The 60,948-nt window shown below is 42.5% G+C and overlaps 4 protein-coding genes across 8 annotated transcripts in view; 2 read left to right on the top strand and 2 right to left on the bottom strand.

The window, feature by feature from the left end:
- The first annotated feature begins 3,609 nt into the window (after window positions 1–3,609).
- Window positions 3,610–36,459, top strand: LOC133548954 (bromodomain-containing protein 3-like). 4 transcript variants are annotated; one of them, XM_061893950.1, is made up of 12 exons: window positions 3,610–3,767; window positions 6,926–7,237; window positions 7,651–7,762; window positions 7,821–7,958; window positions 8,022–8,169; window positions 14,191–14,354; window positions 14,421–14,816; window positions 14,880–15,008; window positions 15,087–15,269; window positions 15,389–15,615; window positions 15,700–15,998; window positions 35,124–36,459. In XM_061893950.1, exons 2-12 carry the CDS (start codon window positions 7,146–7,148, stop codon window positions 35,240–35,242), a joined length of 2,007 nt encoding a protein of 668 aa, XP_061749934.1. In that variant the 5' UTR covers window positions 3,610–3,767; window positions 6,926–7,145; the 3' UTR covers window positions 35,243–36,459. The 4 variants fall into 4 exon arrangements, with proteins under 4 accessions (XP_061749934.1, XP_061749926.1, XP_061749911.1 ...); XM_061893942.1 differs by having other exon boundaries at window positions 15,087–15,293; XM_061893927.1 differs by having other exon boundaries at window positions 14,191–14,816; window positions 15,087–15,293.
- Window positions 36,460–41,051: 4,592 nt separating this feature from the next.
- LOC133548771 (putative uncharacterized protein BRD3OS) lies at window positions 41,052–41,969 on the bottom strand. The gene has a single exon (XM_061893726.1). The coding sequence runs from the start codon at window positions 41,739–41,741 to the stop codon at window positions 41,469–41,471; it is 273 nt and encodes a 90-aa protein (XP_061749710.1). The 5' UTR covers window positions 41,742–41,969; the 3' UTR covers window positions 41,052–41,468.
- A 5,526-nt stretch (window positions 41,970–47,495) lies between these two features.
- The window catches only part of gstt2 (glutathione S-transferase theta 2), a 142,109-nt gene continuing 128,656 nt past the window's right edge, over window positions 47,496–60,948 (top strand). The window contains exons 1-5 of one of the 2 annotated variants that reach the window (XM_061893717.1): window positions 47,774–48,111; window positions 53,660–53,747; window positions 55,449–55,599; window positions 55,659–55,835; window positions 55,889–56,125. In XM_061893717.1, the coding sequence (XP_061749701.1) occupies window positions 47,988–48,111; window positions 53,660–53,747; window positions 55,449–55,599; window positions 55,659–55,835; window positions 55,889–56,035 (687 nt within the window). In that variant the 5' untranslated portion in view covers window positions 47,774–47,987 and the 3' untranslated portion in view covers window positions 56,036–56,125. Of the gene's footprint in view, window positions 48,112–53,659; window positions 53,748–55,448; window positions 55,600–55,658; window positions 55,836–55,888; window positions 56,126–60,948 lie in introns of those variants that run through there. The other variant, XM_061893722.1, reaches the window with a different exon arrangement.
- Window positions 56,098–60,948, bottom strand: part of LOC133548706 (serine/threonine-protein kinase Chk2-like) — a 25,995-nt gene continuing 21,144 nt past the window's right edge. Inside the window, exons 14-15 of the mRNA XM_061893682.1 lie at window positions 56,293–56,358; window positions 56,098–56,227 (exon numbers count right to left, since the gene is read on the bottom strand). Coding sequence (XP_061749666.1) covers window positions 56,135–56,227; window positions 56,293–56,358 — 159 coding nt within the window. The 3' untranslated portion in view covers window positions 56,098–56,134. The remainder of the gene's footprint in view (window positions 56,228–56,292; window positions 56,359–60,948) is intronic.

Raw genomic sequence — 60,948 nt, 5'->3', positions numbered from 1 at the left:
CTGTCCCCTACCTCACTTCCTGTCTTATCTTTCCCTTACCTCACTTCCTGTCTCATCTGTCCCCTACCTCACTTCCTGTCTTTCCCCTATTGCACTTCCTGCCTATCTGTCCTCTACCTCACTTCCTGTCTGTCCCCTATTGCACTTCCTGCCTATCTGTCCTGTACCTCACTTCCTGTCTGTCCCCTATTGCACTTCCTGCCTTTCTGTCCCCTACCTCACTTCCTGTCTTATCTGTCCCCTACCTCACTTCCTGTCTTATTTGTCCCCTACCTCACTTCCTGCATTTCTGTCCCCTACCTCACTTCCTGTCTCATCTGTCCCCTACCTCACTTCCTGTCTTTCCCCTATTGCACTTCCTGCCTATCTGTCCTCTACCTCACTTCCTGTCTGTCCCCTATTGCACTTCCTGCCTTTCTGTCCTCTACATCACTTCCTGTCTTATCTGTCCCCTACCTCACTTCCTGCATTTCTGTCCCCTACCTCACTTCCTGTCTCATCTGTCCCCTACCTCACTTCCTGTCTTTTCTGTCCCCTACCTCACTTCCTGTCTTATCTTTCCCTTACCTCACTTCCTGTCTTATCTGTCCCGTACCTCACTTCCTGTCTTATCCATCCGCTACCTCACTTCCTATCTCATTTGCCCCCTACCACACTTATTGTCTGTCCCCTATTGCACTTCCTGTCTTATTTGTCCCTTACCTTACTTCCTGTCTTATCCGTCTCCTACCTCACTTCCTATATTATCTGGCTCCGACCTCACTTCCTGTCCTATCTGTCCCCTTCCTCACTTCCTGTCTTATCTGTCCCCTACCTCACTTCCTATATTATTTGTCTCTGACCTCACTTCCTGTCCTATCTGTCCCCTTCCTCACTTCCTGTCTTATCTGTCCCCTACCTCACTTCCTATATTATTTGTCTCTGACCTCACTTCCTGTCCTATCTGTCCCCTACCTCACTTCCTGGCTGTCCCCTATTGCACTTCCTGTCTTATCTGTCCCCTACCTCACTTCCTGTCTTATCCCTTCCTTACCTCACTTCCTGTCTTATCCGTCTCCTATGTCACTTCCTGTCTCATCTGTCCCTTACCTCACTTATTTTTTCCCCTATTGCACTCCCTGTCTTATTTATCCCCTACCTCACTTCTTGTCTGTCCCCTATTGGACTTCCTGTCTTATCTGTCTCCTACCTCACTCCCTGTCTTATCTGTCCCCTACCTCACTTCCTGTCCAGTCTGTCCCCTACCTAACTTCTTATCCGTCCCCTATTGTGCACTTCCTGTCCTACCCGTCACCTACCTCACTTCCTGTCTGGCTGTCCCCTACCTGACTTCCTGTCCGTGTGCTCTGCTGCATGTTCCAGCCTCCTGTTGTCCAGCAGGCCAATTGCAACTGGACTTATGATGATGATGATGATGTCAATAAAGCATCTGGAGAACCAGGCCTTGTTTTTTTTATAGTGAAAGACAACTGCTGGAAGACAAACAAAAAAAAGTGTGAGTGTAGTTTCCAATACCACACAATAACTTATTGGTTAACTGGTCCTGATGTCTTCATCTGGCCGGGATCTTCAGCTCTCACTGGATCGGTTCGCAGCCGAGTGTGAAGAGCTAGACGAAGTGGCCGGTTTGACTGATTGATACTTTTATTAGTAGATTGCACAGTACAGTACATATTCCGTACAATTGACCACTAAATGGTAACACCCCAATAAGTTTTTCAACTTGTTTAAGTCGGGGTCCACGTTAATCAATTCATGGTACAAATATATACTATCAACATAATACAGTCATCACACAAGTTAATCATCATAGTATGTACATTGAATTATTGACATTATTTACAATCCGGGGGGTGGGATGAGGAGCTTTGGTTGATATCAGAACTTCAGTCATCAACAGAGAAATGTGGACATTGAAACAGTGTAGGTCTTATTTAGTAGGATATGTACAGCCAGCAGAGAACATAGTGAGTTCACATAGCATAAGAACAAGTATATACATTAGAAGTACATTTGAGTTGTTTATAATCCGGGGAGATGGGATGTGAATGGAGGAGGGTATTAGTAAAGTGTTGAAGTTGCCTGGAGGTGTTGTTTTAGAGCGCTTTTGAAGGAATATAGAGATGCACTTTTACACCTGTTGGGAGTGCATTCCACATTGATGTGGCATAGAAGGAGAATGAGTTAAGACCTTTTTTTTGGGGAGAAGGAAGTCTGGTCTTCGGGCTCCAGTACTCTGGAATGCCCTCCCGGTAACAGTTGGAGATGCTACCTCAGTAGAAGCATTTAAGTCTCACCTTAAAACTCATCTGTATACTCTAGCCTTTAAATAGACCTCCTTTTTAGACCAGTTGATCTGCCGCTTCTTTTCTTTTTTCTCCTATGTCCCCCCCTCCCTTGTGGAGGGGGTCCGGTCCGATGACCATGGATGAAGTACTGGCTGTCCAGAGTCGAGACCTAGGATGGACCGCTCGTCGGGACCCAGGATGGACCGCTTGCCTGTGTATCGGTTGGGGACATCTCTACGCTGCTGATCCGCCTCCGCTTGAGATGGTTTCCTGTGGACGGGACTCTTGCTGCTGTCTTGGATCCGCTTTGAACTTAACTCTCGCGGCTGTGTTGGATTGAACTTTCACAGTATCATGTTAGACCCGCTCGACATCCATTGCTTTCGGTCCCCTAGAGGGGGAGGGGGGGGGGTTGCCCACATCTGAGGTCCTCTCCAAGGTTTCTCATAGTCAGCATTGTCACTGGCGTCCCACTGGATGTGAATTCTCCCTGCCCACTGGGTGTGAGTTTTCCTTGCCCGGGACGGCGTGGCGCAGTGGTAGAGTGGTCGTGCGCAACCCGAGGGTCCCTGGTTCAAATCCCACCTAGTACCAACTTCGTCACGTCCGTTGTGTCCTGAGCAAGACACTTCACCCTTGCTCCTGATGGGTGCTGGTTGGCGCCTTGCATGGCAGCTCCCTCCATCTGTGTGTAAATGTGTGTGTGAATGGGTAAATGTGGAAGTAATGTCAAAGCGCTTTGAGTACCTTGAAGGTAGAAAAGCGCTATACAAGTACAACCCATTTATCATTTATTTATTTTGTGGGTTCTTCCGAGGATGTTGTATTCGTAATGATGTGTGCAGTCCTTTGAGACATTTGTGATTTGGGGCTGTATAAATAAACATTGATTGATTGATTGATTGATTCCCTGCTTATGCTGCTGCCCCCGCGACCCCGCCTCGGATAAGCGGAGGAAGATGGATGGATGGAACTTATTTAATTAAAACGTTTCTGATAATGTAATTAAAACATAACATGGGAAAAATCTTCTAAATTAAGTACTTGAATTATCTTTATCTAGTCTCAGTTTAAATAGACGGCCTGACTGTCTGCTAACGTAAGCGTAACATCTGCCCCAATGCTTTCTGGGAAATGAAGTCAGTCTTCCTGGCTCCACTCTAAACCATCAGCCAATCACGTCAGCCTGTTGTTCACATGAACCAATCACCAGACACCAAATTCACCTCTGAAGTCAGTGTGCGTCTCATCCTCCAATAGAAAATCCGAACCCCACTAAAGCGCTGAGCCAATCACAGCGCCTCTGCTACCCTGACCAACCAATCAGGACACAACAACAGCCGTGACGCTGTTAGTCACTACGTCTGCGCGTAGAGCAGACAGCTGATAACTCATCTATTATGCTACTTCGCTAAATTAAACCATCTTGTAAAGTGACCGGAGGCCGCCGTTGGACTCACCGGAGGACCGAAACCCAAAGTAAAGCAGTCTCCGTGGGCCTTTGCGGTGGGGTTGGCGGGCAGTTTGCTGGGAAAGTGTCGGGAGGCTGGCTGGCCGCTCGGCGCCTTCAGACAAAGCTCAGCTAACATGCTAAGAGGCTAACGGCCAATTAGCCAGCCCTGCGCTGAACACCAGCAAATATTGCATTTATTTCGGCTGTGAACTCCACCAACGGCTCCTTTCGGCGCCTAAAATATTAGCCAGCGTCCGCGCGCGGGCCCACAGGCGCACTAGCGCCGCCAACTATGCTCGAAACATCGCAGCGTTTGCGTGTGTTAGCCTAGCCTAGCCTAGCCTAGCACAGTTAGCTCGGCTAGCTCCTATTTTGCATCGGCTTGCCCGCCATCTTTTCCCAGCCAGGTAAATAGCGAGCCTCGCTTGCTCTGCAAACATCTCCCCCTCGGACCTCCTTCTACGTGCGCCGACGTTTCGCCTGACGTTTCGGCGTCAATAAAGATGTCGTGCGCGCTTAAAGCTTCGCGGCGCGGTTTGTCGGTGGAAATTGCAGACTTCCAGCCCGCGACTGTTCGCAGTTAGCTCGTGCTAAGTTAGCCGCAGCAGCATGCAACTGTTGATCCGACACAACCTTCCGCACATCTGCACTCCGATCTGCCTGTAAGGTGCGTTTTTTAGTTGTTTGCCACACTTTGGATTCTCCTTGATGGGGCCGCCTGTGCGCTTCCGGTCTTTAAAGCGCCACTTTTGTCAGTCTCGCATGGACTCACGTCTCCATCCGTTTTCTACCGCTTATTCTCTTTGGGGGGCACTGGTGCCTATCTCAGCTACAATCGGGCGGGAGGCGGTGTACACCCTGGACAAGTTGCCACCTCATCGCAGGGCCAACCAGAAAGACAACATTCACACACTAGGGACTATTTAGTGTTGCCAATCAACCTATCCCCAGGTGCATGTCTTTGGAGGTGGGAGGGGCCTATCCCCAGGTGCATGTCTTTGGAGGTGGGAGGGGCCTATCCCCAGGTGCATGTCTTTGGCGGTGGGAGTGGCCTATCCCCAGGTGCATGTCTTTGGAGGTGGGAGGGGGCTATCCCAGGTGCATGTCTTTGGAGGTGGGCGGGGCCTATCCCCAGGTGCATGTCTTTATAGGTGGGAGGGACCTAACCCCAGGTGCATGTCTTTGGAGGTGGGAGGGGCCTAGCCCCAGGTGCATGTCTTTATAGGTGGGAGGGACCTATCCCCAGGTGTATGTCTTTGGAGGTGGGAGTGGCCTATCCCCAGGTGCATGTCTTTATAGGTGGGAGGGACCTATCCCCAGGTGCATGTCTTTGGCGCTGGGAGTGGCCTATCCCAAGGTGCATGTCTTTGGAGGTGGGAGGTGCCTATCCCCAGGTGCATGTCTTTGGAGGTGGGAGGGGCCTATCCCCAGGTGCATGTCCTTATAGGTGGGAGTGGCCTATCCCCAGGTGCATGTCTTTGGAGGTGGGAGGGGCCTATCCCCAGGTGCATGTCTTTGGCGGTGGGAGTGGCCTATCCCAAGGTCCATGTCTTTGGAGGTGGGAGGGGCCTATCCCCAGGTGCATGTCTTTATAGGTGGGAGGGACCTATCCCCAGGTGTATGTCTTTGGAGGTGGGAGGGGCCTATCCCCAGGTGCATGTCTTTGGAGGTGGGAGGGGCCTAACCCCAGGTGCATGTCTTTATAGGTGGGAGGGACCTATCCCCAGGTGTATGTCTTTGGAGGTGGGAGTGGCCTATCCCCAGGTGCATGTCTTTGGAGGTGGGAGGGACCTATCCCCAGGTGTATGTCTTTGGAGGTGGGAGTGGCCTATCCCCAGGTGCATGTCTTTGGAGGTGGGAGGGACCTATCCCCAGGTGTATGTCTTTGGAGGTGGGAGGCGCCTATCCCCAGTGAATTGAATTATATTTATATAGCGCTTTTGTCAAGTGACTCAAAGCGCTTTACATAGTGACACCCAATATCTAAGTTACATTTAAACCAGTGTGGGTGGCACTGGGAGCAGGTGGGTAAAGTGTCTTGCCCAAGGACACAACGACAGTAACTAGGATGACACAAGCGGGAATCGAACCTGCAACCCTCAAGTTGCTGGCACGGCCACTCTACCAACCGAGCTATGCCGCCCCATGTCTTTGGAGGTGGGAGGGGCCTATCCCCGAGTGCATGTCTTTGGAGGTGGGAGGGGCCTATCCCCAGTTGCATGTCTTTGGAAGTGGGAGGAAGCCGGAGTACCCGGAGGGAACCCACGCAGTCACGGGGAGAACATGCAAACTCCACACAGAAAGATCCTGACTACTCAGGACGTTCGTATTGTGAGGCAGACGCACTAACCCCTCTGCCACCGTGAAGCCCGGACTCACGTCTCCTTCTGTCGAAATTATTTATTCGTCACTCCGTTCCAGAATACTGGAATACTGGCAGTAAATATCCACCGCTTGAACTTCTGCTTCCACACAGTCCACCAGCAGGATGCCATAATTATATTACTTCAGTGATCGTGGGTTAGGCACTCACTGGAGCACTTTCAAAGGCAATCTTTTTATATTTAATTCAAATCACATCAAGGGGAAGGTCCTGAGTAGTCCTGAGTTCAATCTCAGGCTCGGGATCTTTCTGTGTGGAGTTGGCATGTTCTCCCTGTGACTGCGTGGGTTCTACTCCGGCTTCTTCCCACTTCCAAAGACATGCACCAGGGGATAGGCCCCTCCCACCTCCAAAGACATGCACCTGGGGATAGGTTGATTGGCAACACTAAATGGTCCCTAGTGTCTGAATGTTGTCTTTCTATCTGTGTTGGCCCTGCAATGAGGTGGCGACTTGTCCGGGGTGTACCCCGCCTTCCGCCCAAATACAGCTGAGGTAGGCTCCAGCACCCCCCCTGCCACCCAAAAAGGGACAAGCGGTAGGAAATGGATGGATGATTGCAAGTTCAGGACTCATTGGAGCACTTTCAAAGGCAATGTTTTCACATGTAATTCCAAATCACATCAAGGGAATATAATATTCATACTCTGGTTTGAAGCAATTGAATGGTTTCGGGTAAATGATGTTCTAATTAAAAACATTTCTTCCTTTAGTGGGTACTTTTTTGTTTTAAATATTGGCAAAAAGAACTGATATAAAATGTGTTTTCTAATGCGTTGTTTTGTATTTTGTGTTTCTCAGGTTGTACAATGGGAGTTAGTCTCCTGGAGGGACACACTGAGCTGAAGAAGCAACACATTTGACAGCTGGAGTGAACGCACACTTTTCAACACACGCACACACACACACACACACACCCTCCGACCACAGAGGGACCTTTTTTTTTTTTTTTTTTTTTTTTTTTACCTTGCGGTCAGACGCTGCATTCCTACTCTGCATCAGTGTGTTGTCGTTGCCCACCATGTCGGATGCCCCTGAGGCTGCGCCCCCCAGTCCCCCTACCCTCACCAACCCGCCCCCTCCGGAGGTCACCAACCCCACCAAACCTGGCAGGTAATGATCGCGGTCAGGGAACATTGTGCAATTCACTGGAGACGCTGGGCTACTCTCAGCTGTGATTGGATGCCTGGCTTTGTGGGGACGGCGTGGCGCAGTGGTAGAGTGGCCATGCACCACCTAGTACCAAGACACTTCACCCTTGCTCCTGACGGGGGCTGGTTAGCGCCTTGCATGGCAGCTCCCTCCATCAGTGTGCGAATGGGTAAATGTGGAAGTAGTGTCAAAGCGCTTTGAGTACCTTGAAGGTAGAAAAGCGCTATACAAGTACAACCCATTTGTCTGTCAACTCTGTTATTGGCCCCTCATCAGACAGGCGAGGCTCCACCTTCCTGCCCAGCCTGAACAGTCGAGAACAAAAAAACAAAACAGTCTGCTGACTTGCGTGTGTTTTCTGTGTGTATTGCCAGGAAGACCAATCAGCTGCAGTACATGCAGAATGTGGTGGTGAAGACTCTGTGGAAGCATCAGTTTGCATGGCCCTTCTACCAGCCCGTGGACGCCATCAAGCTGTGCTTGGCGGTAAGTGACGGCAGGGAAACAAAGGCAGGTGGCAGCACTAAGCACGCTCTGTTTGTAGGACTACCACAAAGTCATCAAGAACCCCATGGACATGGGCACCATCAAGAAACGGCTGGAGAACAATTACTACTGGAGCGCCAGTGAGGCCATGCAGGACTTCAACACCATGTTCACCAACTGCTACATCTACAACAAGGTACCCCGCCATAGAACACACGTCCTATGAGAGCCAGCGTTGACGTGTGGATGTCATGTGCAGCCCACGGACGACATCGTCCTGATGGCTCAGGCCCTGGAGAAGATCTTCCTGCAGAAAGTGGCTCAGATGCCTCAGGAGGAAGTGGCTCTGCTCCCACCTGCCCCTAAAGGCAAGAACAAGAACAAACAGCCTCCTGCTGCCACCACAGGTATTGACACCATACCTCCACCTGCACTCTACTTCATATTTTACTGTTACAATATTGGACTGGAACTAGGAGGGGTGTGTGCTGGTACTTTTTACTACCGGTTCCTAATTGTGTCTGTCCAGGAAGACGGTTACAATTCTGAACTAATAATGCGGCTATCGATTTGTTTTCTTTCCATCGGACCGTTGTCATCATGACACGTTGTCACTGTCACTTGCACGGGTAGTTGATGATCCGCTTGGAATAATCTCAAATAAGGCAGGAACACTACACAAAAGTTTAGAACGCAGTAATATTTCCTCCTCAGAAGTTTCTCAGAGTCATGACGCTAATAGTGTCAGTTTGAAATGAACTTCATCAACCCCACCGTTCTCAGCGATCTGGTAATCCACAGGCCAATATCCAGTACTGGACACACCTTCTCATTCATTGGGTTTTCTTTATTTTCATGACTATTTACATTGTAGATCGTCACATCAAAACTATAAATGAACACGTGTCGTTATGTCCTTAACAAAAAAAGGTGATATACCTGAAAACGTGTTTTGTATTCGATATATTTGCTCTGATTACTGCTTTGCACACTCTTGGCATTCTCCCCATGAGCTTCAAGAGGTTTGATTGATACTTTTATTAGTAGATTGCACAGTTCAGTACATATTCCGTACAATTGACCACTAAATGGTAACACCCCAATAAGTTTTTCAACTTGTTTAAGTCGGGGTCCAAGTTAATCAATTCATGGTACAAATATATACTATCAACATGATACAGTCATCACACAAGTTAATCATCATAGTATGTACATTGAATTATTGACATTATTTACAATCCGGGGGGTGGGATGAGGAGCTTTGGTTGATATCAGAACTTCAGTCATCAACAGAGAAATGTGGACATTGAAACAGTGTAGGTCTTATTTAGTAGGATATGTACAGCCAGCAGAGAACATAGTGAGTTCACATAGCATAAGAACAAGTATATACATTAGAAGTACATTTGAGTTGTTTATAATCCGGGGAGATGGGATGTGAATGGAGGAGGGTATTAGTAAAGTGTTGAAGTTGCTTGGAGGTGTTGTTTTAGAGCGGTTTTGAAGGAATATAGAGATGCACTTACTTTTATACCTGTTGGGAGTGCATTCCACATTGATGTGGCATAGAAAGAGAATGAGTTAAGACCTTTGTTAGATGGGAATCTGGGTTTAACGTGGTTTGTGGAGCTCCCCCTGGTGTTGTGGTTATGGCGGTCATTTACGTTAAGGAAGTAGTTTGACATGTACTTCGGTATCAAGGAGGTGTAGCGGATTTTATAGACCAGGCTCAGTGCAAGTTGTTTGACTCTGTCCTCCACCCTGAACCAGCCCACTTTGGAGAAGTGGGTTGGATTGAGGTGAGGTCTAAAAGTAACCGGACTAGCTTATTCTGGGATGTTTGGAGTCTAGATTTGAGGGTTTTGGAGGTGCAAGCGTAATCGAAGAAGGGTTGAATGAGAGTTCCCGCTAAAATCCTCAAGGTGCTTTTGTTGACCAGAGAGGAGATTCTGTAGAGGAATCTCGTTCTTTGGTTGACCTTTTTGATCACCTTGGTTGCCATTTTATCACAGGAAAGATTAGCCTCTAGAATGGAACCTAGGTAGGTGATCTCATCCTTCCTGGTGATAACAATGTCACCCACTTTTATAGTGAAGTCACTGACCTTAAGGTTGATATGGGACCCAAATAGGATGGATTCCGTTTTACGTAAGTGTATGGATAGCTTGTTGTCAGCGAGCCAGGTGCAAATATTGAGGAGTTCAGCACTGAGGATTTGTTCCACCTGTGACTTGTCCTTGCCGGATACCAGCAGGGCCGAGTCATCTCAAATGGTTTTCACTTCACAGGTGTGCTTGAAGCTCATGGAGAGAATGCCAAGAGTGTGAAAAGCAGTAATCAGAGCAAAGGGTGGCTATTTTGAAGAATATAAAACCTGTTTTCAGTTATTTCACCTTTTTTTGTTAAGCACATAACTCCACGTGTTCATTCATAGTTTTGATGTGACAATCTGCAATGTAAGTAGTCATGCAAGTAAAGAAAACACATTGAATGTGTCCAAACGTTTGGCCTGCACTGTAAATCCTCTGAAAAGAATGAAAATATTTCGTAAATATTGGGTCATTTTATTGACATAATACACATCAGTAGATGTCAACACTCAATATGTCTCTGGGTCTGTCACTCCAATAGGTCCATGTGCAACATAAACACCAATAACAACTCCTATTGTTGCATAATGCACACCCGCCTAACATGCCAGGTACTCGCTGTTCCTCTGGCCTAAACGCCGCACTGAGTTGCAGGACAAGCTAATATGACAATCGTCAACGTTAAAACAAAGGCGACAAGAAGTACGCTAGCTAGATGGTTAGCTAACTAGCCAGCTTGGTTTGGTGCTCCAAAACAACTAGAAGAAAACAATTTAAGACTAAACAAGCTAGCAAGGTAGCTCACTTGTTGTTGCTTCCGTTAAGTGCCACAACGGATGATTACAATCCGAACACTGTTAGTTCCTAACCAGTTCTACTTCTAGAGTATTTATGAGTAGCCAGCGAGAAGGTATATTTTTAACTCGACGGATCGTAAACCAAGGTCACGACTCAGGAAGCATATGACACGAGGGGGCGTGGCTACAGGATAGAGCTGCCTAATGAGAAACGTTTTCTGAGTTCTCTTTTGCATGTTTTAGAATTGTATATTGCATTTTAAATGATAAGAATGTTAGTGAATGATCTATTAATTCAAGAAAAAAAATGTGTGCTACATTAGACGGTTGTGTCTGTCCAGGAAGACGGTTACAATTCTGAACTAATAATGCGGCTATCGATTTGTTTTCTTTCATTATGACACGTTGTCACTTTCACTTCATGTGCCACCACTATTGTACAAAAGGTTGGTAGATGAGAATAAATCTAACGGTAGAATAAAGTGTAGAAATGTTCAAACAAAACTTAGTGAGTGTGTGTGTTTAAGTACTTTTTGAACACAGTCAACAATTCTGCGATAATAATGGTAACTGTGATAAGAAATGTTCATATTGTTATGTAGCGGACTGTAACGTAGCTAAATGATACCATAGTAGACTAACTTCAGCTGTAAGGATATAGACACAACATTGATAGACTGTTAGAAAAGCTTCGTACTGTAGCTCTTCAAAACTTATTTAACTGAAAAGTGCTTTATTATTTCTGGCGTGTGTTGTGGCGTCCTACTCTGTTCTGTGGTCCTTGAACGCACCGTCTCGTATTCCTCTGAGTTGGGAACAATCGCTGTCTTCCTAAGAGCGCACAGATGGTAGGTCCAATGTTCAAAATGAAAGATCTTAGTTGCTCAGACAGCAATGTGGTCATATAAGTTTGGATCTGGGTGTGTCTGGACTTTAATGTCGGCGACATGGCTGGAAATGCTGGCTTCTCAGACTTGCCAACTCTTCCGAATGTGAGAAGCTGCTTCTAAGTCCCTCCATGGCAAAAAAAAAACTGTTTCTTGCAAGTATCATTTGTTATCACTGGAGGACGACTAATAGATAAACATGCTAGGCTACACATGGGAGGATATGCTAACCGCTAAGCAAGAATGTGCACACAGGTGAGCAGATGGATACAATCCACTTTATTTGTATAGCACATTTAAACAACATAAACGTTTCCAAAGTGCTGCACAACAATTATAAAAGCAATATTCAAATATCCTTAGCTCCACCAATGACTGAGTCAAAAATAAAACCAATATCAAAGTAAATATGATTAAAAACGATTTTAAAGGGTTAAACCAATTAAAACAATACATAGAAATCAACATTTTTAAAAACAGAGGACCACACAACTCACGTAGTGTTAAAAGCCAAAGAATAAAAGTGGGTCTTAAGACGAGACTGTAGGAGCAGTTCTAGCATGGAGGGGCAGAGTGTTCCACAGAGAAGGCCCTGTCTCCCCTAGTTTTAAGTCTGGTCTTGGGCTCGGACCTCAGAACGCCCGCAGGAGTGTAAATTAGGATGATGTCCGAGATATAATGAGGTGCCAGTCCATGTAAAGCTTTAAAAACAAACAGCAATGTTTTAAAATCAATTCTAAAATGAACAAAAAGCCAGTGCAGACTCTCAAGGATTGGAGTTATTGGGATACAAATATCCATTGTAATATTAGCAATTATGGTATCAGTCTGTGGTCTATATCAAAGTGATTAGATTGATTGTTTGTTGTCTTTATTGTTTACAAACCAAGAAATAAGTCTATGGACACAAGAGGACTTTTAGGGGAAAAACCCAAAAGATTTAAATGAGAGCAAATCGTTTTTGCTTTTGTTTTGTTCTTTTGCTCTATTTACTTTATTTTGCTCACTATATTGTATGTGATAAAAATAAATAAGGAAATAACTTGGATATTGAGTTGATACTGTTACACCACTATCTGTGTGTTTTGTCTGATTTTAATTGTGTTCAGAAGTGGAATTGTTCAATGATCTGGAAAATCATCATCAGCACTGGTATGACCAATATTGCCCTTGTAACTGTTGAATTATTGATATTGGATACATACCAACAACTAGTGAAAAAGTGTCCAAACAACAGAAGAGTAAGTGCTTATTACATGTTAACAGTAGTGTAGTTAGACCCATTTTATAACATAAAGTAACCAGTTAACAGTTAATTAGCAAGTAGTTAATAGTTTTGATAAAATAATACAACCAGAAATAACACATTCTACATTAGGAGTCTTTGTAACCCGTTTTAAAATGTTTCTATTATTTACATACCAAATAATATATCCTGATATATATTGTTAAAGCATTAGGCTGCAATATAGATTGTAGGACACATCGCAGATCCCTAGCTTGGTGGACTGTTACATACTTGTATATTACACAAATACATCAAACAATTGATAAAATACTTATTTTCTAATGTGCACCGAGCAATATCACAGTGAACTGTAATGTACTTTAGTATTAATATAGTGGACTGTACTGTATTTAAGCAATATTATTGTGGACTGTAATGTACTTTAGTATTAACATAGTGGACTGTACTGTATTTAAGCAATATTATTGTGGACTCTAGTGTTATCATTGTGGACTGTAATGTACTTTAGCATCACCATGTGTCTGGTTGTATCTGCTGCTTTAATGTCTTTAATGTCCTCTGTGTTCTTTGATGTTTGATGTTTCCCTCTTACACACATGTAAGAGGGATGTGTACTATGGCTATGAGTTGTTGTCTTGTTCCCTTGGCCTCGGTCTGCACCCCCACTCCAGGGCCCAGGCTAAGACCGATTTTTTAAATTTTACCTGTATGTCATCTTTTTTGTAAGGGGCGCTGGAAGCCGGCAGACCCGTCAGCGATCCTGTTCTGTCTCCCTGTAATGTTTGTCTCATCTTGAATGGGATTGTGCTGAAAATTGTAATTTTTCTTAAGGAACTCTCTTGACGGAATAAATAAAGTACTATCTAATCTAATCTAATCTAATCTTTAGCATCACCATAGTGGACTGTACTGTATGTAAGCAATATTGTGGACTGTAGTGTACTTTAGCATCACCATTGTGGACTGTACTGTATGTAAGCAATATTGTGGACTGTAGTGTACTTTGTATACACCTTACAAGAAATACATTGGTGGGAAACTCCGTAGCTTGCTAGCTTGTGCACGCCAGCTTTCTGAGACTCTTATTTTGTTAGCCCAAGCAGGATGAAGCTGCGCTTTTATTGTGAAGATAGGAACTGTGCAGTCCGGTCCTTAGAGTTTTGACGGCAGGTACGGCGTGAGAATCTGTTAAAATAAAAAGTGTTTCTCGCCTTCCTGTCGGTCATTTTTTCTTAATAATGAGCTCGCGGCGATGGACTGACACACCCTCCACGACCGACCGGCAGCTGGCAATCAACACAATGGGCACCCCTGGCATACGTGTTGATCTGATGACACCCTGAGTCTACAGTGTACTTCAGTCATACATACTCTAGTATTAATTGGCACTATTTTTGCTTGGCAGTGAGTCAGCAGGCGGAGTCTTCAGCGTCGCCTCCCGCATCCTACCCATCCCCCTCCCAGACGGCTGTCATTTCGCCCACGCCCACAAATGTCCAGTCTCCGCCTCCTGTGCCAGCTCCACAGCCGCCCGCAGCCATGATGCCCTCTGCACAGCCCGTCGTCAAGGTATGCGAGAGCCCAGGTATCCTGGGGTTTGGCCCCGCCCCCCGTTTATCTTTGTGTCCCCAACAGAAGAAGGGGGTGAAAAGGAAAGCCGACACCACCACGCCCACCACGTCGGCCATCTCCGCGGGTCGCGCGGACTCGCCCACCGCACAGGACAGCAAACCGGCCAAGTTGGCCTCGTCCCGCCGTGAGGCCGCCGCTCGTCCCGCCAAAGCCCGTCGCGAGACCATCGAGGACGTAGCAGCCGGCGACATCGGAAGCGCCGGCGCGGCGGCGGCGGTAAGGAAGAGCAGCAAGCTGGGCGAGCAGATGAAGCACTGCGACGCCATCCTGAAGGAGATGCTGTCCAAAAAGCACGCCGCCTACGCCTGGCCCTTCTACAAGCCGGTGGACGCAAAGGCTCTGGAGCTGCACGACTACCACGACATCATCAAACACCCCATGGACTTGAGCACCGTCAGGGTAACAAGCCCCTCCTCCCCTGCAAGTGGAATGTCCGTCACATGGTGCTGTTTCTCTTTTCAGAAAAAGATGGATCAAAGCGAGTACAGCGACCCTCAGAGTTTTGCCACCGACGTCAGGTTAATGTTCTCCAACTGCTACAAGTACAACCCCCCCGATCACGAGGTGGTGGACATGGCGCGCAAGCTGCAGGTACGCACCTCCTTCTCCAACAGCTGCACTCGTCGCCCGCTCCTCCCGCGCTCAACAATGTACGCTCTCGCGCCGCAGGACGTCTTCGAGATGCGTTTCGCTAAGATCCCGGATGAAGGCCTGGAGGCGTCGGTCCCGTCCACAACGCCATTGGTTAGTAAAAGCACCGCCTCGTCCGACAGCAGCAACAACTCCTCCTCAGATGAGTCGTCAGACTCGGAGGAGGAGCGCGCCACGCGATTGGCTGAGCTACAGGAGCAGGTTGGTGCTGCCGGCCAATCACAGGTCAAGAACATTCTAGTTTTCTCTTTTTCTGCTGGCATATTTTTTTTTTTCCTGGAACGAACGGAGTGTTTCGCTAACGAGGTTTTTCCCTTCAGCTGAAGGCTGTGCACGAGCAGCTGGCCGTCCTGTCGCAGGCGCCCGTCAGTAAGCCAAAGAAGAAGAAAGAGAAGAAGGACAAGGACAAGAAGAAGGACAAGGACAAAGGCAACAAGGCCAAGCTGGAGGAAGACAAGAAGCCCAAGGCTGCCGCACAGCAACCCAAAGCAGCCAATCAGAAGAAGGCGCCGGCGCGCAAAGCCAACAGCACGGTGACGGCCACCAGGTGAGTCCTTGGACACCATGCTGGGACTAAAAAGAAAGACCTGAGAGCGTTTGGCTCAACTGCGCCCCCTCCTGATGTGTGCAGGCAAACCAAGAAAGGCGCCAAGGCGGCAGCAGGCGCGTCCGCCAACGGAGACGACGGCGAAGAGTCGTCCCTGCCCATGTCCTACGACGAGAAGCGCCAGTTGAGTCTGGACATCAACCGGCTCCCCGGGGAGAAGCTGGGCCGCGTGGTCCACATCATCCAGTCCAGAGAACCTTCGCTGAGGGATTCCAACCCCGACGAGATCGAGATCGACTTCGAAACCCTTAAACCGTCCACGCTGCGGGAGCTGGAGCGCTACGTCAAGTCCTGCCTGCAGAAGAAGCAGAGGAAGCTGATGCGTAAGTAGACTCCGCCTATATTCTTTTTTTATTTTCAAAAATCACACAGAATATTAATATTCACCAAATACGAGACAGGGGTCTCATTTCTAGATGTGTGGATTTCATACCACAACATTTCAGAATCATCATAGGCAAGAAACTATTCCGACCTGTGAAAGAAAGCACGCTGCAACCGTAAGGCGTCCGTACGTCTCGCTACAGTAAGGCGTCCTTACGTCTCGCTACAGTAAGGCGTCCTTACGTCTCGCTACAGTAAGGCGTCCTTACGTCTCGCTACAGTAAGGCGTCCTTACGTCTCGCTACAGTAAGGCGTCCTTACGTCTCGCTACAGTAAGGCGTCCGTACGTCTCGCTACAGTAAGGCGTCCTTACGTCTCGCTACAGTAAGGCGTCCTTACGTCTCGCTACAGTAAGGCGTCCTTACGTCTCGCTACAGTAAGGCGTCCTTACGTCTCGCTACAGTAAGGCGTCCTTACGTCTCGCTACAGTAAGGCGTCCTTACGTCTCGCTACGGTATGGCGACTAAACGACAGCTGAACTTCGGTGATTTTTCTCCATGAATCCAATAAGTGTAATAAATACTATTCTCAAATACAAAATGTGAGTATATATTTAGCGATAGGGGTAGGAATCTTTGGGCGCTCACAATTAGATTATAAATCAATAGATGGGTTTCTGCTAGCGGCGATTACCCATAATCCTTCGAGGCAGCCGCCATCTTGTGTGTCAAAACTTTGTTTACTCGTCTGCGGCAGTTTTCTAAATATATTTCCACACTTTTGTAGCAACAATGACGTCCACTTCGGGAAATTTGAAAGAAGTCGTAAAAGTTCCCTACAGACAGACGCTAGATGGGGTTTGCAAAGCCAGGTATTTACAGAAATTGAAGGATATTGGCGATAAAGACCCGTATGAGATGGGAAAGCACGAATGGACTACGGACTTGAAATGTTATCCTGATATAACTCACCCCGACATCGTCAACTATTTGGTGAACAATGTTAGTGCCAAGGCGTTGAGGGGTTCCGGTTTGGTGGCCACGGGATTAGGTCTCTGCTTTTTGCAGATGATGTGGTCCTGATGGCTTCATCTGGCCGGGATCTTCAGCTCTCACTGGATCGGTTCGCAGCCGAGTGTGAAGCGACCGGAATGAGAATCAGCACCTCCAAATCCGAGTCCATGGTTCTCGCCCGGAAAAGGGTGGAATGCCATCTCCGGGTTGGGGAGGAGACCCTGCCCCAAGTGGAGGAGTTCAAGTACCTAGGAGTCTTGTTCACGAGTGGGGGAAGAGTGGATGGTGAGATCGACAGGCGGATCGGTGCGGCGTCTTCAGTAATGCGGACGTTGTATCGATCCGTTGTGGCGAAGAGGGAGCTGAGCCGGAAGGCAAAGCTCTCAATTTACCGGTCGATCTACGTTCCCATCCTCACCTATGGTCATGAGCTTTGGGTCATGACCGAAAGGATAAGATCACGGGTACAAGCGGCCCAAATGAGTTTCCTCCGCCGGGTGGCGGGTCTCTCCCTTAGAGATAGGGTGAGAAGCTCTGCCATCCGGGAGGAACTCAACGTAAAGCCGCTGCTCCTCCACATCGAGAGGAGCCAGATGAAGTGGTTCGGGCATCTGGTCAGGATGCCACCCGAACGCCTCCCTAGGGATGTGTTTGGGGCACGTCCAGCTGGTAGGAGGCCACGGGGAAGACCCAGGACACGTTGGGAAGACTATGTCTCCCGGCTGGCCTGGGAACGCCTCGGGATCCCCCGGGAAGAGCTAGACGAAGTGGCTGGAGATAGGGAAGTCTGGGCTTCCCTGCTTAGGCTGCTGCCCCCGCGACCCGACCTCGGATAAGCGGAAGATGATGGATGGATGGATGGATGTTAGTGCCTACACTCTGGATGAGCTCAAGGGCTACAAGTCGCTCGAAGCGTACAATTACTTTGTGTGTGGACGGGTACAGGAAATGAAACTGGCTACAATGGAAGATAAATGTGTCCTCGTCGCTGGTGTTCGTCACTCTCAGAGATTAACTGATCCGTGTTTGGTGCCATGGGTCATATCAGAGAAGACGGGTCATGTTTTATCAGGACACTGGACGTGTATGGCGGGCATTGGCGAAATATGGTCACATGTTTCTGCATTGTTGTTTGCCATTGAAGCGAGCGTCAAGATGCGGGACAACACCACAGTCACACAGGAAAAATCTTACTGGCTACTTCCATCTGCAGTCAAGAAAGTTGGGTACAAAACCATATAGAACATTAACTTCACATCCGCCAAGACAATGAAGAGAAAGTTAGACAAGGCAATCGTATCCGGAGACACACCGGCATCATTAAAACAGAGGAAACTACCGGAGGTACAGAAGGGACACAAGATGAACTGTCAGACTTGTACAGAGAATTAAAAACCAAAAGAAAAATTAAGCCTGTCTTACTTTCTCTGATTCTAGGATATGCTAAAGACTATCGTCCAGAAGCACTTGATAAAAAGTACCCAAAAGTATTTTCAGAACTATATGATTCTAACTATGCAACTGCATAGTTTAGGGTTACTTGATTTAAGTCATTCAAATTTTAATAAAATCGTCCAAAAATAAGCGGCGATTGCCTATATTATATATAGAAGGTTATATTTGTGCAACAACGACGTCAGACGTCGAGCGTTATTAAGTACAAGCACAGGCACAGTACTTCCTCCTATGTTTTAATATCTATTCTAACCATAACACATTTTATCATCGATACAGAGAGCAACATAATTCAAAGTACCTGTTAAAAAAATGATCAGAGCAAACTTTATAATGTCGTTTTGCTGGATCAGGGGTAAATCCCACTCGATTGATTCTAGCTAGCCACAGTTGCTCCTTTCTGTCGACAGTCGCTCGGTTTCTTTTCCCCGTTTTACTATATTGTAATACTTTGTTGTTCTTCGTCCTGAATTGGCGTGGTTTACACAGCCCCAAACGACACGTGTGACTCATTTCTCACTAAAATAACAACGGAGGTGTCCTTGGTTACGAGTGTTTGTTTTGACACACAAGATGGCGGACAAGGGAATTGTGGGACGGGTGTGACGTCATCGGAAACCCATGTATTATTTATGTATATTTATTAGGGGTGTAATGGTACACAACAATTTGGGTACGTACCTCGGTTTAGAGGTCACGGTTCGGTTCATTTTCGGTACAGTAAGAAAACAACAAAATATAATTTTTTGGTTATTTATTTACCAGATTTGCAAAATTTTCCACCAAAAATATTTTTCTTAGTGGAATATTTGATTTGAAGTAATGGGAACCTTGGATAGGTCAATAATTCATAATAACATTGATTTTGATTCAATATTTTGTTTTGAGCAATGACAGTTTGAAAGAAAAAAAAGCTTTGTTTTATTAGTCAACATTGCGACTTTTTCTAAATCACATTTAACCTTCTAGCTTTTTTGTTTTACTTCTGTTATGTTTTTGTTTATTTTAATAGTATTTTTAGAATGTGCCGTGGGCCTTTAAACATTAGCTGTGGGCCGCAAATGGCCTCCGGGGTACACTTTTGACACCCCTGCTATAGAAAGTAAAAAGTTAAATCAAATAAATCAATGGATAAAAAGCAGAGCCTGGAGACCCATGCACGTTTATCATAACTCTCTCGCACCAATGCTGCTGTTGCGAGAACAATGTGTTTTGTTTTCAACCCCTTCTTAAACATGAACGTACATTGAAAATATACGCAACCATAACTCAAAATGCCGGACATTTGAGGCATTTAAGAAACTCCACCCGGACAGCCCCGCAAAAGAGGACATGTCCGGTGAAAAGAGGACGTATGGTCAGTCTATCCTAGCCCGGTCGCTGCAAAAGAGGACATGTCCGGTGCTAGCAGCGACCGGACTAGGATAGACTGACCATACCTCCTCTTTTCACCGGACATGTCTTCTTTTGCGGGGCTGTGAGGGCAGAGTTTCTTAAATGCCTCAAATGTCCAGCATTTTGAGTATTGTTTACGCTACTTAATATGTCCGTGTGGAAACTTGTTCGGGACACGTCCGCACCGAACCGAAACCCTCATACCGAAACGGTTCAATACAAATACACGTACCATTACACCCCTAATATTTATTTATGATATCTCAGGTAGGGATGTAACCATATAAACATTTCATATCACAGTTAACATCATTGTGAGAATGTTGTACTTGCACACACTGAAATCGTTTGACAAAGTTACTCAAATAGACACTCTGTTAAAACAGTGTTTTGTTTCTCATGTTTTAGTTTTAATATTTCATCTGTTTTAATGGCTAAACTTTTCCTGTTTTAAATATTGGTTTTGTACTCTAGCTATTATAAGATTTATTGCAACGAAAAGTGCGTATCAAATAAAAATCTATTATTTAATCATTCTAGCGGGCGGTGTGACCTCATACAGCAGTCCTTGAACGCACCGTCAAACACCTCTGTTTTAGGCTTGTTAACAATAAACCAATGCGACCGGATATCCGGTTCGGCTACTCTGGTTGCAAACCCCTCAACCAGCCGCGAGTCCTTAGGTTGATGGAGTGTAGACATATGAACCGGTTATCACACCGAACTAGAAATCTGTTGACGGTTTTTGTCTTTTAAAGGACACGAGAGCCAGGCGCTTTTTACGTTACTGGAGACGAGACCAGTTGCAGATACATGAAGCGGGCCTCGCGTGAGACTAGCAATCATCTGACCGTTTGTCTTTCAAACAGCGCGAGGGTCACTGCTGGCCGCCAAATAATTATCCATAAAGTCAACATCGCAGACTGTCAATATTGTAACATCCCATGTAGACAGATTCCCAGTTTCTCTAGTTATTTCACCAAATACAACGTTCTCGTACAACATACTCGATCTCCTTGTCCCGCTCTCTTTTCTGGAAACATTCACGACCTTTCACCCCCTTAACACGGGTCACATTCCACCCTAGTCCCGGAAGTCCCGCGGAACCCGTAGGCGTCTATGACGACACTGACTTGAGGCAAAAAAATATTTCACAAGTTTGCCCCTTTTACTTTATTTCAACATCTTTAGGAATATACATTGTCTTAAAAGTGTGAAAATATTGAAAGCATGTCACTTTTATTGAAGGTGATTGTGCCTATGAGTGTTGTCATTCATCAGCTTATAGTTGTCCTCATGGCATTCAACTAGTAGTTGTCTTAGAAGATCTTAGGTTTCCTTTCAGAGTAGTTTTCTTCAGTTCATGCTAATCAACTTAGCTTGGACAGATCTAGTCGGACAAGGTCTTAACCAACATTCCCTCTAAGGTGTGCGCCTGTGCAATTGCGCACTGCTCACGAGTCCTCTGCCCCACGGCAAATCTATGCCGCGCACAAAATCGAATAAAAAAAATAAGCAATTTTCAAAGTAAGTGACGACAAGAGGCCACAACAGAGACAACAGTTTTCGTTATCACTGTTCAATTATTGTAACGTCTGTCGAGACGCTTTGAGGAGGACATGAATTCCATCGATCACTTTATTGAGCAAAACTCTTTATAAACACATGACCAAAACATTGCTAAACAATTTCTATCCAGCAAAGCTGGTCATTTTCTGCCGTACAAAGCAGACCAAAACCAACTTTGCCATCCGTCATATCGACAGCAGCCGCTTGCTCTTTCTCACTTGTGCCAACACATGCACTTATGGCACTGAGCCAGTGAGGCGTTTACAGCCACGCAAAAAGTCGGACATTTCTAACACCGCACATTGTGTCATTCCAGGTCGATACACTATGAGTTACCAATCAAATATGTGCTCATTCTACTTTCATTTATTAAGAATCTTAATTTATAAATATTAATCATGAAATGCTGTTATTATATTAAAGAAATACTAATGAAAATATATATATTTTATAAATGGAAAGTTACAGCAATGTTCACATGATCCAGTGCTTACATCTCATTGTGCAACATGTGAATGGTTTAATTGGGAACTAAATGCGATATCTGAAAGGGGTACACGTTATTTCCACAGCAGGACTCCCACCCAGACACACAATATAGTACACAGCTCATTGAAAAACAACATTTGTTCTTCTTGTTATTGTAAATGGGTCAAAACACTTACGTTAGAAAATGATCACATGGAAGTGACTGCTGTCATTTGATTAGAATAATAACACATTTAACTCGTTATTTAGTCAGGTTTGGGACAAGTGTGCTACAGGTGTGGCCTCAATGTGCTTTTTGATTGATTGATTGATACTTTTATTAGTAGATTGCACAGTTCAGTACATATTCCGCACAATTGACCACTAAATGGTAACACCCAAATAAGTTTTTCAACTTGTTTAAGTCGGGGTCCACGTTAATCAATTCATGGTAGTCTGATGTTGCTCACATGTGCTCCACTGAATGCTCAAGGAGTTTTTGCCTTTGCTCACACATGAAAAATTAGAGGGAACATTGGTCCTAACTTTTTATCTACTAATAGAAGGAATGCTTATGTTCTTTTGCACTGTAAAACAGAATGTGTCCAACAAATCGTTCTGTTTAAAAATAGTTTTTGAATCGCATCGTCCATCATCTAGCAAGCTATGGAGATTTCCGCCAATTTATTTTATTGTACAATGTATAAAAATGAGTATGGAAGCTGGACAAATAATATGGCAAAAAGCAAGCACTTTGATGTGGTATTGGACAGGAAGGAGGACTTTTTTTCTCCATTTGAAAAGGTGGACGTTATCATCACTACTGTGTGATTCCAATCAATGCAAGTCATCACAATCACAACAACTTATATTCTTGTCGTCATGAAAGAAAGGAATGTTAATCCCTCTTTCATAAATAAATGTATATGAATGTGGTAGATTTGTAAACAAATCAATATAAACGATATACAGGTGTTGTTCATATTATTAGAATATCATGAAAAAGTTGATTTATTTCAGTAATTATATTCAGAAGGTGAAACTTACGTATTATATCAATTCATTACACACATAGTGATATATTTGAAATGTTTATTTCTTTAAATTTTGATGATTAGTACTGACAATTACTGAAAATCCCAAATTCAGTATCTCAGAAAATTACAATATTAGTTACGACTAGTACCAAAAAATATTTTTTAGAAATGTGGGCCAACTGAAAAGTATGAACATGGAAAATTTCAGCATGTATGGCAATCAATATTTAGTTGCAGCTCCTTTTGCCTGAATTGCTGCAGCAATACGGCGTGGCATGGAGTCCACCAGTCTGTTGCACCCTCAGGTGTTATGAGAGCCCAGCTTGCTTTAATAGTGGCCTTCAGCTCTTCAGCATTGTTGGCTCTGGCATCTTCCGCTTCACAATACCTCATAGCTTTTCTATGGGGTTAAGGTCAGGTGAGTTTGCAGGCCAACCAAGAACAGGGATACCATGGTCCTTAAAGCAGGTACTGGTATATTTGGCACTGTGTGCAGGTGCCAAGTCATGTTGGAAAATAAAATCTTCACCTCCATAAAATTGGTCGGCGGCAGGCAGCATAAAGTGTTGTAAAACTTCCTGGTAGACTGCTGCATTGACCCTAGACCTCAGGAAACCCAGTGGACCAACACCAGCAGATGACATGGCACCCCAGACCATTACCCATTGTGGAAATTTGACACTGGACTTCAGGCAACGTGGATTCTGTACCTCTCCTGTCTTCCTCCAGACTCTGGGACCTTGATTTCCAAAGGAGATACAAAATGTACTTTCATCTGCAAACATAACTTTGGACCACTCAGCAGCAGTCCAGTCCTTTTTGTCTTGAGCCCAGGCGAGACGCTTTTGACGTTGTCTCTTATTCAAGAGTGGCTTTACACAAGATATGCGACAGCTGAAGCCCATATCTTGCATACGTCGGTGCGTGGTGGTTCTTGAAACACTGACTCCAGCTGCAGTCCACTCTTTGTGGATCTCCCCCACATTTTTCAATCGGTTTTGTTTGACAATCCTCTCCAGGGCGCGGTTATCCCTCTTGCTTGTACACTTTTTTTCTAGCACATCTTTGTCTTCCCTTGGCCTCTCTATTAATGTGCTTGGACACAGAGCTCTGGGAACATCCAACCTCTTTGGCAATGACCTTTTGTGTCTTGCCCTCCTTCTTTAAAGTATCAATGGTCATCTTTTGGACAGTTGTCAAGTCAGCAGTCTTCCCCATGATTGTGTGTCATACAGAATCAAAACCAGAGACCATTTAAAGGCTTTTCCAGGTGTTTTGAGTTAGTTAGCTAATTAGAGTGTGGCACCAGGTGTCTTCAATATCTGACCTTTTCACCATATTCTAATTTTCTAAAATCTTGTATTGAGGGTTTTCATTGGTTGTCAGCTATAATCATCTCCTTTTTGGCAAAAAACACTTGAAATGTATCAGTCTGTTTAGAATGAATGTATACATTCTACAAGTTTGACTTTCTAAATGGAATTAACGAAATAAATCAACTTTTTCATGATATTCTAATAATAGGGACGGCGTGGCGCAGTGGAAGAGTGGCCGAGCGTCCCTGGTTCAATTCCCACCTAGTACCAACCTCGTCACGTCCGTTGTGTCCTGAGCAAGACACTTCACCCTTGCTCCTGATGGGTGCTGGTTGGCGCCTTGCATGGCAGCTCCCTCCATCAGTGTGTGAATGTGTGTGTGAATGTGGAAGTAGTGTCAAAGCGCTTTGAGTACCTTGAAGGTAGAAAAGCGCTATACAAGTACAACCCATTTATCATTTAATATGAACAGCACCTGTATATGAATGAGGTAGATTCGTAAATAAATCCATATAAACGATATATATGAATGAGGTAGATTTGTAAATAAATCCATATAAACGATATATATGAATGAGGTAGATTCGTAAATAAATCCATATAAACGATATATATGAATGAGGTAGATTCGTTAACAAATCCATATAAACGATATATATGAATGAGGTAGATTCGTAAATAAATCAATATAAACGATATATATGAATGAGGTAGATTTGTAAATAAATCAATATAAACGATATATATGAATGAGGTAGATTCGTTAACAAATCCATATAAACGATATATATGAATGAGGTAGATTCGTAAATAAATCAATATAAACGATATATATGAATGAGGTAGATTCGTAAATAAATCAATATAAACAATATATGAATGAGGTAGATTCGTAAATAAATCAATATAAACAATATATGAATGAGGTAGATTCGTAAATAAATCCATATAAACTATATACACTAAATTGGCCCTAGTGTGTGAATGTGAGTGTGAATGTTGTCTGTCTATCTGTGTTGGCCCTGTGATGAGGTGGCGACTTGTCCAGGGTGTACCCTGCCTTCTGCCCGATTGTAGCTGAGATAGGCGCCAGCGCCCCCCGCGACCCAGAAAGGGAATAAGCGGTAGAAAATGGATGGATGGATGGATGAATGAGGTAGATTTGTAAATAAATCCATATAAACGATATATATGAATGAGGTAGATTCGTAAATAAATCAATATAAACAATATATATGAATGAGGTAGATCCCCCTCCACTGGGTCAATTGAACAGTAGCTGGCCTGCAGAAAAAGTATGGGCACCCCTTGCGTACGCTGTAACATGTCCACACATATAGCTGGATATGAGATATATACAGCAGACTAGATATGTGAGTACTGTAGCGGCCTAGTCGCAAAGGATATTGTCAAGGGCAGAATTTGGATTGAAGAAGTGGGGAGGACAATTGGCTATAGTACAGGGGGGGCGTGGTTAGAAGGATTTGATGCCTGTTTTGGATTACTGAAAAATGCACTATAAATGATTTTTACTGCAAAATAAAGTGTAATGAACAAAGGGATCTATTGTGGGCTATCTGCTACTTACATTTGTTTCTAGCTTTGACGTGGATCAAACACAATTTGTCCTGCTCTCTACATCATGATCAGTGAGCGTGAGACCACCAGAGTCTGACGTGATAATTACTGCCATCGTAGATAAATCCACAATGGTCGTGTCTGCTATGGTGATGAGGTTTATTTATTACATTTCATACGAAGCACCTTGTCATTTATTCCTTTACACTTTATTAGCTAGTTTTGCCTGCAACAGTGTCTCACAAACGTCTACAAAGCATTTTTATCACAAATGTCTCGTGGGAATGGTCGCCACTCGCTCTTACACGTATCTCGCTTCGAAACCCTCGCCTGCCGCATGCTGTCAATCATTGTCACGTTGGCACGGAGGCGGTGCAGCAATGAGTTTGCGGGCAGTCCAAAGGGACTTGACTTATCTCCATTCGATAGCGTTTCGTTATTTTTGGAGCGTAAAGAGTGCAAGGGACACGTGTCTCCCAGCCTCCCCTCCAACGTTGTCAATGGGTATCAATTATATCCTAAACCATATTAAACGGTACTTGAAAAACGATGCCTGAACCGGTACCAAAACGTCTTTAAAACATTTCCTAGTTTATGGCATTTTGTGACATTTAAGGGGGAACTGCACTATTGGGAAATTGAGACAAGCATGTGCGTTTAAAAAAAACATTCTAACTTGTAAATTAATGCTAGCAAAAGTCAGCTAACAATGGAGGTAATTGGAGTCGCTCTATTCCGCCTAAAACACCCATTGTTTTATGTACACGCTCTAAGTAAATATGTCATGTAGTAACATTCCTAATAAAAGGACATATTTACGTATTTCGCTCATTTTTAGCATACAGAGGTGTATTCATTTCAAAGATGCCTCGCAACATTGGCTTTCTTTCAAGAACAACAATACTAACTATGACAGACTTCAAGAGAGACTACTTTGGGACAAGTGAGGATCCAGTAACTTGTATTTTTGAGCCTGAACATAAGGAGGATGATCTACAAGTTTAAGAAGCTGAGTAACGAAGAGATCCAACAAGTAGCAGTATTACTAAGTGCTAAACAAGACATACACACACATTAAAACAATCACTTACTGTACATTGTCTGCTCTCACTGGGGTGCTGACTGATGGGATGTGTATATATTCACGTTTAGATAAAGAATTAACCATTATCTTCTCGCAGGTAAAACATTATTTTTTTGAAGTGGCACAGTGAGTTTCCTTTTTGTGTCTTTCTCGCCCTCTCCGGGTCTAAGTTGGATGTCAAAGTTGACCAACTTCTCGGTTTATGACCACAACCTTCTACTATCCAGGTGAGAGGCATGATTTATAATCTGGATTTAACTTTCACCAATTTGGAGGCGATGCAGCAGCTCAATAGGTCAATATGGCGGCATATGACTGTATTATGCTGATAGTATATACAAACCCCGTTTCCATATGAGTTGGGAAATTGTGTTAGATGTAAATATAAACAGAATACAATAATTTGCAAATAATTTTCAAGCCATATTCAGTTGAATATGCTACAAAGACAACATAATTGATGTTCAAACTCATAAACCTTTTTTTTTTTTGCAAATCATTAACTTTAGAATTTGATGCCAGCAACATGTGACAAAGAAGTTGGGAAATGTGGCAATAAATACTGATAAAGTTAAAAAAATACTCATCAAACACTTATTTGGGACATCTCACAGGTGTGCAGGATAATTGGGAACAGGTGGGTTCCTTGATCGGGTATAAAAGCAGCTTCCATGAAATGCTAAGTAATTCACAAACAAGGATGGGGTGAGGGTCACCAGTTTGTAAGCAAATTGTCGAACAGTTTTAGAACAACATTTCTCAACGAGCTACTGCAAGGAATTTAGGGATTTTACCATCTATGGTCCGTAAAATCATCAAAAGGTTCAGAGAATCTGGAGAAATCACTGCACGTAAGCGATGATATTAAGGACCTCTGATCCCTCAGGCGGTACAGCCTCAAAAACCGACATCAGTGTGTAAAGGATATCACCACATGGGCTGAGGAACACTTCATAAAACCACTGTCAGTAACTACAGTTGGTCGCTACATCTGTAAGTGCAAGTTAAAACGCTGCTATGCAAAGCAAAACCCATTTATCAACAACACCCAGGAACGCAGCTGGCTTCTCTGGGCCCGAGCTCATCTAAGATGGACTGATGCAAAGTGGAAAAGTTTTATGTGATCTGACGAGTCCACATTTCAAATTATATTTGGAAACTGTGGATGTGGTGTCCTCCGGAACAAAGAGCAAAATAACCAGCCGGATGGTTAAAGGCGCAAAGTGTAAAAGCCAGCATGTGTGATGGTATGGGGGTGTATTAGTGCCCAAGGCATGGGTAACTTACACATGTGTGAAGGCACCATTAATGCTGAAAGGTACATACAGGTTTTGGAGCAACATATGTTGTCATCCAAGCAACGTTATCATGGACGCCCCTGCTTATTTCAGCAAGACAATGTCAAGCCACGTGTTACAACAGCGTGATTTCGTAGTAAAAGAGTGCGGGTACTTTCCTGGCCCGCCTGCAGTCCAGACCTGTCTCCCATGGAAAATGTGTGGCGATTATGAAGCGTAAAATAGGACAGCGGAGACCCCGGACTGTTGAAGGACTGAAGCTCTACATAAAACAAGAATGGGAAAGAATTCCACTTTCAAAGCTTCAACAATTAGTTTCCTCAGTTCCCAAACGTTTATTGAGTGTTGTTAAAAGAAAAGGTGATGTAACACAGTGGTGAACATGCCCTTTCCCAACTACTTTGGCACCTGTTGCAGCCATGAAATTCTAAGTTAATTATTATTTGTAAAAAAAATAAAGTTTATGAGTTTGAACATCAAATATGTTGTCTTTGTAGCATATTCAACTGAATATGGCTTGAAAAGGATTTGCAAATCATTGTATTCTGTTTATATTTACATCTAACACAATTTCCCAACTCATGTGGAAACAGGGTTTGTATTTGTACCATGAATTGATTAACGTGGACCCCAACTTAAACAAGTTGAAAAACGTATTGGGGTGTTACCATTTAGTGGTCAATTGTACAGGATATCTACTGTACTGTGCAATCTAATAATAAAAGTTTCACTCAATAAATAAGCTAGTTCGCTAGCTGAGAGCACGGCGCTGCTAAAAGTAGTTCCTCTGCATTAGCGCTTATAATAATATCCCTAATAGCTGGTTAATTTGCAGGGCACAACATGTAAATAGAGAATTATTTTATTATTTTTTTTTTTTATTCAGTCATTGGTGGGGCTCAGTATATATTTGAATGTTGTTTTTAATGTTGTGCACCACTTTGAAAACATCCATCCATCCATCTATTTTCTACCGCTTATTCCCTTTGGGGGCGCTGGTGCCTATCTCAGCTACAATCGGGCGGAAGGCGGGGTACACCCTGGACAAGTCGCCACCCCATCACAGGGCCAACACAGATAGACATTAGACAACATTCACACACTAGGGACCATTTAGTGGTGCCAATCAACCTATCCCCTGGTGCATGTCTTTGGAAGTGGGAGGGGCCTATGCCCAGGTGCATGTCTTTGGAAGTGGGAGGGGCCTATCCCCAGGTGCATGTCTTTGAAAGTGGGAGGAAGCCGGAGTACCCGGAGGGAACCCACGCATTCACGGGGAGAACATGCAAACTCTAAATGTGCTGTATAAATAAAGAAGATTGGATTGGAATCTTGGCGGTTTTGGGATGTTTTTAGAGGGCTTTATGGGTGCAATAGATGACTCCCGTTAGCTCCACCTCGTACTTGCCATAGTTTACCAATTATAATGCATAATTAAAGCTGCAAGCAGCGTAGGTCGGGTCCGCCTTTGGCTGCTGCCCCCGAGACCCACGGCCGGATAAGCGTTAGAAGACGCCTTGGAGCCACTATTTTGAGAATCTAATGCATTGTGAAAGTAATGCAGTTGTTGTATTGAAGTGAAAATATCAAACTTCCTGTTGATTTTTGCAAAAGTATGTTAATTATCAAAGAGTAGGTCTAAGTGAGACCTACATATTGTTTTTTGTTTCATGTCTCTCTGACATTCCTACCGGAAGTTACAAGCAGTTTTGTCTGTGTTTTCTTCCTAGGAGCAGTTTGTCCGTGTTGTATTCCTAGGGGGGCGGTAGAGCGCAATTTTGAGTTTTGAGGTTATGTTTTTTCATCAGATCGCAATTTTTGCCAGACCTGATGTGTGTGTCAAGTTTGGTGAGTTTAGAAGCATTTTAAGGGGGTCAAATAACAGCTCAAAGAGGCAAAAATGACATTTTTTAGGAGACTTTGCACAGGGGTTCTTTGAAGGCGCGTAAAATCAAAACCTGAGAACTTATCAAAACTCTATTCTATACTTTTAATCAGAAGGGTTCAATCTCTTTCCTGTGTGAGTTTGAAGCCAAAACAACAAACGCACTCAGAGGAGATAATGTTTGAAGAAAGGTGACCGGTTTTTACAAAACTTTTGTTTTGAAGGGGGGATTGCAAACTTCCTGTTGATTTTTGTTGAGGGTTGTCAATCTATGAAATGTAGGTCTAAGCGAGACCTACATAGAGGTTTTTGTTTCATGTCTCTCCGACATTCTTACCGGAAGTTACAAGCAATTTTGTCTGTGTTTACTTCCTAGGAGTTTACTTCCAAGTTTAGTGACTTTTGAAGTATTTTAAAGGGGTCAAATTACAGCGCAAAGAGGCAAAAGTTGCATTTTTTGCGAAAATTTTATTTTGAAGGGGTTTTTGCTAACTTCCTGTAGATTTTTGCTGAAAGAAGTGAGTGTATGAAAATTGGGTCTAAGTCAGACCTACATAGGAGTTTTTGTTTCATGTCGCTATGACATTCCTAACAGAAGTTACATGCAGTTTTGTCTGTAATTTTTTCCTAGGGGGCGCTAGAGCGCAATTTTCATTTTGGGGGATTGGTTGCTTAATATGTTGAGAAGGTTTGCTATACCGACGTGTGTGTCAAATTTGGTGAGTTTTGAAGCATTTTAAGGGGGTCAAATTACAGCGCGTAGGTGCGGAATAATAATAAAACACAGCAGTTTCAATAGGGTCCTTGGACCATGGCAAAGGACTCCCTAACAAACGAAAAAACGTGTTGTTGTCTTGGGAATTGTGAAGGATAGACTGAATTCCAACAAAGTGCAGTCCCACTTTAAAGTTGAACAGACAAGTAGTGAAAATAGTAATGAAATGATAGCTAATATATAAAAAAAAAAGAAATAAAATCAACAAAAATGTCTTATAATTATTGCAGCGGTATAGAACAAGTTGAATGTGCAAAAAGCGACTCTTGTACCAGGGGTTCATGAATGCAACATGGCGCACTGTCAGTGTCATTGGTTTATAATGTGTTGTGGGTGTGGCTTCTGGCTAGCCTAGTTTCATATACGTTTAAAAAGTCTGCGCGCTTCTGTCGAGGCGTAGCAGTACTTCCAAGACCAGATTGAACAATATCACTTGTTTGCTAACAGAATGAAGCACAGACAGTTTTCTGTCCTCCTCACGCTGGAACTGGCATTCCACGCCCAACCCTGGTGGCCAGCAGGCATTTCTCTTTTATCTCCAGAAGTCTGCCAAGTACAGCAGAACCTCGTTTTACGAACCTCACTGGTTCTTGAAAAGGGTTCGTAGATAAGTTCATACAGTGAAGCAAAATTCTCTGTAAGAAAAAAAGAAAATATGAATAATTGGTTCCAGCCTGGACAAAAGTCCATATTTTAGTGAATGTTTGTACACAATATAAAGTGCTGTACAGCAGTGGTCCCAAACCTTTTTGTATCCGCGGACCGGTCAACACTTAATAATTTGTCCCGCGGCCTGGCGGGGGAGGGGGGGCGTTTTTGTCATGAAAAAGGGAGGGTTTTTTTAATGAAAAAGGGAGGGTTTTTTTAATGAGAAAGGGAGGTTTTTGTGGTTGGTGCACTAATTGTAAGTGTATATTGTGTTTTTTATGTCGATTTAATGAAAAATTAAAAATATATATCTATTTTTTTTAAATAAAAATGAATAAAAAATTTTCTTCTGCAGCCTGGTGGTTGGGGACCACTGCTGTAGAGTACAAACATCACAAGGGAGTGACAGATCAACTTTAATAACAAACTAAACTATGCTGCTCTGCCAACACGCGCTCACATAGAAGTCACTATGGTGCCCTCACAAACAGTCAGAAATCCTTCACTTCTAACAACCACATAGCTAAAACTAACATTTTGTGTGCTCTTGTGCCGCTGAAAGAGAGTTTGTCTTTTCCTCCGCTGTGAAACAAGTCTGCTTTGGCATATTTTTCCAGTCCGGTTTCTTTACAATTAAAACTCGCTGCGGTACGAAGCCTACGTTGTGGATTCTTCCATTTTTGTACTCCTCGCAAATAGTGTTTTTTGGGGGTTGGCACTATGACTAAGCAAGTGTGCAGCAAATGACCAGGAGGGCTCCGCCTCCTCACTAAAATACTGCACCATGATTATTTCTTGCAGGCGGAACACAAAATGAATGGAACCTTTGTTCACGGACACATGGTTCCACACTCAGGCACATTTGGCTCCACATAAAAGTTTGCAAATCAAAACGTTTGTAAATCGAGGTGTGGGTTCCACTGTACTCATTCTTTTCTTTCAAGCTAGCTTAGTGACTTCCTGTCCCTTAGGCGCGCGCACACAAGCCAAACTGTGCCAAGGGTTGAACTGTCCCGTGCACCTAGTGTTGCACCCCAAATATTGCACATATTGCGGCGTGGAAACTAACAATCCTGCCTCACAAATATAATAGTTCTGATGGTAACTTTGCCCCCTGGATATACTCCTAACTTGTCCTTAATGCAGGGATTGTCAAAACTGTGGTTCACCGGTTCATTTTCCTTTATTTAAACCCAGTGTTACTGTTCAAACTGTGTGTAATGTTACAGTGGACACAAATATTGTAAAACCTCTGTCTTGTTTTTTTTAATGAATACTTCGGCCTACTACGCTACTGTATTTTAATGCTGGTTATTATGCTGGTAGTTAATGAATACTTAGGTCTACTACACTATTGTATTTAATGTTGTCATCATGGTGGTACTTAATGAATACTTAGGTCTACTACACTACTGTATTTTATTTTCTCATCATGGTGGTACTTAATGAATACTTAGGTCTACTACACTACTGTATTTAATGTTGTCATCATGGTGGTACTTAATGAATACTTAGGTCTACTACACTACTGTATTTAATGTTGTCATCATGGTGGTACTTAATGAATACTTAGGTCTACTACACTACTGTATTTAATGTTGTCATGATGGTGGCACTTAATGAATACTTAGGTCTACTACACTACTGTATTTAATGTTGTCATCATGGTGGTACTTAATGAATACTTAGGTCTACTACACTACTGTATTTAATGTTGTCATCATGGTGGTACTTAATGAATACTTAGGTCTACTACACTACTGTATTTAATGTTGTCATCATGGTGGTACTTAATGAATACTTAGGTCTACTACACTACTGTATTTAATGTTGTCATCATGGTGGTACTTAATGAATACTTAGGTCTACTACACTACTGTATTTAATGTTGTCATCATGGTGGTACTTAATGAATACTTAGGTCTACTACACTACTGTATTTAATGTTGTCATCATGGTGGTACTTAATGAATACTTAGGTCTACTACACTACTGTATTAAATGTTGTCATCATGGTGGTACTTAATAAATACTTAGGTCTACTACACTACTGTATTTAATGTTGTCATCATGGTGGTACTTAATGAATACTTAGGTCTACTACACTACTGTATTTAATGTTGTCATCATGGTGGTACTTAATGAATACTTAGGTCTACTACACTACTGTATTTAATGTTGTCACCATGGTGGTACTTAATGAATACTTAGGTATACTACACTACTGTATTTAATGTTGTTATTATGTTGGTACCTAATGAATACTTAGGTCTACTGCACTACTGTATTTTAATTTTAGCATTATTGTGGTACTCGATGAATACTTAGGTCTACTACACTACTGTATTTAATGTTGTCATTATGTGGTACTAAATGAATACTTAGGTCTACTACACGACTGTATTTAATGTTGTCATGATGGTGGTACTTAATGAATACTTAGGTCTACTACACTACTGTATTTAATGTTGTCATTATGGTGGTACTTAATGAATACTTAGGTCTACTACACTACTGTATTTAATGTTGTCATGATGGTGGTACTTAATGAATACTTAGGTCTACTACACTACTGTATTTAATGTTGTCATCATGGTGGTACTTAATGAATACTTAGGTCTACTACACAACTGTATTTAATGTTGTCATCATAGTGGTACTTAATGAATACTTAGGTCTACTACACTACTGTATTTAATGTTGTCATCATGGTGATACTTAATGAATACTTAGGTCTACTACACTACTGTATTTAATGTTGTCATCATGGTGGTACTTAATGAATACTTAGGTCTACTACACTACTGTATTTAATGTTGTCATCATGGTGGTACTTAATGAATACTTAGGTCTACTACACTACTGTATTTAATGTTGTCATCATGGTGGTACTTAATGAATACTTAGGTCTACTACACAACTGTATTTAATGTTGTCATCATAGTGGTACTTAATGAATACTTAGGTCTACTACACTACTGTATTTAATGTTGTCATCATGGTGATACTTAATGAATACTTAGGTCTACTACACTACTGTATTTAATGTTGTCATCATGGTGGTACTTAATGAATACTTAGGTCTACTACACTACTGTATTTAATGTTGTCATCATGGTGGTACTTAATGAATACTTAGGTCTACTACACTACTGTATTTAATGTTGTCATCATGGTGGTACTTAATGAATACTTAGGTCTACTACACTACTGTATTTAATGTTGTCATCATGGTGGTACTTAATGAATACTTAGGTCTACTACACTACTGTATTTAATGTTGTCATCATGGTGGTACTTAATGAATACTTAGGTCTACTACACTACTGTATTTAATGTTGTCATCATGGTGGTACTTAATGAATACTTAGGTCTACTACACTACTGTATTTAATGTTGTCATCATGGTGATACTTGGTGTTTTCTAAGGTGGTCCAAAAATGTTGGCTTAACAAATTAGATTAAACTTCATTTTTGTCTCCTTTTTATTCCTTAATTAAAATGTCGTCGTTTTGATGAGTTGTATTTTGGGGGGAAGGATTAAAAAAGAGTGAGCTGATCACTGGGAGTACATCACCTGACCCTTTTTTCCGCCTTCTACAGAAAAGCAAGCTGGAGGCGGGGCTTCGGGAGGCGGGGCTAGTCGTTTGAGTGGCAGCTCCTCTTCCTCTTCTGATGACAGCTCCTCAACGGGAACCTCCTCTTCCTCAGACACAGACTGAACACACACACATTATTTCATGTAAACTTACACACATCATGAACACACACATTCTGAACTTGGTAAAAAAACACATATTTAGATCTATATATATATCCACACACACACACACACACACACACACACACACACACACACACACACACACACACACAGACTGTATGTACATAGGCTGAGCTGTTTTTTAGCACCTAGTGTTGTTTTGGCTTGCTTTTTCCGGAGGAGGACGGGGTCGACGCTTCTTTCTTTGTCGTCTTGGATCGCGCCCCCCCCCCACCCCACAAACCCCACGACCTCTGACAACATTCCGGAAGCATCTGAAGAGAAAGCGAGGTGATCTCAGATGGTTTGTCGCCAGCTCGCCAACATTATCGGTAGCAAATACGCCATTTAAGAAGAAAAAAAATCAATCAAACGCAGGAAGGGGTTGTGGTGCGTTCAGGGATGCTCGGGATATCCAAGTGATCCAATCCAGAAAGCCCCGCCCCTTTCAACCGAACACTAAAATTCCTTCCTGGACACTTTGGTCATGTGCTGGACTTCCTTAATCACTTCCTGTCTGGTGCCCCGTCTACTCAGCCCTCGTTTGCGTCGTCACGGCAGCCGGGTGTGGAAAAAAAATATTTTAATGTTTTTAATTTGTACTTTTTCATAAGTGTATTATTTCTTACGCGTCATTGCGTGGTGATGACATCATAGCGGGAGACTTTCTCTTTTATTTTGAAAACCTGTTACATTTCACGCAATCTTCATCAAGCCCCGCCCCTCAGACTCTGATGTCATCAGCTGCCTTTTTAAACCGGACTCCACCCTCTGATACGATTGGCTGCTCGCGGGCAGCAGGCCACGCCTCCACCCGCCAAGGCGGGCTCTCTGGACGGACGTTTGTCATTTTGCGAATTCCCTCAGAAGAAAAAAAATAACAAGCATTGTGTGAGCGACAGACGGCGTTGCCACGGTAACCTTCCTGTTTGTTTTTAGTTGACGCTAATAGTTAATTTTTGTATTTTAATAAGAAAAAGGAAAAAAGTGATTTTATGTATTTGCATGCACTCCGGCCGTACGTCGTATGTTTGAGCACTGTATAGTAGCTGTATAGTAGCTGTGCCAGCTTAGCACCAACGCGGGGCCACAAAAACCACAATTTGGTGTAATTACTCATATGGGATCCTTATTTTCTGACTTCCTTTTGTTTTCATAAATAAACACATGACGTGACACGTGACTGGACCCTGATTGACACCATCAGCAACCGTCGCACCAGCTTTTATTGTGAAAGTCCACATGACGCCGCGGATCCTGGACTGGCCCGACAAAAAACACAATTTGGTGTAATTACTCATTTTCTGACTTGTGTTTTTATCCTGCCTTCCTTAACCTTGTGTTACCATCTCTTATGTTAACGGGTCGGTTTTGACCCATGTTTTAAATCAGCTGTAAAATACACTAAAAACAATTATCTATCATCCAATTTGTTTCTCATCTCGCTTCCTTATCCTTGAAAATATTGGTTTTAATATTTTTGGTTTGGGCCTTTGGGCCTTATTTTGTCAGTATACCCCTCCAGTTCAATTTTTAAAAATGGTAAAACGAACCTCAAGAGAATCGTATAAATAAAAAAAAGGTTGTTGTGTTACCTAACTATTACTATTAGAACACATCTCTTAAATAAATGTGTTTTGTTTATTTTTTCATTTTAAGATTTTTAACTATAGTAACATCTATGGTGTTACGGGTCGGTTTTGACCCATGTTTTAAATCCGCTGTAAAATACACTAAAAACAATTATCTATCATCCAATTTGTTTCTCATCTCGCTTCCTTATCCTTGAAAATATTGGTTTTAATATTTTTGGTTTGGGCCATTGGGCCTTATTTTGTCAGTGTACCCCTCCAGTTCAATTTTTAAAAATGGTAAAACGAACCTCAAGAGAATCATATAAATAAAAAAAAGGTTGTTGTGTTACCTAACTATTACTATTAGAACACATCTCTTAAATAAATGTGTTTTGTGTATTTTTTCATTTTAAGAATTTTAACTATAGTAACGTCTATGGTGTTACGGGTCAATTTCGACCCTTCAAGAAAAAGGCTAAAAAGTAGTTTTTTCAGCAACAGAAATCCAACATCAAACAAACAACCAATCAAGCAAATGAAACCAAGAGAAATAGATTACTAGTTCCAAAACTAGTAAAAAAACAAAATCAGAGTGGCAAAAAGTGAGACTTTTAGTGTCCGTCTTTTGTTTGTTTTTGCACAGGATAACAAAGTCAAATGAGAATCCACTAAAGCTCACATGATTGGGAGAGGAGCTGGCTGTCAGTCTGTTCAGTTTTGCTTTATCATCTTATTTTTAGAACCGGGTCGAAACCGACCCTAACAACACCAAGGGCATAATTTCTACCAGAGCATTTTATAATTTAGTGAAAAAAATTAAAACGTTTTATTTTGTTGACAAAGAGGTTCCTGACAAAGTCAAAAAGCTTTGATGCAAACAAATAAATGTATGTGGTGTTTTTATGCATTTAAAAACTAAAACGGGTCGGTGTGGACCCTAACACAAGACGAAGGTTAAGCACACTTGTACACGAAGGCAGTAAGTTCAACACCTTCCTGCTCATCAAAACTCTGAACACCAGGTTGACTGATGGAGGCCAGATTTATTGACAATTGTGAATAAGTGAATTATATTTATATAGCACTTTTCTCTAGTGACTCAAAGCGCTTTACATAGTGAAACCCAATATGTAAGTTACATTTAAAGCAGTGTGGGTGGCACTGGGAGCAGGTGGGTAAAGTGCCTTGCCCAAGGACACAACGGCAGTGACTAGGATGGCGGAAGCGGGAATCGAACCTGCAACCCTCAAGTTGCTGGCACGGCCACTCTACCAACCGAGCTATGCCGCCTCACTATTATAATTGAAAGGGTGAAACTGTAGGACACAAACATTGTAAATGTCTGAATTAAATGAACTTAATATTGTCATATCACAGACCACAGATTATCAAGTATTCCATTTGAATTAAATCTAATTTGAACTTTGTCACACTTTACTGGATGTGTTGTTATAATTATTAAATACACGTGACAGATGAGCGTTCTGCTGTTTACGGGTAAATAGTCTTAAGTAGCAGTACAACAAACGTCCACTAGATGGAGGCAGATGACAACAAATGAAAGTTAGCTTAAATAGTCTTAAGTAGCAGTACAACAAACGTCCACTAGATGGAGGCAGATGACAACAAATGAAAGCTAGCTTGCATGGACAAGCGATGTCATCAGAGATCGTCTAACATCATAAAACAAACACATTTCACAGCTAAATATGATTCATTGTGTACTATAAACATTAAAAATAGGAACATACCAAGGATGCCACGAACAGCATAAGATGTAATAGTAGTTTGCTGAGAAACACGAGTGAAGTGGAGTTGTCCACCAGTTTGAAATGCTTCCGGAGTCTAAACACGTGACCTACCTACTAGGGCTGGGAGTATCGATACTTGGTGTGATGGTATCGATACTTCACCAAATTAAGCGAATCACTCCGATTTAAAAAGAAATGTGAGAACTCCTCAGCACTCCTCCCTAGTGATGGGTCGCCAATAAGATTTAAAAACACTTTAAAAATTCATCTTCAACCCAAAATAAAATAAAATAAATACAATTAACATGACGCTTCACGGTGGCAGAGGGGTTAGTGCGTCTGCCTCACAATACGGGATCTTTCTGTGTGGAGTTTGCATGTTCTCCCCGTGACTGCGTGGGTTCCCTCCGGGTACTCCAGCTTCCTCCCACTTCCAAAGACATGCACCTGGGGATAGGCCCCTCCCACCTCCAAAGACATGCACCTGGGGATAGGCCCCTCCCACCTCCAAAGACATGCACCTGGGGATAGGCCCCTCCCACCTCCAAAGACATGCACCTGGGGATAGGTTGATTGGCAACACTAAATGGTCCCTAGTGTGTGAATGTTGTCTGTCTATCTGTGTTGGCCCTGCGATGAGGTGGCGACTTGTCCAGGGTGTACCCCGCCTTCCACCCGATTGTAGCTGAGATAGGCGCCAGCGCCCCCCGCAACCCCGACCGGGAATAAGCAGCAGAAAATGGATGGATGGATGACGCTTGGTTCGTTCGCACACACACATCATTATAATTAGCTCCGAGGTTCACTCGGACACACACAGACACACACACACACACACACACACACACACGCGCGTTTCCAGTGCGACTTAATGTCTTGGTTGTGAACTGTAAAGTATTTTTATTGCACCAAAATAACGATAAGAATTTCTCAGTTTTGTTTTGTGTTCATTTTTACAAGTGTTTAATAACTAGTGTTTTCTTTTTTACTTAAGTTGTTGTTTGTTGTGAGGCGACTAGCCAGGTTCAGTAGTAGTTTGCACCTTATGTGCATGACTTTATTGCTATTGATATTACTTTTTGTAATAAATATTTTATTTTTTGACTTAAATCGTTGTCCTGTGTTGTATTATTATCGTAATCAATTAATAAAGGCAAAAGTACAAATTTGTTTTTCAAAAGTATCGATACCCCGAAGCCCCCCCCTCCCCCATCAGATGACAACACTTCCGGTATCGGTATCAGTATCGGCAATACTGGCCGGTATCGGATGGGATCGGTATCGACACCCACATTTGCGATATTGCCCACCCACACTGCCTCCGCGTTTCTTATAGGCGCAGCTCACTTAGCAGAACCAATTGAAACGACTTGGCAATAAACACAAACAAAATAGAGGAATCTTAATAACTGAGGCAGGAACAGTTTTTATAAACAAACACAAGACGTGACACGTGACTGGACCTTGATTGACACCATCAGCTTTTATTGTGAAAGTCCACATGACGCTTTTTGTTTCCATAAACAAACACAAGACGTGTCACGTGACTGGACCTTGATTGACACCATTAGCTTTTATTGTGAAAGTCTACATGACGCTTTTTGTTCCCATAAACAAACACATGACGTGACACGTGACTGGACCTTGATTGACACCATCAGCTTTTATTGTGAAAGTCCACATGACGCTTTTTGTTTCCATAAACAAACACAAGACGTGTCACGTGACTGGACCTTGATTGACACCATTAGCTTTTATTGTGAAAGTCTACATGACGCTTTTTGTTCCCATAAACAAACACATGACGTGACACGTGACTGGACCTTGATTGACACCATCAGCTCTTATTGTGAAAGTCTACATGACGCTTTTTGTTTCCATAAACAAACACATGACGTGACACGTGACTGGACCTTGATTGACACCATCAGCTTTTATTGTGAAAGTCTACATGACGCTTTTTGTTTCCATAAACAAACACAAGACGTGACACGTGACTGGACCTTGATTGACACCATCAGCTTTTATTGTGAAAGTCTACATGACGCTTTTTGTTCCCATAAACAAACACATGACGTGACACGTGACTGGACCTTGATTGACACCATCAGCTTTTATTGTGAAAGTCTACATGACGCTTTTTGTTCCCATAAACAAACACATGACGTGACACGTGACTGGACCTTGATTGACACCATCAGCTTTTATTGTGAAAGTCTACATGACGCTTTTTGTTCCCATAAACAAACACATGACGTGACACGTGACTGGACCTTGATTGACACCATCAGCTTTTATTGTGAAAGTCTACACGACGCTTTTTGTTTCCATAAACAAACACATGACGTGACTGGACCTTGATTGACACCATCAGCTTTTATTGTGAAAGTCTACACGACGATTTTTGTTTCCATAAACAAACACATGACGTGACACGTGACTGGACCTTGATTGACACCATCAGCTTTTATTGTGAAAGTCTACATGACGCTTTTTGTTCCCATAAACAAACACATGACGTGTCACGTGACTGGACCTTGATTGACACCATCAGCTTTTATTGTGAAAGTCTACATGACGCTTTTTGTTTCCATAAACAAACACATGACGTGTCACGTGACTGGACCTTGATTGACACCATCAGCTTTTATTGTGAAAGTCTACATGACGCTTTTTGTTTCCATAAACAAACACATGACGTGTCACGTGACTGGACCTTGATTGACACCATCAGCTTTTATTGTGAAAGTCCACATGACGCTTTTTGTTCCCATAAACAAACACAAGACGTGTCACGTGACTGGACCTTGATTGACACCATCAGCAACCGTCTGGGCGCGCCAGCTTTTATTGTGAAAGTCTACATGACGCTGCAGATCCGGGACTGTCCCGCGTCCTGCAGGCTGCTCCTGTCCCGGACCAGCACGGCCTGGTTGCCATAGTTACTGTACCAGGAGGACTGGCTGCGGCTGAGGTAAGACGGCGGCGGGGCGGCGGCCTCCTGCTGCTGCCGCCACACCAGCAGCGACGTGTCCCGGTAACGCAGCCGACAGAAGGCCGCGGACAGAGCCTTCCTCGCCAGCGGGGCCGCGCCGTCTTCTACCGCAGCAGCAGCACCGCCGCAGTCCGCCATGCTGCCAGCATCTCGGGGGGGAAGCAGCTAGCTCGCCGGCGCCATCTTTGACCGGGCGTCTTCCTCACATCTGCTGCGTCTTGTCCCGGGAAGGAGGACCGCGGGCTGGGTTACCATGGTAACGCCGCCGACTATCGCGGTAAATAACGCTTTGAAGACTAAGAGCTGCTAATGCTGCGTCCTGCCCTGCTTTCTTCCCGGATGTGACGTCACGGCATTTCCTCGTCGACGTCTTTATTCCAACAAACTGCAAAACTAAGCACATTGATCGAGAAGTATTTTATATATTTTAAATATGCACATAAAAAAAAATACTAACGAAAGCTGAAAACACCAACTAGTCAAATGTTTTTGTTTCTTTGTTGCATTTTAGTTTTTCTTATTAGTGAGTTGTGCGATTTTTCTTGTTTCAGAATCAAACTAAAATATTTGGCTTACATGACATTGGATTTGTGGAAATCGTAGCATGACTACTTTATTTAATGTTGTCATCATGGTGGTACTTAATGAATACTTAGGTCTACTACACTACTTTATTTAATGTTGTCATCATGGTGGTACTTAATGAATACTTAGGTCTACTACACTACTGTATTTAATGTTGTCATCGTGGTGGTACTTAATGAATACTTAGGTCTACTACACTACTGTATTTAATGTTGTCATAATGGTGGTACTTAATGAATACTTAGGTCTACTACACTACTTTATTTAATGTTGTCATTATGGTGGTACTTAATGAATACTTAGGTCTACTACACTACTGTATTTAATGTTGTCATCGTGGTGGTACTTAATGAATACTTAGGTCTACTACACTACTGTATTTAATGTTGTCATAATGGTGGTACTTAATGAATACTTAGGTCTACTACACTACTTTATTTAATGTTGTCATCATGGTGGTACTTAATGAATACTTAGGTCTACTACACTACTGTATTTAATGTTGTCATCATGGTGGTACTTAATGAATACTTAGGTCTACTACACTACTTTATTTAATGTTGTCATTATGGTGGTACTTAATGAATACTTAGGTCTACTACACTACTGTATTTAATGTTGTCATCATGGTGGTACTTAGTGAATACTTAGGTCTACTACACTACTGTATTTAATGTTGTCATCATGGTGGTACTTAATGAATACTTAGGTCTACTACACTACTGTATTTAATGTTGTCATCATGGTGGTACTTAATGAATACTTAGGTCTACTACACTACTGTATTTAATGTTGTCATCATGGTGGTACTTAATGAATACTTAGGTCTACTACACTACTTTATTTAATGTTGTCATCATGGTGGTACTTAATGAATACTTAGGTCTACTACACTACTTTATTTAATGTTGTCATCATGGTGGTACTTAATGAATACTTAGGTCTACTACACTACTGTATTTAATGTTGTCATCGTGGTGGTACTTAATGAATACTTAGGTCTACTACACTACTGTATTTAATGTTGTCATAATGGTGGTACTTAATGAATACTTAGGTCTACTACACTACTGTATTTAATGTTGTCATCATGGTGGTACTTAATGAATACTTAGGTCTACTACACTACTGTATTAAATGTTGTCATCATGTAGGTACTTAATGAATACTTAGGTCTACTACACTACTGTATTTAATGTTGTCATCATGGTGGTACTTAATGAATACTTAGGTCTACTACACTACTGTATTTAATGTTGTCATCATGGTGGTACTTAATGAATACTTAGGTCTACTACACTACTTTATTTAATGTTGTCATCATGGTGGTACTTAATGAATACTTAGGTCTACTACACTACTGTATTTAATGTTGTCATCGTGGTGGTACTTAATGAATACTTAGGTCTACTACACTACTGTATTTAATGTTGTCATAATGGTGGTACTTAATGAATACTTAGGTCTACTACACTACTTTATTTAATGTTGTCATCATGGTGGTACTTAATGAATACTTAGGTCTACTACACTACTGTATTTAATGTTGTCATCGTGGTGGTACTTAATGAATACTTAGGTCTACTACACTACTGTATTTAATGTTGTCATAATGGTGGTACTTAATGAATACTTAGGTCTACTACACTACTTTATTTAATGTTGTCATAATGGTGGTACTTAATGAATACTTAGGTCTACTACACTACTTTATTTAATGTTGTCATCATGGTGGTACTTAATGAATACTTAGGTCTACTACACTACTGTATTTAATGTTGTCATCGTGGTGGTACTTAATGAATACTTAGGTCTACTACACTACTGTATTTAATGTTGTCATAATGGTGGTACTTAATGAATACTTAGGTCTACTACACTACTTTATTTAATGTTGTCATCATGGTGGTACTTAATGAATACTTAGGTCTACTACACTACTGTATTTAATGTTGTCATCATGGTGGTACTTAATGAATACTTAGGTCTACTACACTACTTTATTTAATGTTGTCATTATGGTGGTACTTAATGAATACTTAGGTCTACTACACTACTGTATTTAATGTTGTCATCATGGTGGTACTTAATGAATACTTAGGTCTACTACACTACTGTATTTAATGTTGTCATCATGGTGGTACTTAATGAATACTTAGGTCTACTACACTACTGTATTTAATGTTGTCATCATGGTGGTACTTAATGAATACTTAGGTCTACTACACTACTGTATTTAATGTTGTCATCATGGTGGTACTTAATGAATACTTAGGTCTACTACACTACTGTATTTAATGTTGTCATCATGGTGGTACTTAATGAATACTTAGGTCTACTACACTACTGTATTTAATGTTGTCATCATGGTGGTACTTAATGAATACTTAGGTCTACTACACTACTGTATTTAATGTTGTCATCATGGTGGTACTTAATGAATACTTAGGTCTACTACACTACTGTATTTAATGTTGTCATCATGGTGGTACTTAATGAATACTTAGGTCTACTACACTACTGTATTTAATGTTGTCATCATGGTGGTACTTAATGAATACTTAGGTCTACTACACTACTGTATTTAATGTTGTCATCATGGTGGTACTTAATGAATACTTAGGTCTACTACACTACTGTATTTAATGTTGTCATGGTGGTACTTAATGAATACTTAGGTCTACTACACTACTGTATTTAATGTTGTCATCATGGTGGTACTTAATGAATACTTATGTCTACTACACTACTGTATTTAATGTTGTCATCATGGTGGTACTTAATGAATACTTAGGTCTACTACACTACTGTATTTAATGTTGTCATCATGGTGGTACTTAATGAATACTTAGGTCTACTACACTACTGTGTGTAATGTTGTCATCATGGTGGTACTTAATGAATACTTAGGTCTACTACACTACTGTATTTAATGTTGTCATGGTGGTACTTAATGAATACTTAGGTCTACTACACTACTGTATTTAATGTTGTCATCATGGTGGTACTTAATGAATACTTATGTCTACTACACTACTGTATTTAATGTTGTCATGATGGTGGTACTTAATGAATACTTAGGTCTACTACACTACTGTATTTAATGTTGTCATCATGGTGGTACTTAATGAATACTTAGGTCTACTACACTACTGTATTTAATGTTGTCATCATGGTGGTACTTAATGAATACTTAGGTCTACTACACTACTGTATTTAATGTTGTCATCATGGTGGTACTTAATGAATACTTAGGTCTACTACACTACTGTATTTAATGTTGTCATCATGGTGGTACTTAATGAATACTTAGGTCTACTACACTACTGTATTTAATGTTGTCATAATGGTGGTACTTAATGAATACTTAGGTCTACTACACTACTTTATTTAATGTTGTCATCATGGTGGTACTTAATGAATACTTAGGTCTACTACACTACTGTGTGTAATGTTGTCATCATGGTGGTACTTAATGAATACTTAGGTCTACTACACTACTGTATTTAATGTTGTCATCATGGTGGTACTTAATGAATACTTAGGTCTACTACACTACTGTATTTAATGTTGTCATGGTGGTACTTAATGAATACTTAGGTCTACTACACTACTGTATTTAATGTTGTCATCATGGTGGTACTTAATGAATACTTAGGTCTACTACACTACTGTATTTAATGTTGTCATCATGGTGGTACTTAATGAATACTTAGGTCTACTACACTACTGTATTTAATGTTGTCATCATGGTGGTACTTAATGAATACTTAGGTCTACTACACTACTGTGTGTAATGTTGTCATCATGGTGGTACTTAATGAATACTTAGGTCTACTACACTACTGTATTTAATGTTGTCATGGTGGTACTTAATGAATACTTAGGTCTACTACACTACTGTATTTAATGTTGTCATCATGGTGGTACTTAATGAATACTTAGGTCTACTACACTACTGTATTTAATGTTGTCATGGTGGTACTTAATGAATACTTAGGTCTACAACACTACTGTATTTAATGTTGTCATGATGGTGGTACTTAATGAATACTTAGGTCTACTACACTACTGTATTTAATGTTGTCATTATGGTGGTACTTAATGAATACTTAGGTCTACTACACTACTGTATTTAATGTTGTCATTATGGTGGTACTTAATGAATACTTAGGTCTACTACACTACTGTATTTAATGTTGTCATCATGGTGGTACTTAATGAATACTTAGGTCTACTACACTACTGTATTTAATGTTGTCATAATGGTGGTACTTAATGAATACTTAGGTCTACTACACTACTTTATTTAATGTTGTCATCATGGTGGTACTTAATGAATACTTAGGTCTACTACACTACTGTGTGTAATGTTGTCATCATGGTGGTACTTAATGAATACTTAGGTCTACTACACTACTGTATTTAATGTTGTCATCATGGTGGTACTTAATGAATACTTAGGTCTACTACACTACTGTATTTAATGTTGTCATGGTGGTACTTAATGAATACTTAGGTCTACTACACTACTGTATTTAATGTTGTCATCATGGTGGTACTTAATGAATACTTAGGTCTACTACACTACTGTGTGTAATGTTGTCATCATGGTGGTACTTAATGAATACTTAGGTCTACTACACTACTGTATTTAATGTTGTCATGGTGGTACTTAATGAATACTTAGGTCTACTACACTACTGTATTTAATGTTGTCATCATGGTGGTACTTAATGAATACTTAGGTCTACTACACTACTGTATTTAATGTTGTCATGGTGGTACTTAATGAATACTTAGGTCTACTACACTACTGTATTTAATGTTGTCATCATGGTGGTACTTAATGAATACTTAGGTCTACTACACTACTGTATTTAATGTTGTCATCATGGTGGTACTTAATGAATACTTAGGTCTACTACACTACTGTATTTAATGTTGTCATTATGGTGGTACTTAATGAATACTTAGGTCTACTACACTACTGTATTTAATGTTGTCATAATGGTGGTACTTAATGAATACTTAGGTCTACTACACTACTTTATTTAATGTTGTCATCATGGTGGTACTTAATGAATACTTAGGTCTACTACACTACTGTGTGTAATGTTGTCATCATGGTGGTACTTAATGAATACTTAGGTCTACTACACTACTGTATTTAATGTTGTCATCATGGTGGTACTTAATGAATACTTAGGTCTACTACACTACTGTATTTAATGTCATTATGGTTGTAGTTCGAGGGCTAATTGTTCTGTGAGTTGGTACTTTGTACAAAAAAAATAATAATAATAATTCTTTACATGATAAATATTGTTTATGGTTTTTAAGTGACTTTATTTGGCCCTGAGAAAAGTGAAAACATTTGTTATTTAAACCTGTATTGATTAAAAATCACAACATAAATCAACATAATCGTGGTTTTGCACAAACTAAAAAGTAAACGTCACCAAAATAGACGTCACTTTTGACCACAAAACAGTATTTCCCGCCTCAGACCGCAGCCTGTTAAAACCTTGACTCTTGACTACATTAAAACATGAAGCGACAAACGGAAGTCAAAAATAGAAATAAAAGAGCTGCAGTGCAGTGTAAGTATCGGCGGCCAGGGGGCGCCAAACAAATGTATCTGCTCTGACACGACAGGCAAAATAAAACCACGAAGAAGAAGAAATCTGCCGAATAAAAACACGAAGAAGAAGAAATCTGCCGAATAAAAACACGAAGAAGAAGAAGAAGAAGGACGGCGAGTGACGCTTGTAACAAAGTCTTCTTTTTCAAAGTTGAATGGCGACGAGCCGCGTGGTCAATCTTTACTTGGACCTTCTTTCTCAGCCTTGCCGCGCCGTCCACATCCTGGTCAATGTCGCCGACATCCCGCACCGCGTCCACACGGTGGCGCTCAGGAAAGGTGACGCACTAACCTCCTCGTGACGTCATAACTGAATAGCACCATGACGTCATTACTGTCGTTTGCATGTGTACGTGTTGGTAGGACGTGTGACTTCTGGCTCTGTGACGTCACTGGACTTTGTTGTCCTAGTGGACTTTGAGCCCGCCAGGACTGCGCGCGCACCCTCCCGTGCACCTGTTGTGTAGTCAAGTAGTTGTGTTGTCGTGCAGGAGAACAACAGAGTGCACACTTCACCGACACCTGTTGTGTAGTCAAGTAGTTGTGTTGTCGTGCAGGAGAACAACAGAGTGCACACTTCACCGACACCTGTTGTGTAGTCAAGTAGTTGTGTTGTCGTGCAGGAGAACAACAGAGTGCACACTTCACCGACACCTGTTGTGTAGTCAAGTAGTTGTGTTGTCGTGCAGGAGAACAGCAGAGTGCACACTTCACCGACACCTGTTGTGTAGTCAAGTAGTTGTGTTGTCGTGCAGGAGAAGAGCAGAGTGCACACTTCACCGACACCTGTTGTGTAGTCAAGTAGTTGTGTTGTCGTGCAGGAGAACAGCAGAGTGCACACTTCACCGACACCTGTTGTGTAGTCAAGTAGTTGTGTTGTCGTGCAGGAGAACAACAGAGTGCACACTTCACCGACACCTGTTGTGTAGTCAAGTAGTTGTGTTGTCGTGCAGGAGAACAACAGAGTGCACACTTCACCGACACCTGTTGTGTAGTCAAGTAGTTGTGTTGTCGTGCAGGAGAACAGCAGAGTGCACACTTCACCGACACCTGTTGTGTAGTCAAGTAGTTGTGTTGTCGTGCAGGAGAACAGCAGAGTGCACACTTCACCGACACTTGTTGTGTAGTCAAGTAGTTGTGTTGTCGTGCAGGAGAACAGCAGAGTGCACACTTCACCGACACCTGTTGTGTAGTCAAGTAGTTGTGTTGTCGTGCAGGAGAACAGCAGAGTGCACACTTCACCGACACCTGTTGTGTAGTCAAGTAGTTGTGTTGTCGTGCAGGAGAACAGCAGAGTGCACACTTCACCGACACCTGTTGTGTAGTCAAGTAGTTGTGTTGTCGTGCAGGAGAACAACAGAGTGCACACTTCACCGACACCTGTTGTGTAGTCAAGTAGTTGTGTTGTCGTGCAGGAGAACAACAGAGTGCACACTTCACCGACACCTGTTGTGTAGTCAAGTAGTTGTGTTGTCGTGCAGGAGAACAGCAGAGTGCACACTTCACCGACACCTGTTGTGTAGTCAAGTAGTTGTGTTGTCGTGCAGGAGAACAGCAGAGTGCACACTTCACCGACACCTGTTGTGTAGTCAAGTAGTTGTGTTGTCGTGCAGGAGAACAACAGAGTGCACACTTCACCGACACCTGTTGTGTAGTCAAGTAGTTGTGTTGTCGTGCAGGAGAACAACAGAGTGCACACTTCACCGACACCTGTTGTGTAGTCAAGTAGTTGTGTTGTCGTGCAGGAGAACAGCAGAGTGCACACTTCACCGACACCTGTTGTGTAGTCAAGTAGTTGTGTTGTCGTGCAGGAGAACAGCAGAGTGCACACTTCACCGACACCTGTTGTGTAGTTGTGTTGTCGTGCAGGAGAACAGCAGAGTGCACACTTCACCGACACCTGTTGTGTAGTCAAGTAGTTGTGTTGTCGTGCAGGAGAACAGCAGAGTGCACACTTCACCGACACCTGTTGTGTAGTCAAGTAGTTGTGTTGTCGTGCAGGAGAACAGCAGAGTGCACACTTCACCGACACCTGTTGTGTAGTCAAGTAGTTGTGTTGTTGTGCAGGAGAACAGCAGAGTGCACACTTCACCGACACCTGTTGTGTAGTCAAGTAGTTGTGTTGTCGTGCAGGAGAACAGCAGAGTGCACACTTCACCGACACCTGTTGTGTAGTCAAGTAGTTGTGTTGTCGTGCAGGAGAACAGCAGAGTGCACACTTCACCCACACCTGTTGTGTAGTCAAGTAGTTGTGTTGTCGTGCAGGAGAAGAGCAGAGTGCACACTTCACCGACACCTGTTGTGTAGTCAAGTAGTTGTGTTGTCGTGCAGGAGAACAGCAGAGTGCACACTTCACCGACACCTGTTGTGTAGTCAAGTAGTTGTGTTGTTGTGCAGGAGAACAGCAGAGTGCACACTTCACCGACACTGTTGTGTAGTCAAGTAGTTGTGTTGTCGTGCAGGAGAACAGCAGAGTGCACACTTCACCGACACCTGTTGTGTAGTCAAGTAGTTGTGTTGTCGTGCAGGAGAACAGCAGAGTGCACACTTCACCGACACCTGTTGTGTAGTCAAGTAGTTGTGTTGTCGTGCAGGAGAACAGCAGAGTGCACACTTCACCGACACCTGTTGTGTAGTCAAGTAGTTGTGTTGTCGTGCAGGAGAACAGCAGAGTGCACACTTCACCGACACCTGTTGTGTAGTCAAGTAGTTGTGTTGTCGTGCAGGAGAACAGCAGAGTGCACACTTCACCGACACCTGTTGTGTAGTCAAGTAGTTGTGTTGTCGTGCAGGAGAACAGCAGAGTGCACACTTCACCGACACCTGTTGTGTAGTCAAGTAGTTGTGTTGTCGTGCAGGAGAACAGCAGAGTGCACACTTCACCGACACCTGTTGTGTAGTCAAGTAGTTGTGTTGTCGTGCAGGAGAACAGCAGAGTGCACACTTCACCGACACCTGTTGTGTAGTCAAGTAGTTGTGTTGTCGTGCAGGAGAACAGCAGAGTGCACACTTCACCGACACCTGTTGTGTAGTCAAGTAGTTGTGTTGTCGTGCAGGAGAACAGCAGAGTGCACACTTCACCGACACCTGTTGTGTAGTCAAGTAGTTGTGTTGTTGTGCAGGAGAACAGCAGAGTGCACACTTCACCCACACCTGTTGTGTAGTCAAGTAGTTGTGTTGTTGTGCAGGAGAACAGCAGAGTGCACACTTCACCGACACCTGTTGTGTAGTCAAGTAGTTGTGTTGTCGTGCAGGAGAACAGCAGAGTGCACACTTCACCGACACCTGTTGTGTAGTCAAGTAGTTGTGTTGTCGTGCAGGAGAACAGCAGAGTGCACACTTCACCGACACCTGTTGTGTAGTCAAGTAGTTGTGTTGTCGTGCAGGAGAACAGCAGAGTGCACACTTCACCGACACCTGTTGTGTAGTCAAGTAGTTGTGTTGTTGTGCAGGAGAACAACAGAGTGCACACTTCACCGACACTTGTTGTGTAGTCAAGTAGTTGTGTTGTCGTGCAGGAGAACAGCAGAGTGCACACTTCACCGACACCTGTTGTGTAGTCAAGTAGTTGTGTTGTCGTGCAGGAGAACAGCAGAGTGCACACTTCACCGACACCTGTTGTGTAGTCAAGTAGTTGTGTTGTTGTGCAGGAGAACAGCAGAGTGCACACTTCACCGACACCTGTTGTGTAGTCAAGTAGTTGTGTTGTCGTGCAGGAGAACAGCAGAGTGCACACTTCACCGACACCTGTTGTGTAGTCAAGTAGTTGTGTTGTCGTGCAGGAGAACAGCAGAGTGCACACTTCACCGACACCTGTTGTGTAGTCAAGTAGTTGTGTTGTCGTGCAGGAGAACAGCAGAGTGCACACTTCACCGACACCTGTTGTGTAGTCAAGTAGTTGTGTTGTCGTGCAGGAGAACAGCAGAGTGCACACTTCACCGACACCTGTTGTGTAGTCAAGTAGTTGTGTTGTCGTGCAGGAGAACAGCAGAGTGCACACTTCACCGACACCTGTTGTGTAGTCAAGTAGTTGTGTTGTCGTGCAGGAGAACAGCAGAGTGCACACTTCACCGACACCTGTTGTGTAGTCAAGTAGTTGTGTTGTCGTGCAGGAGAACAGCAGAGTGCACACTTCACCGACACCTGTTGTGTAGTCAAGTAGTTGTGTTGTTGTGCAGGAGAACAGCAGAGTGCACACTTCACCGACACCTGTTGTGTAGTCAAGTAGTTGTGTTGTCGTGCAGGAGAACAGCAGAGTGCACACTTCACCGACACCTGTTGTGTAGTCAAGTAGTTGTGTTGTCGTGCAGGAGAACAGCAGAGTGCACACTTCACCGACACCTGTTGTGTAGTCAAGTAGTTGTGTTGTCGTGCAGGAGAACAGCAGAGTGCACACTTCACCGACACCTGTTGTGTAGTCAAGTAGTTGTGTTGTCGTGCAGGAGAACAGCAGAGTGCACACTTCACCGACACCTGTTGTGTAGTCAAGTAGTTGTGTTGTCGTGCAGGAGAACAGCAGAGTGCACACTTCACCGACACCTGTTGTGTAGTCAAGTAGTTGTGTTGTCGTGCAGGAGAACAGCAGAGTGCACACTTCACCGACACCTGTTGTGTAGTCAAGTAGTTGTGTTGTCGTGCAGGAGAACAGCAGAGTGCACACTTCACCGACACCTGTTGTGTAGTCAAGTAGTTGTGTTGTCGTGCAGGAGAACAGCAGAGTGCACACTTCACCGACACCTGTTGTGTAGTCAAGTAGTTGTGTTGTCGTGCAGGAGAACAGCAGAGTGCACACTTCACCGACACCTGTTGTGTAGTCAAGTAGTTGTGTTGTCGTGCAGGAGAACAGCAGAGTGCACACTTCACCACACCTGTTGTGTAGTCAAGTAGTTGTGTTGTTGTGCAGGAGAACAGCAGAGTGCACACTTCACCCACACCTGTTGTGTAGTCAAGTAGTTGTGTTGTTGTGCAGGAGAACAGCAGAGTGCACACTTCACCGACACCTGTTGTGTAGTCAAGTAGTTGTGTTGTCGTGCAGGAGAACAGCAGAGTGCACACTTCACCGACACCTGTTGTGTAGTCAAGTAGTTGTGTTGTCGTGCAGGAGAACAGCAGAGTGCACACTTCACCGACACCTGTTGTGTAGTCAAGTAGTTGTGTTGTCGTGCAGGAGAACAGCAGAGTGCACACTTCACCGACACCTGTTGTGTAGTCAAGTAGTTGTGTTGTTGTGCAGGAGAACAACAGAGTGCACACTTCACCGACACTTGTTGTGTAGTCAAGTAGTTGTGTTGTCGTGCAGGAGAACAGCAGAGTGCACACTTCACCGACACCTGTTGTGTAGTCAAGTAGTTGTGTTGTCGTGCAGGAGAACAGCAGAGTGCACACTTCACCGACACCTGTTGTGTAGTCAAGTAGTTGTGTTGTTGTGCAGGAGAACAGCAGAGTGCACACTTCACCGACACCTGTTGTGTAGTCAAGTAGTTGTGTTGTCGTGCAGGAGAACAGCAGAGTGCACACTTCACCGACACCTGTTGTGTAGTCAAGTAGTTGTGTTGTCGTGCAGGAGAACAGCAGAGTGCACACTTCACCGACACCTGTTGTGTAGTCAAGTAGTTGTGTTGTCGTGCAGGAGAACAGCAGAGTGCACACTTCACCGACACCTGTTGTGTAGTCAAGTAGTTGTGTTGTCGTGCAGGAGAACAGCAGAGTGCACACTTCACCGACACCTGTTGTGTAGTCAAGTAGTTGTGTTGTCGTGCAGGAGAACAGCAGAGTGCACACTTCACCGACACCTGTTGTGTAGTCAAGTAGTTGTGTTGTCGTGCAGGAGAACAGCAGAGTGCACACTTCACCGACATCAACCCCGTGCAGAAAGTTCCTGTCATAGAAGTCGACGGCTTTGTGCTCACTGAGAGGTACACACACACACACACACACACACACACACACACACACACACACACACACACACACACACACCAAACCAAGGGTATCACATTAGTTTGAACAGAGGGGCCCCATCACAATAATTGTGGCCCCAGAAGGCCACTTAAATTCATGTTAAATGACATGCAGGCCACTTTAAATAATGTGACAACACATAAAAAAAACATCGCAGGCCACATTAAATGATTTGGAAGCACATAAATTGATAAAGAGTGTGTAGTAAATAAACAGAGTGTGTGTCCAATAAACAAAGTGTGCATGTAATAAAAAAGTGTACTAATGAACAAAGTGTGTATGTAATAAACAAAGTGTGCATGTAATAAAGTGTGTACTAATGAACAAAGTGTGTACTAATGAACAAAGTGTGCACGTAATAAACAAAGTGAGTACTAATGAACAAAGTGTGCAAGTAATAGTGTGCATGTAATAAACAAAGTGTGTACTAATGAACAAAGTGTGTACTAATGAACAAAGTGTGCATGTAATAAAAAAAGTGTGCATGTAATAAACAAAGTGTGTACTAATGAACAAAGTGTGTACTAATGAACAAAGTGTGCATGTAATAAAAAAAGTGTGTACTAATGAACAAAGTGTGCATGTAATTAACAAAGTGTGTACTAATGAAGAAAGTGTGCATGTAATATACAAAGTGTGTACTAATGAACAGTGTGCACATAGTGTGCATGTAATAAACAAAGTGTGTACTAATGAAGAAAGTGTGCATGTAATAAACAAAGTGTGTACTAATGAACAGTGTGCACGTAATAGTGTGCATGTAATAATTGTGTACTAATGAACAAAGTGTGCATGTAATAAGTGTGTACTAATGAACAAAGTGTGCATGTAATAAACAAAGTGTGTGTGTGTGTAATAAAATGTGTGCACTAATGAACAAAGTGTGCATGCAATAAACAAAGTGTGCATGTAATAAACAAAGTGTGTCCTAATGAACAAAGTGTGCACGTAATAAAGCGTGTACTAATAAAAGTGTGCATGTAATAAACTAAGTGTGTACTAATAAAGAAAGTGTGTGTACTAATAAAGAGTGTGTACAATAAAGAGTGTGTGTACTAATAGTGTGTGTACTAGAAAAGTAAGTGTGTGTAGTAGTAAAGTGTGTGTGTGTGTACTACTAAAGTGTGTGTACTAATAAAGTGTGTGTACCACTAAAGTGTGTGTGTGTACCACTAAAGTGTGTGTGTGTGTGTACAACTAAAGTGTGTGTGTGTACCACTAAAGTGTGTGTGTGTACCACTAAAGTGTGTGTGTGTGTACTACTAAAGTGTGTGTGTGTACCACTAAAGTGTGTGTGTACCACTAGTGTGTGTGTGTACCACTAAAGTGTGTGTGTGTACCACTAAAGTGTGTGTGTGTACCACTAAAGTGTGTGTGTGTGTGTGTGTACCACTGAAGTGTGTGTGTGTACCACTAAAGTGTGTGTGTGTACCACTAAAGTGTGTGTGTACCACTAGTGTGTGTGTGTACCACTAAAGTGTGTGTGTGTACCACTAAAGTGTGTGTGTGTACCACTAAAGTGTGTGTGTGTACCACTAAAGTGTGTGTGTGTGTGTGTACCACTAAAGTGTGTGTGTGTGTACCACTAAAGTGTGTGTGTGTGTGTACCACTAAAGTGTGTGTGTGTGTACCACTAAAGTGTGTGTGTGTTGCAGTGCCGCCATCTTGAAGTACCTGTGCAGCAAGTACGAGGTTGCCGAGCACTGGTATCCACGGCAACCAGAGAGGCGGGCCCGAGTGGAGGAGTACACGGCGTGGCATCACACCAACACTCGACCGCACGCCGCCAAAGTCTTCCTGCTGGAGGTGCGGACCACAAGCCACGCCTCCACCGCCCCTGCTGACTGACCACCTTGTCTCGCCAGGTCCTCATCCCCACCCGGACCGGTTCTGGCGTGGACCAGGCGCTGTTGTCCCGCGCCTTGTCCCAGCTGGACGCCACGCTGGACCTGCTGGAGTCCATGTTCCTGCGGAGACAGCCCTTCCTGTGCGGCGATGACATCACGCTGGCGGACCTGCTCGCCGCCTGCGAGCTCATGCAGGTCAGACTGAGCTCCTCATAAGCCCCGCCCCCTTCATTAACCAGCGCGTGCAGCCCGTAGGTGGCGGCAGAGACGTCTTGCAGGGACGTCCTCAGCTGCGGCGCTGGATGACCCGGGTCCAGTCGGCGCTGGGCCACGCCTTCCACGAGGCGCACGCCGTCCTGTACGCCGTCAGAGACCGCCGCCGGGCCAAGCTGTGAGCCGCCTCCCCACGTTGCCACGACGACCAGATGCGGACAGACAAGCGGCTCGTCAAACGCAATGAAAAAATAAAAGTCTTTATTAAGAAATGTTTGAGGTCACGGCTGGTCGGTGGGCGGGGCCTGTTTGGCCGGGCGCCCGCCCTCCTCTCCCTCTCGTCTCCTCTTCCGCGAAGAGGCTGGCTCCGCCCCCTGCGTGAGTGAGGACACGTCTGATTGGTCAGTGTGCACGCCAATAGAAGGACATGAGTGGTTACCACGGCGACGTCAGGGGGAGAAGGCGGGTACATGAGCGCGTGCGCCTTCGCCAACATGCTCGGGTCCTGCACACGCACACACACACACACACACACACACACACACACACACACACACACACACAAGTCATCAATATAAACACAACATGTTGGCTTAGTTATAGCTAACAAAATTTTCAGTTTTGAAGCATTTTCAGCATCAAAATAGCAATGCTACATTAGCATTAGCATTAGCCACTAGACCAAAGCAAAACATTCAGTATCGTGGCCACTGATTGGCTCGGCCTTAGAAAGCATTAGCAACAATAGCATGCTAACTTATTTTGCCAATTTCGCAGCTGAGACCTCAGGCCTATTTAACATGGTACTTGACACATGCTAACAGTTAGCATTCTAACATGCTAAATCTTTCAGGCCAATTTTACAGGCAAACGATTTGGCACTTGATACATGCTAATGTTAGCATTATAGCATGCTATTTTTTTTGTGTGTATATTTTACAGCCCAACGTCTCAGACTCATAACATAGCACACTCGTGTTAGCATGCTAAGATGCCAACATTAATGTGCTAACATTTTTTAGCCAATTTCGCATCATAACTTGGTATTTGACACATGCTAACGGTTAGCATTCTAACATGCTAAATGTTTTAGACCAATTTTACAGCCGAAAACCTCAGTCATATCATTTGGCACTTGCTAATGTTAGCATTATAGCATGCAAAACATTTTTTTGTATATTTTACAGCCGGACTCTTCAAAGTGACAACTTAGTACTTGACACAAATGCTAACTGTTAGCATGCGAAGGACTAACTGTTTTAGCCAAATTCCAGCCTAGCACCTCAGAGTCTTATGACATTGCACTTGACCTATGCTAACTTCTAGCATGCTAACATTAGCGCGCTAATTTTTTTTTTTGCCAATTTTCCAGCGGAACAATAACATTTTTTTTGCCAATTTTCCAGCCGAACAATAACTTTTTTTTTTGCCAATTTTGCATCCGAACACCTCGCAGGCACATAACATGGTACTTGACAAATGCTAACAGTTAGCATTCTAACATGCTAAATCTTTAAGGCCAATTTTACAGGCAAACGATTTGGCACTTGATACATGCTAATGTTAGCATTATAGCATGCTATTTTTTTTGTGTGTATATTTTACAGCCCAACGTCTCAGACTCATAACATAGCACACTCGTGTTAGCATGCTAAGATGCCAACATTAATGTGCTAACATTTTTTTTGCCAATTTCACATCATAACTTGGTATTTGACACATGCTAACGGTTAGCATTCTAACATGCTAAATGTTTTAGACCAATTTTACAGCCGAAAACTTCAGTGATATCATTTGGCACTTGCTAATGTTAGCATCGTAGCATGCAAAACATTTTTGTATATTTTACAGCCCGACGCCTCAGACCACTAACATAACACGCTCACATTAGCATGCTAAGATGCCAACAATAATACGCTAACATTTTTTTTTTTAGCCAATTTTACATCCGGACTCTTCAAAGTGACAACTTAGTACTTGACACAAATGCTAACTGTTAGCATGCGAAGGACTAACTGTTTTAGCCAAATTCCCAGCCTAGCACCTCAGAGTCTTACGACATTGCACTTGACCCATGCTAACTTCTAGCATGCTAACATTAGCGTGCAATTTTTTTTTTTTTTGCCAATTTTCCAGCCGAACAATAACTTTTTTTTTCAGCCCAATTTTGCGCGGGCACATAACATACAACTTGACACATGCTAACAGTTAGCATTCTAACATGCTAAATCTTTTAGGCCAATTTTACAGGCAAACGATTTGGCACTTGACACATGCTAATGTTAGCATTATAGCACACTATTTTTTTGTGTGTATATTTTACAGCCTAACGTCTCAGACTCATAACATAGCACACTCGTGTTAGCATGCTAAGATGCCAACATTAATGTGATAACATTTTTTTGCCAATTTCGCAGCTGAGCGCATCATAACTTGGTATTTGACACATGCTAACGGTTAGCATTCTAACATGCAAAATTTTTTAGACCAATTTTACAGCCGAAAACCTCAGTCATATCATTTGGCACTTGCTAATGTTAGCATCATAGCATGCAAAACATTTTTTTGTATATTTTACAGCCCGACGCCTCAGACCCATAACATAACACGCTCACATTAACATGCTAAGATGCCAACAATAATATGCTAACAAATTTTTTTTTTTTTGCCAATTTTACATCCGGACTCTTCAAAGTGACAACTTGGTACTTGACACAAATGCTAACTGTTAGCATGCAAAGGACTAACTGTTTTAGCCAAATTCCCAGCCTAGCACCTCAGAGTCTTACGTCATTGCACTTGACCCATGCTAACTTCTAGCATGCTACCATTAGCGTGATGAAAAAAAATTTTCCCCAATTTTCCAGCCGAACAATAACTTTTTTTTTTGCCAATTTTGCATCCGAACACCTCGCAGGCACATAACATGGTACTTGACAAATGCTAACAGTTAGCATTCTAACATGCTAAATCTTTAAGGCCAATTTTACAGGCAAACGATTTGGCACTTGACACATGCTAATGTTATTAGCATTATAGCACACTATTTTTTTGTGTGTATATTTTACAGCCCAACGTCTCAGACTCATAACATAGCACACTCGTGTTAGCATGCTAAGATGCCAACATTAATGTGCTAACATTTTTTAGCCAATTTCGCAGCTGAGTGCATCATAACTTGGTATTTGACACATGCTAACAGTTAGCATTCTAACATGCTAAATGTTTTAGACCAATTTTACAGCCGAAAACCTCAGTCATATCATTTGGCACTTGCTAATGTTAGCATTATAGCATGCAAAACATTTTTTTGTATATTTTACAGCCCAACGCCTCAGACCCATAACATAACACGCTCACATTAACATGCTAAGATGCCAACAATAATATGCTAACATTTTTTTTTTTTAGCCAATTTTACATCCGGACTCTTCAAAGTGACAACTTGGTACTTGACACAAATGCTAACTGTTAGCATGCGAAGGACTAACTGTTTTAGCCAAATTCCCAGCCTAACACCTCAGTCTTACGACATTGCACTTGACCCATGCTAACTTCTAGCATGCTACCATTAGCGTGATAAAAAATTTTTTTTTGCCAATTTTCCAGCCGAACAATAACTTTTTTTTTAGCCAATTTTGCATCCAAACACCTCGCAGGCACATAAAGTGGTGCTTGACAAATGCTAACTATTAGCATGCTAACTTGTTTTTAAAGCTAATTTACATGCATATGCTTCATAGTCACATAACTTTGTGCTTGACACACGCTAACTGTTAGCATGCTAACTTGTTTTTAAAGCTAATTTACATGCATATGCTTCATAGTCACATAAAGTGGTGCTTGACACATGCTGTTAGCATGCTAACATGTTTTTAAAGCTAATTTACATGCATATGCTTCATAGTCACATAACGTGGTGCTTGACACATGCTAACTGTTAGCATGCTAACTTGTTTTTAAAGCTAATTTACATGCATATGCTTCATAGTCACATAACGTGGTGCTTGACACATGCTAACTGTTAGCATGCTAACTTGTTTTTAAAGGTAATTTACATGCATATGCTTCATAGTCCCATAACTTGGTGCTTGACACATGCTAACTGTTAGCATGCTAACTTGTTTTTAAAGCTAATTTACATGCATATGCTTCATAGTCACATAACGTGGTGCTTGACACATGCTAACTGTTAGCATGCTAACTTATTTTTAAAGGTAATTTACATGCATATGCTTCATAGTCACATAACGTGGTGCTTGACACATGCTAACTGTTAGCATGCTAACTTGTTTTTAAAGCTAATTTACATGCACATGCTTCATAGTCCCATAACTTGGTGCTTGACACATGCTAACTGTTAGCATGCTAACTTGTTTTTAAAGGTAATTTACATGCACATGCTTCATAGTCCCATAACTTGGTGCTTGACACATGCTAACTGTTAGCATGCTAACTTGTTTTTAAAGCTAATTTACATGCATATGCTTCATAGTCACATAACTTGGTGCTTGACACATGCTAACTGTTAGCATGCTAACTTGTTTTTAAAGCTAATTTACATGCACATGCTTCATAGTCACATAACTTGGTGCTTGACACATGCTAACTGTTAGCATGCTAACTTGTTTTTAAAGCTAATTTACATGCACATGCTTCATAGTCCCATAACTTGGTGCTTGACACACGCTAACTGTTAGCATGCTAACTTGTTTTTAAAGCTAATTTACATGCATATGCTTCATAGTCCCATAACTTGGTGCTTGACACACGCTGTTAGCATGCTAACTTGTTTTTAAAGCTAATTTACATGCACATGCTTCATAGTCCCATAACTTGGTGCTTGACACACGCTAACTGTTAGCATGCTAACTTGTTTTTAAAGCTAATTTACATGCATATGCTTCATAGTCCCATAACTTGGTGCTTGACACACGCTAACTGTTAGCATGCTAACTTGTTTTTAAAGCTAATTTACATGCATATGCTTCATAGTCCCATAACTTGGTGCTTGACACATGCTAACTGTTAGCATGCTAACTTGTTTTTAAAGCTAATTTACATGCATATGCTTCATAGTCCCATAACATGGTGC

The sequence above is a fragment of the Nerophis ophidion genome, linkage group LG01 (assembly GCF_033978795.1).
Source record: "Nerophis ophidion isolate RoL-2023_Sa linkage group LG01, RoL_Noph_v1.0, whole genome shotgun sequence".
NCBI classification, from domain to species: Eukaryota; Metazoa; Chordata; class Actinopteri; order Syngnathiformes; family Syngnathidae; genus Nerophis; species Nerophis ophidion.
The sequence above is the reverse complement of the archived record's forward strand: the minus strand, read 5'-3'. Positions and strand labels throughout refer to the sequence as shown.

Coding starts and splice junctions, on each gene's coding strand:
- LOC133548954 (XM_061893927.1), top strand. CDS start 7,146: ATGTCGGATGCCCCTGAGGCTGCGCCCCCCAGTCCCCCTACCCTCACC. Junction 14,817..14,879: donor TGGACTTGAGCACCGTCAGG/GTAACAAGCCCC, acceptor TTCTCTTTTCAG/AAAAAGATGGATCAAAGCGA. Junction 15,999..35,123: donor GAAGCAGAGGAAGCTGATGC/GTAAGTAGACTC, acceptor CGCCTTCTACAG/AAAAGCAAGCTGGAGGCGGG.
- LOC133548771 (XM_061893726.1), bottom strand. CDS start 41,741: ATGGCGGACTGCGGCGGTGCTGCTGCTGCGGTAGAAGACGGCGCGGCC.